This window comes from Onychomys torridus, chromosome 3 (genome assembly GCF_903995425.1).
Source record: "Onychomys torridus chromosome 3, mOncTor1.1, whole genome shotgun sequence".
Taxonomy (NCBI): Eukaryota; Metazoa; Chordata; class Mammalia; order Rodentia; family Cricetidae; genus Onychomys; species Onychomys torridus.
In genome coordinates, this window is record NC_050445.1 from 14,655,761 (window position 1) to 14,726,838 (window position 71,078).

General features: G+C 42.1%; 1 protein-coding gene across 2 annotated transcripts; it reads right to left on the reverse strand.

Moving 5' to 3' along the window:
- Positions 1 to 2,926: 2,926 nt before the first annotated feature.
- Nt5c3a (5'-nucleotidase, cytosolic IIIA) lies at positions 2,927 to 40,216 on the reverse strand. Of its 2 annotated transcripts, XM_036182858.1 has the most exons (10): positions 39,949 to 40,216; positions 18,139 to 18,193; positions 14,332 to 14,430; positions 12,736 to 12,805; positions 10,573 to 10,619; positions 9,403 to 9,488; positions 7,935 to 8,024; positions 5,323 to 5,485; positions 4,220 to 4,420; positions 2,927 to 3,596 (listed from the first exon to the last, which is right to left on the reverse strand). In XM_036182858.1, exons 2-10 carry the CDS (start codon positions 18,172 to 18,174, stop codon positions 3,495 to 3,497), a joined length of 894 nt encoding a protein of 297 aa, XP_036038751.1. In that variant the 5' UTR covers positions 18,175 to 18,193; positions 39,949 to 40,216; the 3' UTR covers positions 2,927 to 3,494. The 2 variants fall into 2 exon arrangements, with proteins under 2 accessions (XP_036038751.1, XP_036038750.1); XM_036182857.1 differs by lacking the exon at positions 18,139 to 18,193.
- Positions 40,217 to 71,078: the final 30,862 nt, after the last annotated feature.

A 71,078-nucleotide genomic window follows, 5' to 3' on the forward strand; every position in this document is an offset into this window, starting at 1 on the left:
GGGTTTTACGTCTCTAGTCTATTACCAGAGTCTTGTACTCAAGTGATCCTTTGACCCCAGCTTCCAGAATAGTTGGGATAATAGACATCCACCATCACACTTGGTTTAGCTTGGATTTTATTAATGTAAGAGTCTCTAGGCTAGGCTGGTCTTCAACATCTCATGCAGTCGAGGGCTGGGATTACAGGTGTGTGCCATCACATGCAGTTAATGTAATGCTGCACATTGAGCCCAGAGTCTCTCATCAACTTCCCAAGTGCTGGATTACAGGTATGTGCCATCATAGCTGGTTTGGTGCGAAGCCTATAGGCCTTGGGAGCATGCCCTTCAAGAAGATTGGAATTCCTTTATTTCCTTGCTACAAGGTGTAAGTTTTGCTTTGTTATGTATTCCTGCCTCATGGCCTACCATCTCTTCCTTCTTTTTAAAAAAATAAAATATTTTTTTTAAATAATGTAATTCTTTACTGATTCTTTGGAAATTTCACATCATGTACCCACACCCCCAAGTCCCTCCATATCCACCCTTCACCCCTGCAGCACTCCCCAAATAATTAAAAACAAAAACAATGCCTCAATTCTGTCTCTCCAAGCCTCTTCATTCATTCTAGTGGCACTGGGTGCTGGGGTGTGTCTGTCACAAAGCCCTTTTGTCCACTCAGCCCCACCCACATAGTCATTGCAATGAGTCATTGTTGTGGTTCAAGGCCTCAGGCACACCATCATCCCGGACCCTCACTGAAACTCTAGGATGTGCTGCTGTTGCTCTGAGTCATGGGGATCCCGTGGTTATGGTTCCAGAGGACCAGTCCCTTCATGCACTGCAGGTCATAGATGAGGTAGATGTCAAGGTGGGCCAATCCAAGGCCCAGGATGTGGGACTGTGTGGTAGCTGAGCTGGTCAGTGAGGGCCCCTGGGGCCACATACCTCTGGTGAGGGGCAGAGCCAGCTCTCCTGCTGTGGTGTCCAGCGAGAGGCAGAGTATAGGCTACCTTTTCACAGGCCCAGAGGACAAAAAATTGAGCCCAAATGAACTTTCGCCTTCATTATCCAATTGTTTGTATTGATGGAAAAACTGACTGCACAATGTAATGAACAGCCAAATTTATAGTTCCTGTAGGAAGGTCTCCTTCATATTTGGTATCTTATGTAACTCCGAGACTCTATGGAGCACTGAAGGTACATTTCCATTTTCAAATGCTTCTGTGATCCTGTTCCATTCCCAGGGTTCCTCACACCCATTTGCAGATATCAGACTCCTCTGTTCATTCACCCTGCACATTCCTCCAGCAATTTGCACTTCCTAAGACTGGCTTCCTGTTTTATTTGTCTTCTTCGAGTTGCTTGAACATAGCTGTAACTATTCTTTTGAATTCTGTCTGGGAGTTCCAGGTCATTTTCATTAGGGGTCATGATTATGGGACTTGTATTTTTGGAGATATGTGTACTTTCTGCATGTGTGGGTTGTTTTTTGTACTTTGTTGAGATCTGTGCATTTGAAGCTAAGTTTGGTGATTGAGTTTTTCCTTTATTTTTTTGTTCAGGTCACCTTTCGACATAGGTGTATTCAGTGTTTCGTAGCATGGTGAGGCTTGTGATTTCCTGAGATTCAGGGCTACAGTCTCTAGTCCAGGTCCCAGGTCTTCTGCTGGTCATCTAGTCAAGTGCCTGCAGTGGTCAAGGAGGTTGAAACAAGTTTTCCCATAACTCAGTTCTTCATGGCTACATGAAGAAACTGAACTCTGAAAACCAAACTTGCATGCAAATACCCTGAGCTTCAGGAGTATCGGGTAGCAGTGAGATGGGATGGGTTACAAGCCTGTAGTAGCAGGGTGCACAGGAGCCTTGGAGAATATCATGTGGCCATGTTACGGCTGACAGACCCTGACTAAGCGGGGGCTGCACCCTGCTTAGAATGCAGATCTTGGGATCAGAATGTTCCAGTGATAGAATACTTCCCTATCCTGTGCAAAAGCCCTGGGTTTGATCCTTAGCACTTAAGAAAAAAGAATGTAGATCTTATCTTCATCATTTTTTCGACACAAAGTTATTGTGAGGCCCTAAGCTCCTCTCTCAGGCTGAGCGCACATTGTATATATCCATTCCCACGTCTGCCCCATTAACGTCAGTATTCTTTACAGGCGATGTGTGTTATTTATGGGAACGTATGATAAAGCCCTTTGTAAACAGCCAGTATGAGAAGCTGTGGGGAGTGGAGGAAACTCCAAATGAATGTTGAGGGAGTGGATGAAGTCCTGAGTGAATAATGTGTGTTACTGACAAGGACCCCAATGCCCCTGACCCATGGGAACTGGCAAAGCCTTATCTGGATGGACTACAAACTGACAGTTTATAGCATCAACAGCATCTTCCTCCTCCTGGATGTTGACAGCCAGAGACTGCTCTCCTACAGACACCTCCTACTGAGACTCGCTAGTTCCCCTTCCTTGCATGGTACATAGAAACAGCTCTGAGTTGTTGATTAGAAGTAGCTGCTGCTCCAGCAGAGTGAGCACAGTCCAGGTGACCCCAGCTTTCCTGTCTGTGTGTCTGTCCTTTTACAGTTCTTTCTTCACCCCAGTCAGGTTTCTAGAACCTAGCTGTGCGGCACCTGGTGAGAGCCTTGACCTCACATAATACAGGAGCGAAGTGTTATCATTAGATTATTATGTGTGAAAAGCCTCTATGTATTTGGAAAGTAGGAGTAACGTAAAGATCCACTATGACAGAGATTAGGAATGAAGAAAGAACTGAGAAGGAAAAACACGACAGTGCTCAACGGATACAAATACTTACCGAATAGATGTTTTTGTTTTTGTTCCTGTCTCATGGAGCCCAGGCTGTTCTGACTTGCGACCGACCTCTATTTCCATGAGCTAGGGTTACAGGCATAAGCCACCATGACAGGCTGAATACAGTCAACATCAGAATTTAAAAAAGCTTTCCATTTCAGGTTTATTTTCAGTGTTTCACACAGAATATTTGTAATGTTAGTGATACAGACACCAACAGTTTTTCACATACTAAGTGCTGGACTTCCCTGGCAAATATTTTTCCAGACAAAATAACCAAAGAAAACACAATTTCAGGAGATGGTCTCATCACACTCCACCCAAAGTACAAAGCTGGCAGTGGTTAAAATGAGACACTATCAACCGAGACAGTGGCCTCTGAGCCTCCACACTCACCTGGTAAAGTGCCCAGAAACTGCAGAACACCAAACTACAAAACTCACTTTGGAAAAGGAAGTTAATTTTCTAATTTTTGCCTTAAGATCATTTTTAATTGCTTAAAAAATCTGGTATCATGATGGAGGCGGGAAGAAGGGGCTGCAGTTTATAGGGTCAACCCGTCTGCAGATGAGAAGGCTCCCATCGGAAGAGAAGGGGGAATGCCAAGGGCAAGAATGTGTTATAAATAAGAGTCTTTCTTCAAGCTGGCCAGTGCTGGTTTCAGCTGCACCTGTGGGAGACGTCCTCTCACGAACGGTTTGTTTATAATGTCTTTTGTAAAATCGAGTTGACGACCTCCAGTGATTCTTCTTTTACTAAAACAATATCGTAAGAGTCCATGTATTTTTCTAAAAGCTCATCTACCTAATTAACAGAAGAACAAAAATGAAATTAACACGCAGAGAAAGGCAAATAAATTTCAGTTGTAACCCCATAATGTTAGATCTATAGAATACAAATCTAATTTCAAGAAAGTTTTGAAACATATTCTCAAATTCAGTATAAAGGAAATCATTTTGTTTCTGATGAAGATTTGAATTTTTTGAGACAGGGTCTTGCTGTATAGGCTCACCCTGGCCTTCAGCTTTGAGTCATCCTGCCTCAGTGCCCTGATCGCTGGGATGACAGGCCTGCACCACTGTGGCTAGCTTAGACTTGACTCTGGGCAGGAAGTTTTCAACAGGTACTTTTCTCCCTCAACAGTTTCTTTCCACTCCAGTGGTTCCTTCCGACTTTGGGAACTTTGTACTAGAACATTTGGCAGCGCACGGAGACATTTTCGATCCTCATATGCCTAGGGAGTGCTGTCTGCTGCCACTCTGAGAACGTGACCTTCCCGTATCACACAAGTCTGCGCTTCCCATCTCCTCCACTCACTGCCAAAGGAGGGCAGTACAACAACTTTCTCACATGCCTTTGGCAACTAACTACAACGTTTCATCTTAAGTTCTTAAAAAGAAAATTTAACTACAGCACTGCATACTCACTCTGTCATTCAGATATCCAATTTTCAGAATGTGTTCAACGTTAGCTACACCGTCTGCCATCCTCAAGTCTCCCTGGGAGTCCCCCAGCAGAATGATGTTGCTGTTGTCTTTCAGCTGGCTGAAATAGTCTGTATTCTTCAAGGCACCATCGTGTTTGTTGAATACATGAATTAGTTCTCCTTTGAATCCTTTCAGCACTCCCTATGAAGATATTTTTAAAAATAGCTGAAGAAAAACTTCATTATACTCATTTATGGTATGTATATGTGTGGAGGTACCCGTGGCAGTGAGTATTTGGAGGGTAAGGGGACAACTTGTAGGAGCTGGCCCCCTCCTACCCTGTGCACCTGGGGACTGAAATCAGTTGGCAGGCTTGGTGGGAAGCACCTTTTGAGTACCGAGCCTTCTCTCTGGCTTGAGATGATGGGTTTTACATAGTCTACTTGTTAGAACTTTTACGTTTTATGATTCTATATAGATGGCACTATTGATCATATCTTTAAATTGGTCTCTGACTTGATTTCAAAACACAGAAGTCCATCACATGGCAGGTAGGACGGGCTCCAAAAACCAGCATGTTCTCTACTTTAAATGGCAAAACTCAGCTAATCACGAATTCAACTTTTACTTTTCCATTTTGTTCTTAGCCAAATTTTATGTTTTTTACTGTTTTGGGTTTTTATTTTATTTTGCTTGAGGCTATGTAGCCCAGGCTTTGAGCTCACGACCCTACCTTCAGCCTTCTGAATGCTGGGGTTACACCATTCTCCAACATGCCCACAACACTTTACAATAAACTCATTCAGAAAATGCCAGTATTATTCACTTTTCCCACTTAAGATGTAGTCTTCAGGGCTGCACAGTTAAACTACTGTCATGCAAGTTTTGTGAATTTTAATATTAACTTACTAATAAGATTTTAAGGAGGGCATAAAATACACAAACAACACTGAGGAAGCAAATGAATAAATCCCATTAACAGCCTGTCAGCATCATCTAATTTAACGACCATCTACCTAATATTAATAAAAAACATGTGAATTTATATGACTAAAATACTTCAGACTGGAGAGTAGCCTTAAGGAATGAGTTTATATTCTTACATTTTCATCAAAATCCATGAAGTTGGATACTACTTTGACATTTGAATGATAAACTCCAGCTTGACGTATAACTTCTTCAAGCACGTCACCGATACCAGCCGAAAATATGAACACGGGAATGCTGTGCTGTTGAAGTTTACCAAAGAAATTCTCATATCCTTCCCTGCGAGAGGAGGCAGGGTGTTAATGAGCAAGATCTCTCTCTCTCTCTCTCTCTCACACACACACACACACACACACACCACACACACAGAAGGTATGAAGCAAAATATTTCTACCTATTTCTACAAATCATATTCTCATTTGAAAACAGTAACCAAGTCAACAGCTGACTCTTTACCCTGCTATTAGTTCTAACAGTACAAGTTAGATGGTTTTAGACTTACAGCAAGCATGATAAAAGCCTACAATTTACACCATTTAAAGGCAAGAGGTCAAATCATACCCTGAAAAGTTCCCTGGGGTGAGCTGGAAGGCCACCTGCCTGAGGCCCTGCTGCTCTTCCCACTTCACCAAGAGCAGAGCAGCAAACCTAGCTGTGCTTTCACCTGTCATGGCTCCTTTCCAAGACTGTTTAGCCCCACCGTCCTTCCTTCTCTGGATGACCCGCTTCCTTTCACCAAATAGTTCATCCACTCATGCCACACATACAGTTACATTTAGATGAAGGCAAATCCATAGTATTTTATCCCCTCCTCTTACCGTCCTGTTCTTCCCCTTCCCTCCATTTACACTTCTTCTTCCCTATACCTCTATGCTCATATCAAATGCAGGTTTAAAAGGGCTATACCCTGAATATGAGAGAAAAGGTGTGGTATTTGTCTGTCTGAGCCTGGCTTGTTTCTCTTAACATGGTTATCTTCAATTCTATCCATTTTCCCCCAAATGAAATAATCTCATTCTTGTTTGTAAAACCTTAAAATCTACTCTTTCCTTTTCACTCTCTACCAGCTATAGGGCCAATTAAATCTTGGTACTTATGAGTGAACCACTCAATTGTTCTTACGTTTCAATCTTTTCTTCTTTAAACGTAATCATTTTATCATCCCAGGGGATAATTTAGTGAGAGAGTGACTGCCCAAAGCGGGAGGCCCCAGGTTCAATCCCAGGAGAGGGAAGAAAACCATCATGGTATTTGCCAAACAAGTAGAAAAAAATTAAGGTTGGTAAAAAGTACTGAAAGTGTGATGATTTTCACAGTTATAAGCTACACATTACAATACTGTGTGTGTCGTGCAGTACTTGCTAAGCAGACCAAGTTGGCCTTCAGCTGGTTGTGATTCCTCCACCTCTGTCTCTTAAATATTATAACTGCAGGTTTCGACACCATGCCAAGCCTCGCAAGCAAAACTAAAAGTATCCTTCCCTGTAAAGTTTTCAAAGCATAAGAACTCTGAAGGTAGATTCATATAACCTTAGAAACAATTCTTAGTTGAAACCTTTCTACCTTATAAATATTTACTTTAAATTTCAGATCTTTCAAAACTGACTTCTTAAAGAACTTGAAAATGATATGGTTACATAAGTCTCTACATTATTCTTAATTTTTTTTTTTTTTAAATTTTGGAGAAAGGGAATACGGAAAGGGAATACGGAAATACAAATCATTACTTAAATCTTCCAATGCTCTTACCAAATCTGCTGTGGATATCACTATGTATAAATAAAACACTGACTGGCCAGCAGCCAGGCAGGAAGTATAGGTGGGTCTAACAGAGAGGAGAATTGAGAAAACAGGAAGCGAGAAGAGGACACTGCCAGCAGCTGCCAGGACATGAAAGATATAAGGTACCAGTAAACCATGAGCCATGCAGCAAAGTATAGATTAATAGAAATGGGCTGAATATAAGAGTAAGAGCTAGACAATGTTAGGCCTGAGCTAATGACCATGCAGTTTAAATAATATAAGCATCTGTGTGTTTATTTTATAAGTGGGCTGTCAGACTAACAGGGCTTGGTGGGGGCTGGAGAGAACACCTGCAGCTACACAAATCTAAATGAAAAAACTTTTTTTTAAAAGATAGGGCTTCATGTATCAGCTGGCCTCAGACTTGCTATTTCATTCAGGATCTTCCTGCCTCTGTTTCCTAAGTGCTGGGACTATAGGCATGAGCCGCCATGCCCAGGTTTTAAAAAAATGATTCCAAATTTTATTTTATGTGTATAGGTGTTTTGCCTGCATGTATCTCTGTATATCAAGTGCATTCCTGGTGTCCATGGAGGTCAGAAAAGGGTGTTAAGTCCCCTGGAACTGTGGTTAGAGACAGCTGTGAGCTGCCATGTGGGTGCTGGGAATCGAACCCTGGCCCTCTGGGCCAGCTGAGCCACCTCTGCAGCCCCTTACCATGCCAGTTTTCTTCAGTGCTTGGACCAAACAAAGAGCTGTGGGCGCACAAGACAAGCACTCTGCTAACCGAGCCACACCCATCCTAACAGCCTAACCTGCAATGTCTTTCTTAGCTCACCACTTCTCATTCTCTTACACGGATGTGTTATCATTATTTTATGGAATAATGTGATTGCTTATCTTAATTAGAAACACATAACTGAATAGGATATATACAATAGGAGTTAATTCTGGAGACAATAAAAACAAAACTCAGGAGACTTACTTGAGCATGACATCAGAGTCTGCCACAATCTCTTTAAGTTTGGCTTTTGGTATGCCTTGTTCAACAAGCAAACCATGTGATTTAGTATACCTGGAGTTTATGACCAAAGGAGGGGAGAGAGACCAGTTAAAATATTGAAACTATTATCTTTACTGCAAAGCAATCCTGAGTGTGAGATCACAGCTGCCGGTCCTCACTGTGTGGACTTAACTGAGACTAAGGAGCTTAAAATGTGTGATGGTGTTTTCCCCCGTATGTCACAGATCTCACAAACCAGGCTCCTCATAAATATGTTGTCAGCAAGGCAAACTTGGAGACAGCTGCAAGTCTGTCCTCAGTCTACAGATAAGATTCAATCTAACCTGGGCTGGCAAGCTCCTTCTCCTTTCATCTGCTTGCAGTTTATGTTTTCATGAAATCTCTAAGTACTGGAATGCTGCCTAGTATAAGAGAGAATTCCTTGGTAGGAAAGTGTTCTGCATAGGCTGACCTGCTTCACTATTATACAAACAGCCACAGCAGCAGCACAGGACAATGTGCCACTGGCACCCAACTCCTTACGATGAAACTCCCTTCCCCCATGAAGAACGGGAACTTTCACCCAATAACTGAGCATCCCTAGAATATTAAAATGACTCCTTCCTTTCGCCAGCTTTCCCCCTCTTTCCTCTTGTGAGACAGCTTAATGCTGGAAAGTCCTCATGGGCCTATATTCCCTATGCAACCTAGAAACAATCCCTCTGCCTCAGCTTTATGCTCTGGGATTACAGGTGTGCACACTATGTTGTCTTAGGAACTGGAGCTTATTCCATCCCCAGATAAAACTAACTGCAAAGTCCTTTCTTTCTCCACACAGAAATCAGTGTCTTTAGCTTTTCCAAAACCAGCTCCAGTTTAGATCCTGCAGTGGGCAGAGAAAGTCTCTCCTCCACACTTACTACCACACACGGTCAACTCTCCATGCTCCCTGTCAGCTACTGGGAATATTCCTGGCCTCTTAAAATTTTCAAGCAGATGTTGTAGCTCACATCAAAGCACTTTCCACTTCTGTGAATGCTTCTCAGAGGAACTGGGGGACTCCTCTGTACCTCTACATTTGCCAAGGGCTATCTTGTCCGGGAGCTCCACACAATGCTCTCTCTGTGGTCTACTTGGATGCCAGGGCTCCAGGGTGGGGCGGGTGTGGTGTGAACCCTACTTCTCTTTCTTTGTTCTTAGATCATGTCTTGTCTAAGAAGCTATAAAGTAAAGACCTGGCTTTAAGACTTACGTGCCAGGCCTTTTATTTACTCTCACTGCATGCCATCTTGAGACAAATCACACGCTGTTAATTTACCATGATGACTCTAGGTTTTCTGTATGCACTGTCTGTGTATCTATCTGTACACATTAAAGAACAGGCCACGACTTTTAACTGGGCTGCTGTATGCTCAGCACGGCAGTGCCCCACCGCCCCAGAGGCACTCACCACTCTACTATGTGAGGGAACTTCTCTTCCACAGTGAGGTCAGGGTCAACCTCAATAGCGTAATACCGCTCCTTCAGCTGCAGTAACTAGGAGGAAACAGTAACTCAGTTGTGAGGATTACAGAGTTCTGTCATTTACCTGACTATCACAGAAAACAATGCGAACAATAAAAGACAATGGGGGCCTCTAAGCTACTTTTCAGTAAAGATTAAAACTGGAGATGGTTTGCTCTTCGGTTACATATAATTAGAAACAACCGCAGAAGCCACTTTACTTCCAAGTCAGCAATTCCGAATGTCATTAGAAAAAATGGGAGGTTTGTTTTCAGGCCCGGCTCTGCTGGTGCTGAAGGTAAGGCATTGAACATGTTAGGCAGGTGATCTCACTGACCTGCCCCTGAGCCACGGCCCAGCCCCAGCTTTACTTTCTATTTTGGGCTAGTTCTGTGCTAAGTTACCCAGGTGGCTTTGAACCTTCAAATCCTTCTGCCTCAGCCTAAGTATCAGGATTACAGGCCTGAACCACCAGACTTGACAACAAGTTTAGTCCTGAAATCAAAGTAATTAACTTCCATGGGCATCCTGAGTTGCCCTGTTAAGATGGAGGCAGGCACCCCAGGAACACCCTGATCAGTTTAAGGGGGCAAATCAGCACGAGACTAAAGCACCTTTGCCTTCTCAGTTAGTGTGAGGACCCAGAGTGTTCTAATAACAACCTCTAACACTGGTTGTGCTGGTGATGTTTGCACACCCGGTAATCCTAGCACTTGGGAGGCCAAGGAAAGACGAGCAGGAGCTCCACGTTTTCCTCAGCTAGCCAGTGAGTTCAAAGCTAACTGAAACATCCTGTCTTGAAGAAAAAAAAAAAAGCCAGGATAGAATTCATACAATAAATTCGATAGTTATTGAATGCTTACCATGTGCCAAGCACGACTACAAGCACTTGGCACTCATTCAGGTCTTTCGGGGGCTGAGGGTGGGGGAGGATAAGGTCTCACTGCATAGTGAAGGCTGGCCCTCAACTTGAAATCATCTCTCCTCAGTACTCTAGCCTGGGATTGTATGTGTATGCCATTATGCCTAGCTTTTGACATTCATTCCTATCTGAATAAAACTAATCAGCTGAGACAATGAAGGACTGACTATGCATTGGAAATGACTTAATACTTACCTTTCTTCGGCATTCGTCTGTAACAAGTTTACAGTTGTCAATGATATCTGGGGGAAGGAGGGGAGGGGAGAGTGAGGGGGGGGAAGAGGAAAGAGGGAGAGGGAGAGAGGGAGTGAGAGAGGGAGAGGGAGGGAGGAGGAGGGGAAGGGGAGAGAGGGAGAGGGAGGGAGGAGGAGGGGAAGGGGAGAGAGGGAGAAGGAGGGAGGAGGAGGGGAGGGGGAGAGAGGGAGAGGGAGAGGGAGGGAGAGAAAGAGAGAAAGAGAGAGAGAGAGAGAGAGAGAGAGAGAGAGAGAGAACAGCATAGGCATTAAAGAAATATTCTGGTTGATACTACCAATAATAAAGATACCTTGCTTCTTTTATTCTTAAAACCCAAGTCAATTACTATGGTTATTGCAATTTTTGGCCTTAATGCTGTAATTCAAATGGCACTGATACAGGAGGTAATGGTTTCAAAGTTTGAGATTTAGTAATTCTTCACATACAGCACTGAGCTAGACAGTTCAAGATCTTCAAACAATCTATTGTATATTTCCATTTTCATCTTCCTTTTTAATACACAGAAGCAACAAATACATCTTGGCGTATATCATTTTCCATTTCTTTCTATTTTGAGACAGGGTGTACTGGTTAGATTTTAACATGACACAAACTACAGTCACCTGGGAAGAGGGAACATCAATTGAGGAATTGCATCCAATGGACTGGCCTGTGGCCTTGTCTGTGTGGCCCTTTACTTGATTAATAATTGATGTGAAAATGCCCAGCCCACTGTGGGTGATTCTACCCTTGACAAGGTGGTCTTGGGTAGTATAAGAAAGCAAGCTGAGCAAGCCAGTAAGCCTCCATAGTTTCTGCTTCAGTTCCTGACATGGTTTCCCTTGGTGATGGACTGTAACCTGAAAGCCAAATATATCTGTTCTTTCCCCAAGTTGGTTTTGGTCTATGTTTTAATCAAACAGTAGGAACCTAACTAGGACATAAGGTCTCATGGAGCCCAGGCTGGTTTTGAATTTAGGATCCTTTTGCATCCATTGCCCCACTGCTGGGATTACAGACATAAACCAATTAACCCAGTTTATGCCGTCTTAGAGATTGAACATAGAGCCTCATGCATGTAAGGCCACCACTCTACTGAGCTACATCCCCAGCCACAAAAGATACCTTTTTTTAAGGATAATACTTCATGTAAAATATTTCCTCTCAAAGTTTTATTTATTATTAATAAATTAGGTAAGATCAGATCAAGTCAAACCTATGGTTTTGAGTTCTTTTCATTTAATGTTATGCTCTGTATTTTTCATATAATTAAAGCTCCATAAATTCCATTCACAATGGTTGTACAATTTTTCCAGTGTTGCCTTCCAAGTTGTCATTTTAAATGATTTCATTTTGTGTTGTTAGAAATCATTGTCAAAGCTGTATACATGCTAGGCCAGTGCCCTACTACCAAGCTACTTCCTTAACCCAGAGCCTTCCTGCTGGTTTTCTGTCAACTCCAACACAAGCTAGGGTCCCTGGGAAGAAGGAACCACAGTGGAGAAAATGCCTCCATCAGATTGGTCTGTGGGCAAGTCTGTGGCATTTCTTGATTGATGGTTGATGTAGAAAGGGCCAGCTCACCATGGGTTCCACCCCTGGCTGTGTAGGCTGAGCAAGCATCAGGAGAGCAAGGTGGTAAACAACACTCCTCCAGAGTCTCTGCTTGAGTTCCTGCCTCCGGTTCCTGCCTGAACCCCTGTCTTAGTGTCCCTCTACACTGGACTGCAACTACAAGCAAAATAAACCTTCTCCTCCCTAGGTTGCTTTGGTCACAGTGTTTACAATATCAATAGAAACCTAACTAATAAACAACATCTGATAAATGTTACTTTTTAGGTTACCCCCAAATTTGAAACCTTTTCAGTTATTTCTTGGGTAACAAATAGACTATATAGAGAGAAATATTTTAAAGTCTTCATCCATTCCCTTTATTTCCAAAAGCATTTATAAGAACAGCCATTCACCTAAGATGAATGAGAACCATTCCTCAAAACATAATAAGAAAAAGCAAGTTTCTTCACTTTTAACATCAAAAAGAGAAAAGGAAACCCCCCCCCCCCCAGTCATCTCATTGGTAAGTATTTACCATTAGATTCATTTACTCAAGAGTATCACACTTACTATGACATGTTGGGCATCTTTTTCCATTGTAGGAAAACCTACTTAGCGTCATATCAAAGTCTGTTATTATCTGTGAGAAAAAGAAGGCAAAATGTAAGTAAGTTCACTACAATCCTAAGCTCACTATGCTAAGCAAATACACAGCCTGGAGCCTTTCCACTGAGGTCCCTGGGAAGTTCCTCATCTAAATCTGCAGCACACTGAGTTAAATGATTATATTTTTCAATTAAAAATTGTGTGTGTGTGTGTGTGTGTGTGTGTGTGTGTGTGTAGGACATCTTCCAAGAGTCGGTTCTCGCCTTCCCCCTTGCTGAGGTGGGGTCTCCCTTGTTCCTGCTGCCCTGCTCTGGTTATCACTTAAAGAAATAATAAATTGGCTGTTGGGCAGTTCAAATAGCAAAGGAATTCTTATAGTGAAATTGGACTAAATAACATCTTCAATTCCTTCACATTCATTTATTCATTCATTTATTATTTATTTATATTTTGTGTATATTGGTGTTTTGCCTGCACGTATGTCTTTATGATGGTGTCCAATCCCCTACAAATGGACAGTTACTGACAGTTGTGAGCTGCCACATGGGTGCTGGGAATTGAACCTGGGTCCTTTGGAAGAGCAACCAGTGCTCTTCACCACTGAGCTATCTCTCCAGCCCCCTCCTTCATATTTAGTCTGTAATTCTCTGTTTCCTGGGATGATACATGCCCACGATCTTGGAGTTGGAAGCAAACAAAAATGCAGCAAACAACATCAAACCATAAAAGTCCCAGACCAACAGTGAGAGAGGAATGTGTAAAACTCAACTATGCCCTCATAAAGTTACATTTTAATTTGACAATGACTCAGTTAATTAAAATATAGATAACTTGAATCTGTACTCTTTTACATATGATTCCTGAAATGGTTTAGCATCTGTGTATAGTATTAGTTACCTTAGAACTTAATGTTAAAAAAAGGCCCAGGGAAGAGGTCTGGCCAAGCTCAACGGGAGAATTAGTGCTTAGCTCCACAGGTCTGGGTAGGTCCATCACGTTTGGTCATGGCTCATGTGCTGTCTCTGTCTCAAGGCATTCTTTTTTGTTTTCAAATAGAGTATTCCGTGTATTTAGACCAACTCTAGATTAACAGTTTTTTGATTTTACACTCCCAAAGTATAGGCAGAAAGAAAAAATTCCCATTACTAAGGTTTTGTCAAAACAGCAGGTTAATAAATTTGCTTTTTCCCCTGCAGCTGCTAGGGACTAGACCCATGGCTTTATCCATGCCCTGCCACACTCCATCACTAACAGATGAGTCTGCTTCAATTTTTCAATGTGGCTTAAAATTTTTATACAATGTATTTTGATCTTAATCTTCCACATCCTCAACTCTTCCTAGATCTTTCCCACCTCCATGCTTTTGTTCTCTCTTTCTCAACAAACAAAAACGAAGAAACTAAAATATCCAACCCAACCTGAATATGGAGTATGTTCTATGTTGCCAACTACTCCTGGGTGGGGGACAGACCCAGAACCTTCCACTGGAGAGAGCCAACTCCCCCCTTACCCCAGCGGTCATTGCAAATCTGCTTCAAGGTTTCAAAAGCGTTAAGTCACCTGGAGTTTGGCAGCTCCTCCTTTAATGAGACCACAGATAATTTCTTCTACTCTTGTAGGGTTCTTGATGCGAACTGAGCTTTTCTGGAATTCTGGCATCTAAAAAGTGAATAGAAATAAATAAACTACTTTTACTCACTTTTCCCAATTCACTTGCTATCAAGAAGCTTGTATTAAAAAGTATAAAAATGCTGAGACATTATTTTTAAAGTCACCACATAAAATTACCATTATTATATACACACACAAAAATTAAACCACATAACTAGTTTCCATGTAGAAAATTAAGATAAAATTATGAGCCAGGTGGTGGTGGTACACACATTTAATCCCAGCAGAGCCAGCTGGATCTCTGTGAGCTCAAGGCTAGCCTGGTCTACAGAGTGAGTTCTAGGACAGCCAGGGCTACACAGAGAAACCCTGTCTTGAAAAACAACAACAAAAAGCAACAATACCACACCCCCCCCCCCAAAGAAAAAAAAAGGGCCAAGAACATTTCTCAAAGACTGGAAGACACCAACAGAGGCACACATGAAATGAAAGGGAAAGGGAAACAGATTCAAATACTGTTCATGAAATACCTACATTGAATTGGACTCCTCCCCCTCCCTTTTTTGTAGGGAAGGAAAGATACTTACTGGGAACCAAGTCCAAGGATTCTCAAATGCATGAGTTCTACTCTATCCATAGCCATTACACACTTTAAAAGCCATAACTTAAAACAGATAGGATCACCTGCAATGTACCAGATCTTGGCACTCTTAACTTAACGAGACCTCATTTGTCTTAAGAAGGAGGGGGAGATGGCTCAGTCCATAACATACTCGCTGCACTTTATGAGCTGGGATCCCTGGGTGTGTTCACTAGCAAGCCCAGTAGCTTCAGATTCAGTGAGGAGCAATAGAGGATGGTATCCAGTGGTGATCTCTGGCCTCCGTACGAGCACACAAAGAACACACCCTCAAGCCTCAATGGATTAAGTTTTAATAAGACAAAGAGTTAATTGGCACATTTCTTTCTTTCTTTATTCACTCTTACATTTACATAATAAATACTGTGTGTCTACTTTTTGAAACACACTCCTGCTAGAGACTAGCTGTGATGTGGACCGATACTTCCCTGCTGAGTATGAAGGACCACTTTGGAGGTCCCCTTCTGCAGCTCCCTTACAAAACCTTGGCCGAGAGGAGCATATACTTGATTCAGTAACTAAACCCATTGGAGCTGGTGACATGGCTTGGTGGTCAAGAATGCTGCTGCTTCTGCAGAGGATCTGTGTTCCCAGCAGCCATGTTGGATGGCTCACAACTGTTTGAAACTCTTCCTTCAGGGGATTTAAACCCTCTTCTGGCCTCTGTACCTGTACTTACGTGCAAGTACTCCTCCTACATACACATAATTAATTTTTAAAAAAATCTTTAAAAACACCCTAACTCATTATAGTGGGAGTAAACAAAGGATCATGTTGCCACAATATTTTCACCAAGAAAATGGAACATTTTATTTTATACTCAATATAAATCAAGCAAGTCATACTCTCAAGGTTCAGCTAACAAGAATAGCAGTGTTTCATACCATTAACCCCACAGCACTTGGGAGGCAGAGGCAGCTGGATCTCTGACTTCAAGGCTAACCTGGTCTACAGACCAAGTTCCAGGGCAGTCAGGGCTACACAGAGAAACTTGTTTCAAAACCAACCAAACAAAAAAGTATTAACTAAGACCACTTGGTGGCGCCCATCAACCACCCTGATTCTAATCAGGTCTTCACCTACATTTTACATTTGGTATACTGCAAAACATTTTTCTTTTTTTAAAAATCATCAATTATGATAACCGTTAGCCTCTTATTTATTTTCAGTAACAAGCAAATTGAAAACTCAAACTGCTTTAGAACTTTTTTTTTTCTTAACCATTACACATCAAAGAGAAGCAATGGCTGAGGAGGCATCATCCTTGCTGGTGATGGAGAATAAACAACCACTCATTTCAAGAAGATAATCAGTGAGCACTCAAGTGGCTCTGGAGGAATGGCCTGTTTACAACGATACCACAACACTGGCAGGTCCGCCCTTTCGAGAACACAGAAGGGTGGACGACACGGGTGGGAGAAATACAGAGGCCGCGGCTCATGGTAGAGTCCTAACCTAACACCTACAAAACCCTGGGTTCAATCCTAGCAAAAGAAGAAAGGCAGAAACACAAGCAGACAAAGTCATCTATAGATACACCCAACTCCAGCTACAGTTTAACTGATGTATATTGAATCAAATGTTACAGGGTTCATTAAAATGTACATTTTGTGGTATTATGTACTAGTTAAAGAATAAAAGAGTATTTGCTAATTTATTTATTTATTTTCTTTTGATTATTCTTTTAAAGACAAGGTTTTCCTGTCTAGCCCTGGCTGGCCTGGCACACCCTGTGTATCGTAAGCTGGCCTTGAATTTATGGTAACCCTCTTGTGTCAGCCTCCAGGAAACTGGGACTGCAAACAGGCACATGCTATCACGACTGGCTCCAAGGAGTTTTGTCATGGGGTCTGTGTAGAGCTGATGGTATTCTTCCCCAATGCACTGACATATGCTCCTTCCACGGCCTCAGTACCACTATATACAGAAGACAGCTACTTCCCGGGTATTTTCAGGAGCTTCACACACCTTTTTGTCACGCATAAAGTTGGTAGTTTCACACCATTTATTTACACAATTGTTTTTTACATAACAGTCTCACTAGCCCAGTTGGCTTCAAACTAATTATGTAGCCAAGATGACCCTGAATTCCTGATCTACCTGTTTCCCAGCAATAGCAATGGGACTACAAGTGTAGACCACGTTTGGGTTTTATGTGGTTCTGGGGACTGAACTGAGCTTCCAATTGACCTACATCCCCTGCCATTTTGCCCCCTTTCTTTTTCTTAAATTCTTTTTTATGTCTGCTTGCCTGCCCTGCCTGACTCCCCATCCATCCATCCATCCATCCATCCATCCATCCATTTCTCTATATAGGTGTGTGTGTGTGTGTGTGTGTGTGTGTGTGTGTGTGTGTGTGTGTGTGTGTGTGTGTGTGTTAGAGGACAACTTTTAGGAGTCAGTTCTTTCCTTACACTGTCATGCTTGGTGGCAAAAGCCCTTACCCACTGAGCCTTTTCACTGGTCCTGAATGTCTGTCACTTTAAACTACACTTAGAATATTTCATTCTGCATGGCTTACACAGGAGAGTGCCAAGGAATACAGAAAAGAATGGGAATCCAGCTGAGGTAGAGCATGCCTGAAATCTCTGCCTCAGGAGCCGAAAGCAGAACCAGGGTTTCAAGGTCATCACTAGTTACAAAGTGACTTCAACTAGCCTGAGTTAGTCACAGAGACCCATTCTCAAAGAACAAAATCCAAACCACACATGCAAAAAGACAGGAAGGGAATAAGGCATATGTAATGCATTGTAATGCAATTGCAACATTACCCATCGCAGGGCTGAGACAGGAAGATCTCACATCCCTGATATACAAGCACAATGAGACTTCATGTTCAAAAAGAGTAAAAACAAAACAAAAGCCAGAGCAAACTCACCAGAACCTAGCCATCATTTTATGTTAAGAACTATAAAATGTATTATATTTCAAGCATAATAATTTCAAAGATATCTGAGAATCAATTCAGTAGGTACTTGAGATTTTATCATTTGTGTGCCAAGCATCATGAAGAAAGCCCTGTATAGAACTCCAGTCCCACAACTGTATAGTTAAGGAGGAAAAATTGGAGAAGATTCACCGTTTACAGGTGGAGCTGCAAATACTCACATACCCACCATTTTCAAATGGACAGCAGACTCCTGATTAGTCATTTCTTGGTTATCCAATCTTCTGGAATTCCCCAGGTGATGTCACAGCAAGAGAGGGGGAAAAAAGGTACATGTGACACACTTACATTTGAGGCTCTTAATGTATGCTAATGAGATACAAAGATGGTTTTTTAGTATGATTTAAATACCAAGGAGTTGCAGGCTGCTTTCTCAGCAAAGGATTTCCTGTATTAAGTAAAGTTTCTTCTAAGAACTAAAGTAGTACTAATAAGTTTGAATAAAGAGGTAAAGTGGACTACACATTTGCAATAAGATTTTACTGCAAGACTTGTTAAAAAACAAAAACAAAAACAAAAACAAAAGACAGGGCCTCCTTTTGTAGTCTAGGCTTGCCTTGAACTCCTGGGTAACCTCCTGCCTCAAGCTCCTTCTGTTATGGAATTATTGGCGTGGACCACTATGTTTGGCTTTGCAAGTATATATTATCAACACTTCCTGTGTACAAAGGGTGAGAAAAGTGTGTTGATAGTGCCAAATTGACATGGGAGTTAAAAGAAGAAACATAACATACAACGTATTTTTCCTTCAATTTTTTCAGGAACTATTTATTTATTTATTCACTCTCTGCGTCTACTTAGTGTTGCCCAAATGTGCATGTGCAAGAGGTAACCCACTGCAGTGTGGGAGCCACCAATGGTCAAATGTCTGGAGAAAAGTGACCTCTTCCAGCAGCCATCAACTGTAAACGGTTCCTCAGCTAGAGGTGAGTTCGAGGGAGCCCTTCCCCCTCCACACTAAATTTTCTTAAGTTAAAAATTTTCTGTGTGTATAAGTCTGTGTTGTGTTTGCACTTAGCACAGTGTTTGGGACAAAGCCAGAACACGTGTCCGTCAAATGAAACGAGCATTTTTTAGAAGGCTGCTGGGTAAATTTTATATCCATTAACTCAAAAGAAAATATCTCTTAAATTATTCTGGTTTTGTCCTATAGTATAAATCTTAGAGAAGATTACTAATTTTTCCCATATGACTTTAATTTTACTTTACTCCAGGTAAGCAAAAATTTAATGGTCAAAACCCTGTTTTAAAAGAGCTACTGAAGAGCTGGAGACGTAGCTCAGTGGTAGAGGACTTGCCTAGAATGTAGTCCTGGACTTGATCTTCAGCATGACATAAAAATAGAAATAAATAAAGATTAAGAAAAAAGCCAGTGGGAGCTGGCGACATCTCAGCCATTAAGAATGTGCACTACTCCTGCAAAGGACCAAGTTCCATGTCCAGCACCCACATCAGGCTCTTCCCAACCCATTGACTGACAGTGCTGGTTGCCTAGTGGCAATCCTCCTGCCTTCTTGTTCCAACTGCTGGGATTACAGGCAAACAACTGTTACACTCAGCAGCTGCTGGCTTTTAGTACGTCACAGATGCTCCGCTAATGTCAACCCAGGAGCTTTCCTTCTTCCGAGTGCTCACCAACGTGACCAAATTTAAACTCCACTCATTGAAGTAAACCCGTGTGGATGTGATACTGCAGTGCCCACACCTTGTCTCGAGACCTGTATTGTTATAAAAGTGTAAACACACACAGAAGTCAGCATTCTGGGACTCTCTGAAAGAAGATACCGAACATCAGGGCAGAGTATTTTTAACAACCAGCAGTGCTGTAAGCCTATACCTGGTACATATAAAGTTCCAGCTTGTTCTGCCAACAGTCATCTGTGGCAGATGCTTCAAGAGAAGAGCTGCTGGAAAACATAGCCAGTGCAGAAGACACATTCAAAAATAGAAAGCTCTACCCTTGAACTATGAACTCTCTTCAAAGGAAGTTATAAAGTCTTTAAATTTGGAATCTCGAAATATGAACTAGAAAAATTTGCAAACTAGAAAACAATTACTTTGTGTACTTTCTAAGGTTGTTAACACAAGAATGTGTAGAACAAGGCTACAGAATGAAGCAAGAGGTAAGAACTTCACTTAAATTTGTTATGTAAGAATTTTAGTTACCATATGTCATTCTGAGGCTATAGCTTTTAAAAATCAGTAAGATGGGCAATCTGTCTACATTAGCAATTTATTTGCTTTATAAAGAGACTTTAAAGTATCTTAGTGTAAATTGAATATCTTTAAAGGCTTGTTTCACTCTGGCTCATAGGAAAGTAGAAAAAATAAGTTGATTAACATGACTTTTAAATAGTGACTCTTTAGTTTTGATGCTTGCGGAAACATGAAAATTACACTGATAAGGTAATAAAATTTTACATGGTACACCGTGTTGTGTCTCTTACATGAGAAAATGTACATCTCACTTACTAAGGAAAGGGCTCCTGCAACAGTATTAACTAACTGTCCCTGGTAAATTCATTGTTTTTTATTGCACCTCTCTCAACTAACCAATATTATTTGTCTTAAGTTCAGTATATTAAGACGTCAAAATTTGAGGATAATTATCATGGGAATATAAACTAAATTCACTTTTAATGGAGGATTGTAAGAATTTCCTTGTTGCATTTAAATAATCTCCCTAGACAGAAATAAACATACACAGACTGGAAAGTGAAACACTCTCGATACAGACAATAAACAAAACTGAAACTGAGCAGCTGAAGGTGTAGGAGGAAACAGGAAAAATAAATAAATTCAGAGACTGTCTATTTCAGGATGGGCAATTTCTGCCAATTTCCTTAAATGGGAAAACACAGTCCAGATTTTATGGATAATTGTGAAAACAAATAGTCTGTAAGCTCAGAATGTAGTCCTCCAGCTCACCACCCACACTGGTTCTAATATCCAACAGTATTTTTCAAGACAGTAAACTATGGCACATGAAAATCATGCTGCTGATCCCGAACATACTTTGACTTCTCTCTGTCCTGTTCTTCCTCCCAGAACAGCAGAGGTAGTGACAGCATCCATCCAGGAAGACTAAGCAAGCTGCTCACACACGGCTGATGTATGGTCGACTTTTAAGAAGCTATACAAAACTTGGAAAACTTCATTATTTAAATCTAATGCAGAGCCAGGTATGGTGGCACCTCCTTGCAGGAAGCACTTAGGAGGCTAGAGGCCAGCACAGACTACATCATAAGACCTTATCTCAAAAGAAATCTGACACAGCCACAAGTATTCCAGATCTTACTGTAGTACGCATGTTCTGTTTTAAGGATATGTGTTTGGAGGTTCTCAGTTTCCAACCCAAGACTTATACATGTTAGGCAAAAGCTCTACCAATGAGCTACATCCCCAGTCCTTCCATGTCTGAATCTTAATTTTCAATATGCAAGTTGTTACATTAGAAATCTAGCCTTTATCAATTCATAAAACATATCAGTATAACTCCAGTCTATAATATCCTGAGTAAGGCTCATAGGCATAAAAGTTAATCTTTATTACCAGCCATTAGAAACTCACGTGACTCTGTGCAAAATTAAGTCACATAGCAACTGAACATGTTGCCCTTGACTTCCAAGAGTACTTCGCTTGCCTAACATCCACATGTCTAAATATGAAATATTAGAATCAGAGTGTAAAATTTAGTTATTGAGCCTAAGACATCTGAAAGCATTACACCTTTAGACTTTTGCAAACTACAAAGAATTTTACATCTCACTGCAGCATTTTAGTCCACTTCTACTTCCTGCTCTGAGTATTTACGTGGCCAAAGTTTCAATAAGAGACAGAACCAGACCAGAACCACGACAAGGTAAATACCAGAACTCATGTCCTCAGGAACAGTGAGCACTTACTCTGAAGGTAACCGGACACGCTACGGCAGCACCAGCAAAAGAAAATTCTTCCTGTCTGAGAAGCACTAATATAGCACAAGGTGCAACGGAGGGCGGCTCCCAAAGCCTCGACTAAGCCTTATGCAAACAGTCTCGTGACGCAAGCGGAACACTGCTTCACTATGCTATGGGTGACATTTTGCTGGCTCGCAGCTCAGCACCTTCTAGTTGACAGAACACAGCTAGCTGGGAAAACGTGATGGCTGGGAGCTGCTAGCTCTGCAACCTAAGAAGGAACGGTTGGCGTGCATCTCTTCAGCCACCCCTTTCCTGTTCCTGACTGCACTGCACTGTGATGTGCGCACTCATCAGGTGGCTGCTCTACTTTAAGACAACGTCCAAAGATGGAGTTTGGCTGCTGGAGCCGGGGAAGGGGGACAAGAGGCCGCTGCTGATTTGGCAGAGCTCCAGCTTTAAGTGAAAACAGTTCTGAGGGTGGTGTGCTGTGGTGATGGGGCACAGCAACGAACATGTGTGCGCTGTCACCAAACTGTACCCTTAACTTGACTAAAATGGTGCCTTTTCCATTTTACATATTTTATTCCAGTGGGGTTTAAGGTGGCTTTTATATTTTCTTTATCTCTTCCAGAAATTTTTGGTCAATTTTAATAAAACCAGGCGGAAACTGAAACTATTATAAAACTGGAAAATACAGGTATAATAGTATCTACTTGTAGTCTCAGCTACTGAGGATCTGAGGCAGGAAAATCACCAAGTCTCTGTAGGTCAGCCTGGGTAATACAGTAGGAGAGTCTCTGTCGTTGTTATTAAAAAGGGAGCTAAAGAGATAAAATGTTTGTACTTTAAAGCCAAAACCAGTCTAGTTTTTTAGCTGAGCAGCAGGATGACAATATGCTAATGCTGTACCAGGGCCTGCTAGATAAGGGAGAACATGGGCTCTGGGAAGCTTTATCATCAGGAACATGGTTAAGCTGTATACATTTAAATAATTTTTTTTTCTATCGGCTCGCTCTACTGTGCTCAGAGACATTGAATGTCAGGCTGTGTTTTTAGTAATTAAACTTTGTGAAATAGCAAGTTCTTTTTTTTAGAGAAAGGATCTCAATATGTTGTTGCTCAGGCTGGGCTCAAGTTCCTGGGTCCAGGTGATCTTCACGCCTCCTCAGCCTCCAGAGTGGCAGAAACTGTCCACTACAAATCCATAGTACCGCAGGAGCTCTTGGACTGCCTTGAGGGGGCGAGGGAGGGCAGATGGGGAATTATAGGGTCCCACTACGTACCACTGGCTGGCCCGATACTTGCTATGTAGAAACTTGCTATGTTTGGCTTCAGACTAAGAGACACCCCACCCCCACCCCAACCTGGCTGCTGTGTGCATATTCACATGTGTGGTGGTGGTGGTGGGCCTTCAGGTGTCCTCCTCAATTGCTCTCCTCCTTACTACTGAGACAGACTCTCTCACGTAAACCCAGAGCCTGACTATTCAGCTAGGTAAGCTAGCCAGCTTGACCTAGGCATTCCTGTTATCTGCCTCCTTGGTACTGGGATTACAGGTAGGTCACCAAACCTGCTTGGCATTTCCATGGGTGCTGGGGATCCTAATTCCAGCCTTATGTGGCAAGGGCTTCACCCACTGAGCCATCTCTCCAGCCCCAGGGCACTGCTATCTCATTGTAATAAGATTTAATAAGGTTCATTAACAAAACATTTCTCCAAGAGGAAGACCTATTATATTTAATTAGTGATGGGAATTCAAGGACAGCAAACAAAAAATGCTAACTACTCTACCCTAATGATTACCTTCTTTAACAGAGGACTTTGGGAGTTACACCTCCACACCTTTTCAGAGAAATATTTAGAAATATTCCTGAAAGCATAGAAACATGCCTTCCACATACTACTTGGTGTCTAGTAACTTATCTCAAGGAAATATGGTTGTGCACAAAGATACATTTGAAAAAATATAGACTAACACCTAGTTGATTCTTAACACAGGAGAGAGGTGGGCATAGTGACACATGCCTGTAATCCAGCACTTGGGAGGGAGAGGCAAGAGGATTAGGAATTCAAGGTCATCTTCCTCTGAAGAGCTGGAGGCCAGCCTAGGCTTCATGAGATACATACAGTCTCAAAAAGAAAACAAAACACAGAATAGGTAAGGGATAGGGCTGCAGCTGGGAGGCAGAGTCTGTTAGCATGTACAGAGAGCCCTGGGGTCTAGTCCCAGTACCACAAACACATCAAAACAGCACCAGCAGTGAATACACGCTGACACACACATGAAACACATATATATAAAGCTCTAAGAAATGATCATCCTGGATGTGGTGCTTCAAGCCTATAATCCTGGTACTCGGGAGGAAGAAGCAGGAAGGTCACTGTTCTAGGCCATTCGATGCTACATAGTAAGACCCTGTCTTAGAAACAATAAGACAAAATACTGTAAGTAGCTAAAATTTACTAGCTTCTGTGTGAGTGAGGCTGAGTACACAGGGTGATCACATAGAATACCTGAGACCCTAGTCTGATTCCAAGAAGTGAAAAAATAAGTAACTAAATGACATGAATAAATAATTTTACTAAATTCTAAGTGTGTGGACATTTTTCATTCAATATTCCTGCCACCCTGCCTATCATATGCCACTATTCTTCATTTCCTAAGTGAGTTAAGGCGTGCAGCTGCTAAGGAGCAGCAACAGATTCAGTATGGGAAGCACAGGAAATCTAAAATAGGACCCATGACAGTCTGAGTTTTAGAAAAGAAATGATTTCCTTGAGAAATAAATGGTGTGTTTAAAAGCAAGAGTCAGCAGCAACTAGCATTGATCTTGTCCATAATCAGAAAAGTTGAAGAACATCCCGACAAATAACAAAGCAGGACCTGTATTGAGAGCCAGGTGCCCTCAACACACCCAGGGGCAGCAGAATTGTCGCAAGTGCCTGCCACAAAGGCTACACAGCAAAATCTTGTCCAAAACATAGAAATAAAAACCCCTCCTTGAGGGGCTTAGACTTAACCAAGACTGAGTAATAGGTGTTGAGGGCCTTTGCACTGCCAGTCCTGAAGCATGCCAATGACCTTGACAAGCACTCTAATCCAATCAGGATCCAATATGGAATCCAGTGAAACTAAGATATGTATTACCTTTATGTCATTTTGACCTTTTTTGGTCTTATTGGTCTTTTTCTTGTTTGTTTTGATTTTTTGTGGTTATTATTATTATTATTTTTTGGTTGTCTTGTTTTTGTTTAGAGATAGAGAGAAGGGGAGAGACAGAGGGAGAGCACGGATGAGTATGGTAAGAATCAAGTTGAGTGGGTAGGAAGTACAGAGGGTCTGAGGAATTGGTGGAGAGCAGTGATCGAAATGTATTCTATGGAAAATTTTAATTGAAAAGAAGCAAACAATTTTGGGGACTGGGGATGTAATTCATCAGTCTAGCATCCATGAAGCCCTGAGTTTGAACCTCAGAACCACAAAACAAGCAACACAAACCCGGTTTCGTCTAAATAGCTTTTGCAGTGTTTTCTGAGAAGGCCAGAAAAAAGCTGGAAGCCGCAGAGGCGGCTCTTCAGCAGCGGAGTGGACTTTCCTCTCTGCACTGTTACCGGCCTGGCCGAAACCACCCATACCCCTCCTAATGGCAAGTACGACCTCAGGAATTCAGATGCCAAAGGGCAGAGGTTTCTACACAGGACGAGACTTAACTGTCTGCCAGGCTTTTCTCCCACTCTGAACCTGTAACAGGATGTTTGTTTATCTTACTAGCAAGTATGGTTATCTTTATCAATGGAGAAAGTGAACTCCATCTGTGTGTCTGAGTAACTACTCAGAGCCTTTTAGCCTGTCAAATTACTTAACTGAATCAAAACAAAAATCATTACTTCACAGTTAGCCACTAAAAAGTTTCTTAGGACTTGGTCAGCAAATACAAAGACCTGAGAGTTCAGTCCCTAGAACCTCCCATTTCAAAAAGCTGGGTATGGTGACACATACTTGTCATCTCAAGAATTTAGTGACCAGCCAGCCTAGCCTACTTGGTAAACTGGTTGGTGGATTATAGCATGCATGCTGAGGAGTCTACAGGCTCCATCCATCTCAAGAGATTACAGCCCTCCCCCAAATCTCAACTAAGTGGCTTCAGATTTCAATCTTCCTTTGATAAGCTCAAACATAGTCTTTAACAATTTCCATCTTTTCTCTTAGTTAAAAAGCTTTCCATGCTTCCTGCTAAATGCAGCATGTCCTGGTCTTTCAAGATTTGCATCTCTCAAAATGTTGTCTCCATTTTAGTGCAGCTGAATTTGTATGCCTGGCACACAACAAGATGAAAACGTTTTTATATTTTGGACTTTCCACAACACAGTTTGTACTCTGCTGAAAAGAAACTCTACTGCTACAGATTGCTATTTTGTACAGGGCATATTAAGTAAAAATGGTGAAGTAAGCTTTTCCTATTGGTGCATTGTTGTGGGATATTTGTACACTGTGAAGAGGTACTGCTGTGATTGGTGTAATAAAAAGCTGAATGGCCAATAGCTGGGCAGGAGAGATAGGCAGAACTTCCGGGCAGAGAGAGGAAAGGGATAATAGAGGCAAAGAACAAGTCAGACACACAGAGTGGGAGAGAGGCAAGAGCCACATGGTAGAATGTAGATTAATAAAAATATGGGTTAATTTAAGTCATAATAGCCAGTGGGACAAGCCGAAGCTAAGGCCTCGTGATTAATCATAAGTCTCCGAGTTGTTATTTCCGGGCTGTCGGTCCCCAAGAGAAAGCATACTTCAGTGCATTCTATCTGACACACCTGAACGGAGAACACAAAGACAACTCACCACACATCAAGATGTTCACACCTCACAACGGCAACAACACAGAACAAGCATGGCTAACTGGTTATGGGTGTGGCTCAGTGGAAACACACGTGCTTCAGTTAGTATGCAGGAGGACCTGGGGAGATTCCTCACACAAAAAAGACAATTCAAGCCTGCAATGGAGGCTGAGACAGAAGGATCACTGAATTTAGTACAGGTTAGCTTGGGCTACATAGTGAGATTGTCACAAGAAAAACAATAAAAATTAAAAAAAGCACAAGAAGATGGAACACAACTAATTCCACTTACAGATTCTAAAGTCTTAGATGCTCTAGCTAGAAACTAAATTGAACGCTATAATAGCCAATACAAGCAAAGCCAATGTCACTAAGTGATCAGAGATGAAGGGTAGGATCATAGGCAATTTTCTTCCATTACTTTCTGAGGTGACTATGTCACTAGCATTACCTGGAAACAGTAATTACCTGAGCTTCAGGCAGCTAGACTCAGCCTAAGTTAAAGACAGTCATGCTGATAATCAGAGCCAGATGTTATGAGTCAGGCAGATAATGCAGTATGCAGTTGGTCCTAAGTCCATGCTGTCAACCCAGAGAGACTTAGTTTCTCCTTCTAGGGTTTCCAGTCCAGTGCACTGTAGTCTCCCTTTTCTTTCTGTCTTCTATTCACCCCCTTCCTTTGTTCTTTAATTTTTTCTTTTCACAGACAAGGTTTTGCTATGAAGGCCCTGGCTTTCAATTTACCACCCACCTTTCTTAGCCTCCCAAGTGCAGGGATTATGGTGTACCCTATACCATACCTGACTCGTCTCCCCCCCTCACCCCAATGCTAACTAACATCAGGAAGTTTCAGTTTTGCATTTCAGCATGCTACAAGGCTTAGAAGTTCTCAACTGGTTCCTCTCTGCTTCTGTAAGAATCCATCTAGTGTCTCATTTGTTCTTTTAGAATTGTAACAGTTTGATAAGACCTTGGAGGATGAACTAACTGATCGCTGTTCCCGAGGAAGCTGCATTTAATACGGTGACTTGAAGGCTGGAGCAATGGCTCAGTGGTTAAGAGCACTGGCTGCTGTTGCAGAGGACCTGGCTTCTGTTCCCAGCACCCACATAGCAGCTCATAACCATCTAGAACTCTAGTTCCAAGGGATCTGATACCTTCTTCTGACCTCCCTGGGAACCAGGCACACACATGCAGGCAAAACACTCATATACATAAATAAATCTTAAAAAAAATACAGTGTTTGTATTATTATTATTATTATTATTGTTAATAATAATTATTATTCCATTTATTGTTTTCTCAAATGCATTGGCTCAAGAGATCCTGTATCTTAGACTTTCAAGTAGCTTGTAATACAGGTGGGATACCACAACTGGCTTTGACTATGGGGTTCTTAATGGTGTCTCCAATGTAACTTCCCAAACAGAAGGGCACATGGGGCCATAGACATGAAGCACTGTGATGGGACAAGGCAGAGGAGACAATGGAGAACAGAGAACTTTTCAGGTCACACTATCTGCTTTCACCTACGTACAAGAAGGAACTTACCAAACAGATTAAGCAACCCCTCATCGACTGCAAGACAAGTTTGTATCTTTCTTATTCTAGTAGATTAAAAAAAAAAAAAAAAAAAGAGGGAGATAAGGCAAAGAGCATGCAAAACAAAATGACCAAAAGACAATTAAGTCTGCCATAATTGTTGTCACACTTGTTAAAAATGTATAGCTTACTTGTTAAAGTAACTCCGAGGGCTTACATAAGAGCACTAACCTGCCAGGCATGGTGGCTCACCCCTTCAGCCCCAGCACTCAGGAGGCAGAAGCAGGCAGATCTCTGTGAGTACAAGGCCAGGCTACATATTGAAATCCTGTCTTTAAAAAGAGCACATGCCCTTCAGACAATGAATATATACTAAGAAAACAATTAAAGCACCTAACACCAGGGTCAGAGAGGTAGCTCAGCAGACAGCTTTTGCCTGGCTAGCAAGCCTCAGCTTCTTGCTCAATCTCCAGCAACACATAGAAATAAAAAGTGCATCAACACTAGTTCATCAAATCAACAGTCTACTGCAGGAGAAGCCTGCCACCTGCTGACAAAAACCTGCACCTTATACATGTTCCTGACTGCTGGCATGTTTTGGGTTGTCTGTTTTTTTGTTTTTTGTTTTTAAATGACTTTTGCTTGTTTAATTATCAATTAACTTATTTATTTAGAGACAGAGAGTCTCACTATGTAACCCTAAGTGGCCTAGAAGTCACAGAGTTCCATTTGTTTCTGCCTCCCGAGTGCCACCTGCCCAGTCATGACTGATACTTTAATGGGAGCAAAACAATCTCTCAGGTATGGTTTTCATTTAAATAAACAGTGAAAATGCCAATGCTGTGGCACATGGCTATCAGCCCAAGGTACAATATGCAGTTAGATTAGAAGACACAAGACAAGAGAAAAGGCTGCCTCATTCTCTTGGTTCTGGTTTGAACATTTATTTTCAACATAATGGACCATGCCACTTGCTAAAGGACTGTAGACCTCCCTCTGAGAGGCACCACAGACTGTTAAATGGTTAATGAACCAGAGTCCAAGTCCCTGTCACCCATGCACAGGTAAGGGTCCCTTTCATCAACTACAGTTAACTCTCATCACCCATGCACAGTAAGGTCCCTTTCATCAACTACAGTTAACTCCTGATGGGGGAATGTCTTTTTGTATCCTGTGAAAATATGTTGCTCTGATTGGTTGATAAATAAAGCTGTTTAGCCAATGGTGAGGCAGAATAGGGTTAGGCGGGACATTCTAACTAGAGAGGAGGAAGTTGAAAGGCAGAACAGAGAGGATGCTGCCAGCCTCTACCATGAAGAAGCAAAATATAATGATACCAGTAAGCCATGAGCCACGTAACACAGTACAGATTTATAGAAATAGGTTAATTTAAGATGTAAGATCTAGCTAGTGAGAAGCTTGAGCCAATAGGTCATACAGTTCATAATTAATATAAGCCTCTGTGTGTTCATTTGGGTCTGAGCAGCTGCTAGAGGTAAGGATGCAAGAGCCAGGTAGGCACAGGAAAACTTTCAGCTACAAACTCCAATCACCCATGCACAGGTAAGGGTCTCTTTCATCAACTACAGCTGGAAACAAAACCAGTCCTCAGGAGGCTAAGGCAGGAGGATTATGGATTAGAGGTCCTATGTGGCTATAGAGCAAGACCTTGTTTCAAAATAATGTTTATCACTCCATCCCGCTCAAGAGACTAGGAATACAACACACCTATAGTCAACTTACACAAAAGGAGGAAAACTCAAAGCACTTCCACTATAATCAGGAATGAGGCAAGGGTGTCCACTTTCTCCACTCACCTAACATAGCACTTTAAGCCTTAGCTCGAACAAAAGAAGGGAGGAAATAAACGGGACACAAATAAGAAAGGGAGAAGTCAAAGTACCTTTATTTGCAGATGACAGGATTCTGTGCACAAAGATCACAACGGCCCCAGCAGAAAACTCTTAGCAAACAGAGGCATATAAAATTAAGACACACAAAAAAATCAGTAGGCTTTCCATCTATATACCAATAACAAACATGCTAAGAAAGAAATCAGGGAAACTATCCCATTCACAGTTGTATCAAAAAGTAAAATACTGGTGGCTGAAGAGATGGTTCAGCAATTAAGAACAATGGCTGCTCTTCCAGAGGACCCAAGTTCAGTTCCCAGCACCTATGTCAGGCAGTTCCAGGGGCATCTGATGCCTTCTTCTGGCCTCAGAAAGCATCTGCACTTATGTGTGTGATACACACACACACGCACGCACACACACACGCACACACACACTTAAAAATGAAATATTTTTAAAGTAAATATAATAAAGCTACAGAAGGAACTGGAAGTCCTGTACAACTTTAAAACACACTGTTTAAGCAGAGGCTGGCTAGACCTGAGAGTGCATGTCTGTGGGGACCCTAAAGAGACAAGGCAGGAGGATGAGTAGATCCCAACTTAGACTACAGTCATGAGATTCCTTTCAAAAAACAACCACCAAACAAAAACTTCAGATTGCTGGTCCTTATCTGCAGATTCCTGGTTCAGACTGTGTATACAAGATAGGGCTGCATAAATTACGTTCCTTAAGTCACTAGCAAGTGGGAGAACTTAAAAAATAATGGTCCATATTTTCTGGTTGCCATGATTTCTGTAAGCAGCTTTTGTGAGCCTTCGCCAGATGATAAACACTGCTCTGCTAAGGAAAAACACGTCTACTTAACCCTCAGTCAACGGTTATGCTGTTAGTACGAATACAGAAAGTAAAAGGATGAGAAGAGTTTTTGAACAAACTGAAAATGTTAGGAACTTGCTCGAAACTGGTCTCATTGTCACACAGATGAGTACACAATTTAAAAAAACAAGAAAAAAATAGTAATTGTTTCAGGAAGTAACTCTAAGCTCACTAGATAGGATGGACATCAAACTTATAGGGTTCAAACTGTGGTTAACTGTGGCATGAAGATAATGCAAAGGAAGCATGACCCATGTGATTTAGAAGAACAAAGTCATATAGCCTGCTACAAACATTTCTGGAACATTTGCTAATTTGGGGATTCAGGATAATCTCAGAGGCTGGGGATGTGGCTTGGTGGTAGAGCACTTTCCTCGTATGCTCAGACAATTCCACAGAAAGAGAGTTAGCTATAAAGATAAGGTCAATGTCAAGAGTTTAGTGTACTTACATCTCTTGTCTTAAAACACATTTTCTCCAAACTTGACTAACTGATTGCTATTCCTCAAATTTTGCCATTAGGGTCATCTCCTGCTTCCTTGAAGACAGGATTTCTCACAAATTAGACTTGTTTATTCTTTTTAAAGTCTGTGACCTTTGGGTTTAATTTTATCAGCACTTCCCTCTTCCTTGAACAATGTACCTCATAAACCACCTTCAGTTCCAAAAGGAAACAAATTCATAGTTCTTACTTAATTTTCAAACTTTGCTTCATCTTCTAACTTGGTTCTAAGTTATAGTCTCTGAAAAACGTAATTACACACACACACAGCAGCAGCAGCACTACTGTTACAACACTTAAACCTCTCTCAGTCTCCTTCTCTCTCCTCTCCTCCCTCCGCTCCAACTTAAATCTAAAGCATGGACTATCTTTTTCTTAGCAAATCCAGCTCTCAGTTCCTGCTGAATCACGCTGAAGTTGTTTTCCTTGGTGTAAGATCCCACCTCCACCTGAATCTCAGTTCAGTCACTCCTACCTAATCTGAAATGAATCACCATATTAAAACACTCACAATGTAAAATCCTGGTACCTGAGGAGTAAGCTGTCTTACTTTGTCTATTGGTGTGACAAAACAACATGACCAAGGCAATTTAGAGAAGGAAAGTATTTAATTTAGAGCTCATGGTTCCAGAGGGTTAGAGTCCATGACCATCACGAGGAACACAAGACAAGCGCAGGCAGGCAGGCGTGACTTGCTGGAGCAGTGATTGCGAGCTTACATCTGATCCATAAGCGCAAGAATGAGCTAACAGGGAGTGGCGTGGGTTTTTGAAACCTCAAAGCCCGTCCCTAGTGACACACTTCTTCAAACAAGGCCACACATTCTAATCCTTCCCAAACAGTTCCACCAACTGGAGACTAAGCATTCAAACATATGAGCCTATGGGGGCCATACTCATCCAAATCACCAAATAAGTTGGCATGGATTTGTTTGTGGGGTACCCCTTCTTCCACTCAGTCCCCCTACTCCTGACTGGGCCTTTACCCTACTATAGGGTTAACCACCTATCTGGTGGTCCCTCACGCTTCCCCGGGGTCCTGGTGGTCCCTCGTGACTCTTGTTCTACTGACAGAGTTTTCTGGTAGCCAGGGCTCTGGCCTTACTGCTGGGTTTTTGCCCTTCCTTTCTTAGTTCTTGCCTCATTAGTAGCTTAGCAAACTAGGGACATGAATGCAAAGGAGATCATGGTGACATCTTTTGGTATATCCAGTTACAAATGCCCTCTTTAATCTTCATCAGGTGTCAATCTACCTGGAAGGTACAATCTATGTAAAAGTGCTAATCTCTAAATCTTCGGTTACTAGGACAACACTCCTTCCTTCTCACCACCCCTGCTTCTGCTAAACTATCAGCTCTCAGTTCATTTTCCAGGATAAAACCAAATCACAGCCTGTAAGGATACCACAAGAGACTAGAAGTTAGACACGTCTCTGAAAATGCCATGCTGTCAGAAAATGCTTTATACAGCTTTAACTTTCATTTCAGAAAAACAAAGGTAACTTCCTAAACGTGGAGGGATGATGAGGTGAGGGTTTTGTTCTAAGGGTGTCAACACTAGGGCTGGGGGTGCAGCTCAGAAATAGAATGCTTTCCTGGAATACTGAATCCCCAGTGCTGAGAACAGCAATAACACACACACACACACACACACACACACACACACACACACACACACTTTCTAAAATAAAAAGAAAGCATAAAACAAAACAAAACACTAAAAAACTTATCTAGAAAAACACACTGTCTTTATCATTCAGTTTAAAAAAAAGATATACCGAGGGAAGGTTAAAGGGTACAGAGAGAGCAGGCTGGGCTTCCTAAAAGGCCACTTCCTTTCTCCTGGGCAACACTGTGAGGGAAGACTGACTGACTGCTCAAGGACAGACATTTGGGCACAATGATAAGAAAAAGGGAGCACCCAGCGGCCTCTCCCTGCCTCACTGCCAGTGCACTCCCAACCTGAAGGGACTGTGGCCTGAATAGAGCTTTTTCCTTGGCTCTCTGGCATGCACATCAGTCTTCTCCTGCATTTTAGTTGGCTGTCTTTCCCAACAGATAAAACACTGGCTAGTGGGTTCCATCCAAGGACCATGACAATGACATGTCTGCCCTAGAACCGTCCATGGGGGACTGCAGAGGAGGTCAGAACAGCAGAGGAGGCCAGAATACAAGCACGGGCACATCTTGAGCCAAGTGTATGGACAGTGGTGCAGATGAAGCTGAAGGCACGGCTATTCACGCTCTCCCCGAAGGAGGGTTGGATATACCTACATTGGGCCTTCTCTGCCTTGCTTTTAGTTCAGACATAGAACTTCAGACTGTATTGGATTTCCATCCTAAAGCCACAAAGGGTCTACTCATCCTGTAACAGTACCCTTCTTTCACTGATGTGGAAAACAATCCCCGGCTTACAGAGAACTTCCCAAGTTACAGTTTGCTCAGGTGTAGTGAGGGCAGGCAACCCAGGCAAGGCCACACCACTGAGAAATTGAAAAACAAGAGTCTGAGTCCTGAGCTGTTTGACCCAGTGTTCTCATTCTTACTGGGCTCTACAAGGGTATCCAGTGGTAATGCCTAAGCAAGGGAAAAGATACTGTATACCCACTGAGAACCCACTGAGAAAATCACTTTGTGGCCGGGCGGTGGTGGTGTACGCCTTTAATCCCAGCACTTGGGAGGCAGAAATAGGTGGGTCTCTGTGAGTTCGAGGCAGCCTGGGCTACAGAGTGTGTTCCAGGAAAGGCTCCAAAGCTACACAGAGAAATCTTGTCTCAAAAAACAAAACAAAAACAAACCACCACCACCACCAAACAACAACAACAAAAACCACTTTGCTCCTAATGTTTCTTTCTCTTTTTTAAGTCTTAAAAACTAGGAAGACAAATATAATTTGATAACTGAGCAAATATTAAAGCTGAAGCAGGAGCCAAGCAAATGTGTATGTTGCAGCAGGACTCTTTTGGCCAGCCACACACTCAGTCGTCTCTGCTGCTGGAGCAGTCTCTCTGTGGGTTGAGTCTGAGTGGCACTTGTCCAAGAAACAGCCATCTAGAACTAGAGACACAGGCCCCTGCTCCAGGAAGGTGTCTGAATTTAAAAGAAAGATTTACTCTTGGGGACTGATGAGATTGCTAGTGTTTTTAAAGTGGTTGTGGTGAAACCTGGCTGCCTGAGTTCCATCCCCAGGTCCCCATGTAAAGCTAGGAAAGAACTGATTCCACAGACATGTCTTCTGACCTCCACGATGGGCTGGGGCATGTGTGCACAGACGTACACACACAAATATCTCTCTGAGTTCATGGCTAGCCTGGTCTACAAAGCGAGTTCCAGGAAAGGGACAAAGCTACACAGAGAAACCCTGTCTTGAAAAACAAAAACAAAAAAACAAACAAAAAAAGTCGGGCGGTGGTGGCACACGCCTTTAATCCCAGCACTCAGGAGGCAGAGCCAGGTGGATCTCTGTGAGTTCAAGGCCAGCCTGGGCTACCAAATAAATTCCAGGAAAGGTGCAAAGCTACACAGAGAAACCCTGTCTCGAAAAACTAAAAATAAATAAATAAATGAATAAATAAATACAGTGATTACTCTTGTTAAGCACAATCTGTTAGATAATGCTTTAACCAACACCTCAAGTAAAAAGATTTTGAATCTAAAGTATACAGACTGTCACTACAGAACTTCTGCAGTTCCATGGCCCCAGGACAACATAACTCCAGCACCAGCAAGGAGACTTTTTGTTTTGAGTCTTCTTGGTTTCTTGATCTTATTAGAGAGTGTTTATTTTAGGACATGGCAATGATGAGCATTCTCAGTTTAAAAAATGGCTTTCTGTCCCATACTTGGAAGGCCGAGGCAGGGCTACTCTGTGTTCCATGCATGTCTGGGCCTTGTCGCAAGATCCTGTCTTAACAGACAACACAAGGGCTGACAAGATGGCTCTGGAGTAAAGGCTCCTTCCTGCAGCACACACCGAGCTACCAGCGTCCATGTGAAGGTGAAGGACGTTACAGACCCTCAAGCTGCCCTCTGAGCTCCATAAGCATGTGTGTGCCCCTCCTATATCATGCACACACATACAATAATAATTATAAAAATTAAAAAAGCACAACCCCAACGTCTATGGGCTTGTTGAAATCCAAACATCATAAATATGAGTTTTTAGATGCAGGTTCTACTGATGAGAAGCATCAAACCTTGTTTTGGAGACTTTTGTTGCTGTTGTTCCGTTTATTTATTTATTTTTTGGCATTTTTAGGCTAACATTTCACTTAGCTGTGATTCAAAATCATATTTCTTTTAAAAAACTGGATTTATTTATTTTATATGTATGAGTGTTTTGCTTGAACATACACATGTGCACCATGTGTATGTCTGTTGCCCGAAGAGGTCAGAAAGCACTGGATACTCTGGAACTGAAGTCAGAGATGGTGTTGAGCCATCCTGGGGCTGCTGGGAACCAAACCCAGGTCCTCTGTAAAAGTCATAAGTGTTCCTAACCACTGAACTCTCTAGTCCCAGAGTCATCATTTCTTATCATCATAATCTACTGCCACAGGCTTAATGGTATACACATCTATAATCCCAACTAGAGTCAAGGAAAGAGAGCTGCAGATTCAAGGTCAGCCAGGGCAATTTACCAAAACCCAGTCTCCAAATAAAAATGTAAATGGGCTTTTGTAAAGGGCTGGTTTAGCACGCAACAGGTTCAATCCTTAGATTAGAAAATTAAAAAATCTAACTGTAAATGCTCACTTGTAATGCTAACATATATTCACATTTTTACATACTTTGTTGAAAATGTTTTTTTTTTCACAGAGATACAGGACATGGTAGCACCTGAACTGTTGTGAAGTTGTTTGTGTGTCAAGCAGCAGGAAATAATTCACTTTGTCTCAATGACCCAATGCTGCTTCTTCAGAAGACAACCCTGATAATGTAGAAATTAACAATGATGATGATCGTGTTGTCCTGATAGTGTAGACAATCTGGAAATCTGGGCATGATAGAGCAATCCTGTAATCCCAGCATTCTGGAGCCTGAGGCTGGAGGACTCTCAAGTCCCTGGTCAACCTAAGCTACACAAGGAGAAAGACCCTGTTTCAATACACTAGCAAATCTAAGGACCACTAAAACTGATATAATTTCAAATGCCTCAAAATTGTATCGTTAGAAAATTTTAATTATGTCTATTATTTCATTGTTTGGGGAGGGGGTGCAGGGCTGTGCATGTGGCCATCACACAGGATAACCTGCAAGCTGGTGCTATCCCCACGCCATCCCATGTGTTCTGAGCATCAAATCCAGGTTATCAGGCCTGGCACCAAGTGCCTTCACTCACTGAGCTATCTTGCTGACATTTTTAAAAACCAAGTAAACTACCACCACCAAAAAACCCCAACCCCTTTTAGATCACTAGAATTCCATTACTAAAAGAGGCTCTGGGTAGGGTGTAGTCTGTAAAACCTGTCCGAAAGGCCAAGAAATAACACACATCTACAGTCCTAACTAAGGAAGGTCGGGTTGGAGGTCAGCTCAGTGCTGGGGTCTGAGACAGGATAGGCAATACAGCAAGACTGTCTCAAAACAAAACCACCGAACACCCAGCCTAGCCTTGGTCACTCTTGCCACACTGTTTACTGGGCAGCCACCATGCCATTTTCAGCTGGAAACACATGTATGGACTCGCTGGGAGTGTGACCAAGACAGAAGACCCAACTGACAGAGCTCTCGGGGGTCAAATGGGAACAATATTAGCAACAAATGAAGCAGTACTGAATTTTAACTCCAAACAGAAGACAAATATCCATGAGCCTGTATGATGCATAAATCAATGAGGACAGATGACTTCCCAGTACAGAATAATCCCAGGTAGTCAATGCAGATACTTTACCCCTAAGGACCTGAACTCTAACTCTGTACTGGAAACACAAACTTAACTTCTCCATGAGGAGGCGATGGAAAACAATTGACCGTGGAGAATGCTGACAGGCAATTCTGACAGACGTACCTCACCCGGCGACAGCCTCATGCTAGCAGTTAGGCTACGTACTGAAAGTAACACTTCGCTAGTCACCCTCTGGGAAACTCACAGCCCTAGTTAATCATGAGAAAACGTCCTGATGCCATCTAGCCAAGGACAGTCTACAGAAGACCTCACGATAACAACTTGAGACTGTGAGGGATGAAAACAAGTCAAGTCGGAGAAAGTGCCCCAGTCAAGAAGAGATAAGGAGGCTGGGAGTGTAGGTGAGGGGTAGAGCACATGTCCAGAGGCCCTGGGTTTAATCTCAGGACCAAAGTGGGGTAAGATAAGGAGCCATGATGACTAAGTGTGCTGTGGTACCCAAGAGAGACTCCTGGAACAGACAAGGACATGAGTAAAAGTACAGGAAATCTGAGAAAACCAAACCAAACCCCACCATGGCCATTTAATATGTCAATATTTGCTCATTAACGGTATCAAGTGAGGCATATAAGGTGTTAACAAAGGAAACCAGCATGCGATAATATGCGAATACTTGTTCAATACTACTGTAAATCTACATCGCCTTGAAGTAAAATGCACAGAGAAAGTGTTTGATAATGACAAGTTAATCAGTAATCTTAAGAGACTGTAGGTGTGAAAAGGAGAAATCTGGAGCTGGTCATGGTGGTGCACACCTGTAAACCCAACTGAGGCAGGATTGCAAATTCAAGGCAAGGATAAACAATTTAGAAAGATCCTGTCTCAGAAGGGGCTGGGGGTTGCTAATGAAGTAGGTATGCTTGCCTAGCAGGTGTAAAGCCTTGGGGTCTATACCCAGTATAGAGGGTGTGTGTATGCTGAAAACTTCATTAGTAAGTAGGGGTAGATGTTAATATAGATTCGGGGAGCACACACAAGGATAATTAAATGTGGAAAGTACTAGCCAACTTTGCTAAATGGGTTGTCCTATCTCTCTGAATACTTCTAATGTGCCTGCTAATTGGTTTTCTCTGGATATCTAGGTTGCTATGGTATTGGACATTTCCACTATGGCATGCATAGCTCACCAGAAATTCCCTAATGTCTTTGGTTAAAAATGCCCTGCTTGGCAGGGTGGCTCATGCATGTAATCCTGTACTCAGGAGGCTGAGGCAAAAGGATCGCCATAGGTTCAGAGGATCACAAATGGTGTCATCCCTGCCCCTCCCCCCCCCAGCCTACCTTGGTGAGGTAGTTATATATTTTCTGTGACCAGAATATGGGTTCCCTGGGTTTCTACAAATTCTATAAAGGAAGGGCATAGAGTGGGCACAGCAGACCTCCTAAGCCATGACTATTATAAAGAGAAATAACCAGAGCTGGAATCCATATTTCAGATCATTCTAATATTTCTACCATCTAAAGGAACAATCTACTAAAATTACAAAAGTAAACAAACAAACAAACAAACAAACCTAACTCTTTTCACATTTTCTATTGAAAAACTACCAGCAGGCCAGACACAAATTACAGCTAATTTAAAACAACGCACTATATGTACAGGCAAAGATGGACCGATTTGTACGATACCACCAAGACTGAAGTTGGCAGTCTTGGTGGGTCTTCATTATGTTTCACAACGAAGGAAAACCCTTTCTTGAGATTTTTGTGAAAAACCAGTCCACAGCTTAAGTACATACAGAAAGATATAGAAATCCGCTTTTTTTCTTTTTCTTTTCCCCACGGATGGATTATAAATTTTGAGTACAGAGCAAAATAAAGCCATTTAAGTTCTTGACGCAGGCAGCAAAACTTCTGACACAAAATGTTTGCAACCAGAAGTATACAAAGAAAATAAGATCTAACAACACACAAATAACCTAAAATAGTGTTCAGATCGTCAACTTTATGTTTTGGTTCCGGATGTTCAGTAAAGAAATCACATTCATGCTCATCAAGTACCATCAAAACAAAAACCCCAAATGAAACACATCCAGCCTGGCAACAAGTCACTTCAAAATTCACATGGAATTCTTGAGACAAACAATTTTAACGAAGCTGTAAATAATTCTTAAAAGAACATTTTAAGGATTCACGCAGGAGCTTTGGGGGGGGGCGGCACAAGAACACTTCTTAGAGCACTAACCAGACAAGGAAGACCACTCAAATATTCGAGCTAGCCCAATATCCCACTGGTTGGCTGGCATTTCTAAAAACACTGAGGATGCTGTTTTCACAACATAACTCAAGGCAGCCCGGATGCAAAAAAACAAAACAAAACAAAAAAACCCGACTCCTGAACAGGAGTCTGAATCGGATTAGCTGCACCTCTTGGAGGCGGGTGCGGATCTGAGATTAGCTCTGGAGAAACAGGTTTTTCAGCAAGGGGTAGTTAGTTATCTCGGAGCATCTGTTCAGACACCGCCAAGCATCAGCACGCGTGCAGCCGGCCCTCGCAGGGAGGAGCTCGGCCCACGCCGCTCCGGCAACCCGCGCGCGAGCCGCTGCGACCGCACTCACCATCTCGATGATCTTGGTCTTGCGGCCCGTCTTTCTCTTCAAGGTGAATATGTACTGGGCCAGCACCACGCCCGCCACCACCGCGCACACACTGGCGCTCGCCACCGCGCCCACCCGCGCCACGGCCGCGCGGTCCATGGACAAGCCCGCGTGCCGCGCGAAAAGCCCAAGACCCGCGGCTAGGAGCCCAGGGGCGCGGCAGCACGCCGCACACCAGTCCGGAGCTCCGCCCCGCACGGCGGAGACCGAGGAGGCCCCGCCCCAAAGAGATGAGGGGCGGGGACAGCGGGGCGGAGACAATGTGGCCCTTGCCCGGAACCCCGCCCCTACGCGGAGGCGGAACTTCCTCTGACCCCTGACGCCAGAGCTACGCCGCAAAGACCCGGAAGGAGACCTCCTCAATGCGCGCTAAAGCCAAGTAGCGCATATGTAATCCAGAATCCCAGTGCTCCGGACGCTAGCTAGGCTGTGCCTATAGTACATAGTAAGACCGTCCCAGATATACGAGGCAACAAACAAAGCCCTGCCCCAGTGAAAGAGATTTCAACCACTGCCCACTCAGAAACTGTGTCCCGACTCTGCCAACGTGGACTACAACGCCCAGGAGGCTCAGCGGCGCCATGTCTGACTTGCGCAGTAGCATCTTGGGTGGGAAGGCCAGGGTTTAGGCTTCTTGGGGAGTTCTGTGTGCTACAGGTCATCCTTTCTCAGTCTCATCTTACTCCCTAGTTTAGCATACTTTCCTCAACAGTGTGAACAGCCAGACTTGCAGTTGTCCTCACTTCCCAGTGTTGTTGTTGTTGTTGTTATTATTATTATTATTATTATTATTATGTATTTTAATTTTACACATCAGCCATGGGTTCCCCTGACCTCCCCCCTCCCGCCCCTACCCCCCACCTTCCCTCTGGACCCTCCCCTCCATTCCCATGTCCTCCAGGACCAAGACATCCCTGGGGATTCATTTCAAACCTGATAGATTCAGTACAGGCAGGTCCTGTCACCTCCTTCCAGACTGAGCAAAGTGTCCCTGTGTAAGCCCAAGGTTCCAAACAGCCAGCTCATGCACTAAGAACAGGTCCTGGTCCCACAGCCTGGGTGCCTCCCAAACAGTTCAAGCTATTTAATTGTCTCACTTATCCAGAGGGCCTGATCCAGCTGGGGGCTCCAGAGCCTTTGGTTCATAATTCATGTGCTTCCATTCGATTAGCTATTTGTCCCTGTGCTTTTTGCAATCTTGGATTCAACAATTCACGCTCTTACAGTCCCTCCTCTTTCTCGATAGTTGGACACCTGGAAGCTCCACCTGGGGCCTGGCTGAGGATCTCTGCATCCACTTCCATCAGTTATTGGATGAGAGTTCCAGATAGACTGGTAGGGTGTTTGGCCATCTGATCACCAGACTAGGTCAGATCAGGCTTTCTCTCGACCATTGCCAGCAGTCTATAGAGGATATATCATTGTGGATTTCTGGGGACCTCTCGAGCACTCTGCCTATTCCTGTCCTCATTTGGTCTTCATTTATCATGTTATTCCTCATTCTCCCTTTCTGTTCCTGATCCAGCTGGGATCTCCTGCTCCCCTAAACTCTCTTTCCCTCAAACCTTGCCCTTCATTACTCCCACTGTCATCCAGGTTGTTCATGTAGATCTCATCCATTTCTCTGTCATTGGGTGATCCCTGTGTCTTTCCTAGGGTCCTGTTTTCTAGTAGCCTCCCTGGAGTTGTGTAGCAGTCTAGTCATCTTGCCTGGCCAAGTTGGGCAGATCCTCCCGGGATGGCTTGTGTCCAGCAGTGGGCCCCAGTGTTTTTTTTTTAAGGGATTTGATACTGTTTCCTCTGCTTTTCTCAGAATGGGTGTGACTGGGGTTGCAAGAGAGATTTTTAGGATAGTCACAGTTCTGTGAGATTGATGCTGATGCTTGTCCAGGCTCTCTCGGCCTGATGCATGCAACTGAAGGAAGTCAAGAATTAATAATTGTGGAGGAGAAAGAATTCTTTTTTTCTAGTTTTTATTAGCTGGTCTAAAAGCAAATTGGTATAAGACATTAACCAGAGTAAAACAATTTATGTATTGTGCAAATGGCAGTCCCACAAAATTATGAGACTCACACTGGTCATGGTGCAGCATGCTTCTGTTGTCTGCACCTAGGATCCTAAGCCAGATGATTGTTGTGAGTACAATGGCCAGCTAACTACAGCCATGGACCATGATTCTGGCTCAAACAAAACACCTCGAGGAAGTAGCCAAGAGAATGAGGTGAACATATACATACCATCCTGGAAGAAATATGTATTACATTTGACAATTCTAGAGTGAGGTGGAAACATAGGAGTGGAAATGTACAGTGACTAAAAGTTGCCTTGTGCAGATGGAAATCTTTGCAGGGGCTATGGCTGTGAGCTCAGTGATAGGGTGCATATCAAGTCCTGAGTTCAAAAGTTGTGTTTGGGGGTAGCTCTTTCCCTGATATATGTACAAATGAAAAGGTCCATATATATTTCTTCTGCACAAAGGATGCTTAAAATTTTAAGGAATTTGTATTAATTGCTTTTCTGTTACTGTGATTAAAAAAAAAAAATCCCATGACCAAAGCAACTTAAAGAAGAAAAAGTTTACTTTGGCATATGGATCCAGAGGACTAAAATCTGTAAAAGCTCAGATAGCATGGCAGCAGGTTGCTGGCATAGCAATGGGAGAAAGCTGACAACACACATCTCAACTACAAACACAAAGCAGAGAGAGCAAACAGGAAGTGGTGCAGAGTCACTCTGAAAGCAAGCTTCCGGAGACATGCTTCCTCTAATGAGGATGCACTTCCTAAACCTCCCCAAACAGCACCACCAACTGGGGACCACATGTTCAAACATCTGGGCCGGGGGGCCATTGTCATTCAAACCACTGCAGAATTCAAGGGAAACTAAAGGGCATTTCCTGCCTTGACCTGTTTTCAGTATCTTTCATGTCAAAATAACCAACTGCACCAAAGTTGCATGTTTTCTTATGGCATAGTCTGATCTCCTTTAATCATATCTTGAGGGGATGTGGCTTGAATCTCATCATAGTTAAAGGTAAAGATTGCTTTTTCCCTGTGTCACATGTTCTTCTCGGCCCCATTACTGGGTCCCTTGCATTCTTAAAGGGAAATATATAGAAAGATAATTACCAGAAGGTGATTCAGAACCTGACATCTGAAGAAAACTCATGTCTGTAATTAAACATGGACTACACAGATGCCTGTCTTACTTAATTTTCTATTGCGATGATAAAGTACCACTACCAAGGCAACTCATAAGCATTTAATCTGGCTTGTGTTTTCAGAGTGCTAGTGTGTAGTTCGAGTTTTCCTGCCTGGCCCACAGTCAGGACAAATCTCTCTTACCCGCCAGTCCCACAGTCGCTCAGACCCAACCAAGAAAGCACACAAAAACTTATATTGTTTACAAACTGTATGACCGTGGCAGGCTTCTTGTTATCTACTTCTATCTTAAATTAACCCATTTCTGTTAGTCTATACTTTGCCACATGGCTTGTGGCTTACCAGTGTCTTTACATGTTACTTCTCATGGCAGCGGCTAGCAGTGTCTCTCCCCCAGCCTTCTACTTCCCAGAATTCTCTTCTCTCTTGTCCCGCCTATACTTCCTGCCTGGCCACTGGCCAATCAGAACTTTATTTACACAGAGCGATATCCACGGCACTAGTGTTCATGAGGGCAGAGTGAAGGAGCAGCTGAGAGCTCACAGCTTGATTGACAACCAGAGGCAGATGAGGGAGCATAGGTCTTTTGATACCTGAAAGCCCACCCCTAGTGACACAGCTCCTCTAACAAGTCCCCTGTCCTAATCCCTTCCAAACAATTCCACCAATCAGGAACCAAGTATTCAAGTATATGCACCTGTAGCAATTCACCATAACGCCCTTTCCACACTTGTTTTGTGAACATTTCTCTGGTGTCATGTAATGCTTGTTGAGGAAACACAAGAATAATTTATGTGAGATTCTACGAGCATCTTTAAGAAAAGGGTACAAGAAATTCCAAATTACCTCGGGGAATGTCATGTGGATCTTAAGCACCCTCTGTCAGTGATCTCTACTACAACTGACAGAATTTGTTCAAGGAGATTTCACACTGTGACTGAAGTAGGATGAAACTACTAATAGTTCTTACAGTAGGAGTATTGCTCTCTACTCCTTCTTTGTAGACCACAGCAGTTTTGATTAATTGTGCCTGTTGTAAGACCAAAATTCAATTAAATATTGTGGTATGTTGAATGAAAATGAGCCCTATAGGCTCAAAGGGAATGACATTACTTGAAATGATTAGGATGTGAGATCTTGTTGGAGTAGGTATAGTCTTGTTGAAGGAAGTGTGCCACTGGGAGTGGGCTTTGAGAGCCCCAAAGCTCAAACCAGGCCTAGTATCTGACTGTCTCTTCCAGCTGCCTGTGGATCTGGATGTAGAACACTCAACTACTCTCTAGCATAATGTCTGCTATGCTTGTGTGCCACCATGCTTCCCACCATGACAATAATGGACTATACCTCTGAAGCTACGAGCTATCTCTAGTTAAATGTTTTCCTTTATAAGAATTTTCTGTGGTCATGGTGACTCTTCACAGTAATAGGAACTCTAACTAAGACACACACACACACACACACACACACACACACACACACACACACACACAGAGCTTATACTGACTACTATGTAAAAACTGCCGTGCAAAGCCAATAGTGGTAGCATATGCCTGTGATTACTTGGTAGTCCAAAACAAATGAACCATGAGTTTGAGGCTAGTACGAGCACACACTAATGACTTGTCTTTAAATAAAAGAAAGTAGACAGCTTATTGCTCTACCTAAGGCTGTGAGTACTATGCTGAGTGAATAGTGAGAATAGTAATCTTTGTCTCATTTCAGGTTTTAGAGGAAATGGTCTGGGGTTTCCCACATAGTATAACATTAGCAATAGGTTTGTTGTCTATAACCTCCATGATGTTGAGATATGTTTCTCCTGTTACGTTTCCTCAATACTTCTTTTTATGAGAAAATGTTGATATTTTCTGAAGTCCTATTTTAATCACCTGAGATGATCATGTGATTTCTGACGACGTTCAGTCTATTTATGCATTGAATTACACTTAATGGTTTATAAATCTGTATTACTTGTATTCTTGAGAAAAGATTAACTTGGCTACAGTGCATGATATTCTGTATGTGTTTTTGAATTTGCTTTGCAAGAATTTTATTGAGAATTTTTGCATCTGTGTTCATCATGGAAGTTGGTCTATCATTTTCTTTTCTTGCCATTTTGGTGGCATGGTAATACTGGCTTTGTAGAATGTGTTTGGCAGTGTTCCCTCCCTTTATGTGTTGTGCAACAGTTTGTGAAAGATTGCTGTTAGCTCCTTTTTAAAAGGTTGGGAGAATTCGGCAGGCAATTCACCTAGTCTTAGGCTTTTTTGTAGATACATCTTTTTATTACTATTTGATTCTTGCTAATTGCTATAGATCTGTTAAAATTGTTAATATTTTCTGGATTTGATTTTGGTGGTTCATATGTGTTCAGGAATTCATACATTTCTCCTTGATTTTCCAGTTATTCAGAATATGTTTTCAGTGTACTTTCTGATGATTCCCTGTGTTTCATTGGAATCTGTAGTAATCTCCCATTTCCATCACTAATTGTATTAATCTGGGTATTTTCTTTCCCTGTTTTGATTAGTATGGCTAGGGGGTTGTCAAACTTGTTTATGTTTTCAGAGAATTCTTTTGTACTGTTCATCATCTACTTCTCATTAGTTACTACCCTAATCTTTGTTATTTTTTCTTTCTAATATTTTTGGTGTTTGGTTTGTTCTTGTTTTTCAAGGACTTTAAGGTGTGTGATTACATTATTTACTTGAGTTTTTTTCTGATTTTACTGAAAAATCTATCAGAAAAAAAGTTTTGCTGGTAAACTTTGCTTGTGGAATTACTTTCATGTCCCAAGTATGCTGGAAGGTTGTGCTTTCATTTTTATATGAACCAAGACACTTGAAAATATCCTCTCCAAAGACCGACTGGACATCCAAAACTGTGCGGTTTTTACTCCATACATTTGTTTAGTTCCTGTAGTTGTTTTTTCTAGTGGTTTTTGGTTTTATCACACAATCATATAATCAAATGCAAGAGATTATTTTGGCTAAGACTTACAATGTGGTCTATTTTAGATATGGTTCTAGTAGCTACTGACAAGAATGTGTATTCTGTGTTTGTTGGATGTAATATTCTGTGTATATCCATCATGCTCATTTGATCCATGGTATAATTTAACTCTGATTTCTTCATTAATTTCTGTTTGTTGGATGACTCATATGGAGATTAGCATATAGTATTGAAATCACTCACTCTTATGATGTCAGGATCTATCAGAACCTTCAAACCCATTACTTTAAAAATGAAATCAGGAGTCCTGATGTTGGGGCATATATATTTATAACTGTTATATACTCTTGATAAATTGTTTACTTTAATAATATGTAATGGCCTACTGGTGTGGTTTGAATGAAAAATGTCCCCCATAGGCACATGTATTTGAGCACTTGGTCCCTGTTTGGGGGGAGCTCCACCTCAGCCCCTGGCACCCTGGCATCCCTATACCCAAAGAGTCTGGAATGTTCTGGTGGAAGACCCACCTCAACTCCCCTCCCCATCTCTTTCCAAACCCGCCCATTCAAAGCCCGCTAAACACAGCTTATCCCCCAGAGATGCTCAAGACCACTCCCACAGGGTATATAAGCTGCATCCCTGAAAACAGACACATGGTTTTCCAGTCTCTCTTTCCTGTCTCCTCTCTGGGGGGCCACAGAACCACCAGGGAATGCTTTACCCATTAAACCAGGACTTTTCTAATTTGGCCTGATATGGATTGTTGCATTGGTAGAGAGGCTTATCAGGGTGCAAAAAACTTATCAGTCCCCTGTTGATACACCATTTGGGGAAGTTGTGGAACCTTTTGGAAGTTCAGCCTTACTGGAGGAAGCATGTAACTAGGGGCAGCCTTAGAGAGCACATAGCCTGGCCTCAATTCCATTCATTCTCCTGCTTCGTGTTTATAGTTGAGAGTATGATCTCTCAGCTTCCTGTTCTTGCTATCAGGTATGCTGATTGCTGCCATGGCTTCTTGCCATGATGAGCTCTTATCCTGCTGGAACCATAATCCACTATAAGTTCTTCGTTCTTTAAGTTGCTTTGGTCACAACAATGGAAAAGTAATTATAGTGTTTTAATGAGAATGGCTCCCATAGGCTCATATATTGTAATACTTGGTCCCCAGTTGGTTGAACTGTTTGGGAAAGATTCAGGGGTGTGGCCTTGTTGGAGGAGGTACGTCACTTGGACAGGCTTTGAGGTTTCAGAGGATTGCTCCAGCTCCAGTTATTTCTGTCCCCTACTTGTGGTCCAGGATGTAAGCTCCCAGCTACTGCTCTATTGTCATGCCTGCCTGTCTGTTGCCAAGTTCCCTGCCATGATGTCATGGACTCACCCTCCGAAACTATAAGGCCAATAAACTCTTCTCAATTGCTGTGGTGATGGTGTCTTATCTCTGTGGCTGCACTCCCACTGGGCTACACCTGGCCTGGCTCCAGAGAGTTGCACCTAGCTCTAATCCATCTTCTGTTTAGCAAGACACCTTTTGTTTCTCTTGTTGCCCTATGTGAGTCTTGTCTGGGAGTGTCCCAAGAATACAAAGCCCTATGCAAAACTTGGTTCAGGAAACCCACAAAACTATGGTATCTGATGAATTGAGGAATTTGCACTTAGCATTGTATTTTTGGGAGCTTCATTCAGGTTGTTTTGAACAGAGAGAAATCAACTAGCTAAACTGTAAATACAGAGAAAAATAAAAATGCCCTGGGTGAAGGGAAAGTGTTTTAGTCCTTAGAGACTAGATCCCCCTGCAGCCGCAAAACGCTAAATTCATTCTTAAGGTGCCTCTGAGTTTTCTCTCCCCAGATCCTACTGAACTCACACACCCATGCCATGTCACTTTGAGATATATCATGGTGATTAAAACAAAGCAGTGAGACAGCTTTATCTCTTCTCACTAATTTTGCTTTGAAGCACACACTTTATCAGATATCTAAAGGGACACACCAGTTTTTTGGTTTCTATTTACTTGAAAGAATGTTGTTAATCCTTTTGACTCAGTTTGTCCTGTCTTTACCAGGGAGGTGTGTTTCTTTGAAACCATATATAGTTGGATCTTACAACAATTTTCTATTACTATTTGAGAATTTCATACATGTATATAATATGTTTTGATCAAATCTAACTCCCATCTGCTCCCATCTAATTTCTCGTCTATTCCTTTCCCTCCAACTTTATGTGCTCTTACTCTAAAAACCACTGAGCCCACTTAGTGCTGCCTGTATGTGTGTGGTTGTAGGACCATCCACTGGCACATGCATAATCTCTTAGAGCCATACCCCCGAGAAAAACTGACTCTCTTTCCTCTAGAAGCAATAAGTTTTCAGTAGCCCATTAAATATTGGTGGAACTTCATGAGCCCTGTGATGGCTATTCTTGGTTGTCAACTTGATTATATCCTGAATGAATTATAATCCAGAAATGGAGGATGCACTTGTGATCCAGACCTTGAGGAGAGAAGACAACATGCCTTTGATCCAGATCTTGAGGCTGGATGATACACACCTTTAATCCAGACCTTGAGACTGGAAGGCATGCCTGTAATCTAGACCCTACCTTCTTCTGGAAAGACAATGGAATAAGGAAGGGGGTACCTTGCCTTGTCAGCACATCCGTTTCTTCACTGGCATTGGGAGCCTACTTCTTTGGGATTCCAGCACATACAGAAGACCAACTGAGATACCCAGCCTCGTGGGACTGAGCAACTCCCGGATTCTTGGATTTTTTTATTCACAGCTAGCCATTGTTGGACTGAAGCCTGTAAGTCATTTCAATAAATATGCACACATACACCACACACACACACACACACACACACACACACACACACACACAATTCTATAAGTTATGTGACTCTAGAGAACCCTGACTAATACAGATTTTGTGTTAGTTTGAATGTAATTGGTCCCCATAATCTCATAGGGAGTGGCACTATTAGGAGGTGTGGCTTTGTTGGAGTAGGTATAGCTTTGCTGGAAGTGTGTCACTGTGTTGGTTTTATGTGGTGCTTTTACCTTGTGAGGAAATGTCACAAGGCACAACAAAACCCACTATCAGAGTTGTATTAGGAGGAGAGAGGGACAGGACAGACTGTGATCAGGCCTGTTGGAAAGACATGTGAGGAGAGAGGGGAGGGTATGTGGGACCCACCTTTTATGGACTACCCTGCACATGCACATATGGGCCCACTTGGCTACTCCATGCATGCGCATAGATTATGTGATCATGCTGCACACAAATTACGTGACCACACAGCACACAGATTACCTAGGACTTACAGCCCCTGGAAACAACTAGATGGAAATGACTAGGTGTCTTGTCGAGGCATGCACGGTCATGGGGGCATGGTTAGAATTCCTATCATCCTGTACTCTTTATTCTTGTAAAAGATGGTGGATGAGCAGGTATGGGGGCGTTGTGTCTCCCAAAACTTGCTTCCATCTAACTTGGTGGGCACTAGTTAACTCTTAGGGGGTAGGGAAGGGGACATCTGAGGTAGTCAGGCATCCTGGGATAGTGGATTGTCATCTGCTGCTTTGGAGCTGTCCATCATCTCTCTCACTTTGGACTTCTGTGGCTGCTTGTGTCTGGGAGGGTGCTGGTGAGACAGAGAAAGTGTAAGAATAAAGAAAAAATTTTTACCTTTGTTGGGGGGCGGTCCCAGGGTGAGGGAAGGGGTCCTGGGACCAGGAAGGTTTGGGTTATACTTATCCGAAGCAGATCAGAACTATCCAGATGGATTCAAACTGGTTCTGGAGCTCGGAAGAATTTTTAAACATATTAAGAAGCAGCCATGGGAAATTTAAAATCTTGAGCCATGGCCATGATATTGTAATGTTTAGTACTCTGCTATATTGGTTAGTGTTAGTGAGGGGGTGGGGATATTTGGAACATGCTTTTAATTTTTATTTGAGATAAGCCTTATCTGAGTGAGACTGATTATTTTAAGGCACCTGTTTCCTTTATTAGTTTAGCATCCAAGAGACACAGGTGATCAATTACTGAGGGTATTTAACAGTAATGGATTGCTATATTAAAGTCTGTTTTTTTAAAAAAATTTTTTCAGAGTCTGGAGTTTTGGTTGAGTCTGGGGGTATAAATACCTCTGGAATAGTACTATTCCTTACTACCTGGATATATTTGATGGTCCTCGTCCTCTGGCTCTATAACAATTAGCTGAGTAGTTAATTAGGAGTGGAAACCAGGAAGGTGAGACCTCATTCTTCTGGAATTGTTGACAAGGCCGTGGACCCTGGTATCCTCTGGAAGTTGAGAGAGCAGGGTCCTGTCTGTGTCATTGTGTATGAAGAGAGATTTTTCTGCGATGGAGGTGAGATGAAAGGCTTCAGATGGAACAGGTGAATCCAGTGAAGAAAGCCCTCGAGCTTAGCAGCTATGAGGGTTACAAGAATTACCTTGAAGAGTCCCTGCCATTGAAGGGAAAGGGGTGAGGGGCGCTGGCCTAAAGGAGAATCATCACATGGATGAGGTAAGGAATGATCTGCAAAATTCCACAGAGTAAGGGAGTTAACATTGTTTGGGAGAGTGAAGGTTTGGATAGAAGACCTGGTGTTAAAGCTGGTCTCCCATACTTGAGTTCAAATGGAGAAACTGAAAGAGGCTTTTTGGGAAGGGCCTGGAGCCTGAAAAGATCTAGAGGCAAGAATTTTATCCAGTCAAGGTGAAGTTCCTATGACATCTTACGAAGAATGGATTTAATAGACCGGTTGGTACACTCTACCTTTCCTGAAAACTGAGGATGGTATGGGATATGAAAATGCCAAGGAATATTAAAAGCTTTAGCTAGTGTCTGGGAAACCTTGTAGGTAAACTACAAACCATTATCAGACTGAAGAGAGGCAGGAATCCCAAACTGAGGAGTAATTTCTCAAAGAAGGAAATCTGCAACTGTCTGAGCCTGCTTATTAGAAATCAGATATGCCTCTACCCAATTCGAAAACGAGTCTACCTTCACGAGGAGATATTTAATTCTCCTGACAGTGGGCATATGGGTAAAATTGAGCTGCCAGTCAGTTCCTGGAAGGGAACCTCTAGCCTGGTAGGTGGGAAAAGGCTGACTCCAGTATCTGGTATTGGGGGTCTGTCTTTTGGCAAATTTCACAAGAGGCAGTAATAGTTCTTAAGAACTGTAAGTCCTCAGAGGTGGGATACTTGTGGGCTTTTACAAATTGAGACAGAGCAAGACTATTAGGGTGAAAGAGCTGGTGTAGATAGGACAGAATTTGCCTAGTGTCTGGACTTCCCTGTGAGAGTGTGGGCTGCACTATATGGATTCCCTGTGGTGGGTGGGGTGAGACTTGGCCCTGGAGGGCAGCTGTCCTGGATGCCTGGTCAGCCTGGTTATTTCCCTTAGAGATGATGGAGTTATCGATCTGATGGGATTGGCAGTGGACAATTCCTATAGCCTTAGGGAGATCGGAAGCCTCCAGCATGGCCATTCTTTGGCCTGAATTAGATATGGATCCTCCCTTTGCTATAAGAAGCCCATGCTCTCTCCAAATAGCAGTGTGGGACAGGAGGATATGAAAAGCATATTTGGAGTCTGTATAAACATTTAGGGATTGCCCCTGTGCCAACTGGAAGGCACGGGTGAGAGCTTTCAGCTCAGCCTGTTGGTTAGTGGTGTGTGTGGATAATGCCTGTGCCTCTATTATCTCAGTATCTGACACTATGGCATAGCCCACTTTACTGGTCCCCTCATGTAAAAAGGAGCTACCATCTGTGTCACAGGTATAAGTGGCCTGAGGCAATGTGCTCAGGGTATGTGTGAAGGGTGAGATAACAGATCCTCCAAGGTTTCAGTGCCAGAGTGAGAGGGAGAATAGTCAGTGTTAGGTTGAGGGAGGAGGCTTGAAATACTAAGGACTCAGGAAAGAGCTTTGTTGGGATCTAGTCCACAGCAAAAAAAAAGAACAGGAATTTCGTTCCACTTTCCAGCACATACAGTCAGCTCACTCTCAGAATTTTTTGCTCAGCACATAGTGACAATTGTTCATCATGTTAAAAGAACATCACTTTGGATCCTCCGGAATGTCATTGCATAAACACCCAAAGAGAGGAAACGAACAAGAAGCAGCTAAAAATAAGAAAAGCCCAGAGATACACAGGAGGATAGACATTTCCCCCAGTACATTCAGGAAACATGGTTTGACTCACGAGGTCCCCAGGAAGTTGGCTACAAGGCTGGAAGCAAATATAAGGATGATCCTGTTGATCTCTGCCTGGATATCGAGCATCATAAAAAACATAAGGAGAGAGATCTTAAGCGAGGTAAATCAAGAGAGTCGGTGGATTCCTGAGACTCTAGCCACTCAAGAGAAAGATTGACTGAGAAAACAGAGAAAACTCACAAAGGATAAAGGAAGCAGAAGAAGCACCACAGAGCAAGAGACCGTCTAGGTCCTCCTCTTCCTCTTCCCAGTCACCTCACTCCTACAAACCAGAGGAGTACCCCAAAGAAGCAGAGGAGAGAGGGAGAGCACCACAGGTTTTGACAAATCCAGACTGGGGACCAAAGACTTCGTGGGGCCAAATGAAAGAGGCGGCAGAGCTCAGGGAACCTTTCAGTTTTGAGCAAGAGGAGAGGTTGGGGCAGAGGAAACTATTCTAGTAACATTAACAACAACAGCAACAATGATTTTTCAAAAGAGAAACTGGGAAGAGGAATGGGATCCAGAGTACACACCCAAAAGCAAGAAGTGTATTACTTGCATGATGACCGGGAAGGTGAGGGCCATGACAAGTGGCTGAGCAGTGGCTGTGGCCGAGGAGCCTTCCCCTGGGGTCGGGGTGGTGTTAGCTATTTAGCGGCACTCTTACCCTGCGAGGAACACGTCCCGAACACGACAAATCCACAGAAGAGCTATTTATTAATATAGGATAGAAAGAGACATGACAGGCCTGTGTGAAGCACACACGTGAGTGAGGAGAGGAGAGAGAGAAGAGGAGAGAGACCTATGCAAAATGGCGCCGGCTTTTTAAAGAGTGAGCTGTGCATGCGTACAGGACCGCATGTGGCTACTCCACGCATGCGCGTAGATTACATGGCCGCATGCACTTTACGCAACCATGTAAAGCCACGGAGTCCTAGCCACGCGAGATGTTCTGACCTGGAAATGGCTATTTTGAACGGGAAATAATTAGGCGGTCTGCCGGGCAAGCCCAACCATGTGGACATGTGATTTCCTATCAGTCGGTTCATGTCCGGAAGTCCAGTACTAGCAGCAAGTGGGCCCATGGCAAGTTCAGTGGGGAGGAAGGAGGGGAGGAAGGAGGGGAGGAGGGAGTGGGGCCGAGAACAGAGAAGAGAAGGACAGTAGGGACCACTCGTGATGGAGCTCTTGCCCAGGGGAGAAAGGCGCTGGGGGAGGCTGGTGGCACTAAACAGGGAGCCTCCAGAAGACCCTGCAAATCTCACCCCACAACCCACCAGCCGCACACAACCCTGCGACAGCAGAGTACACATCCCCGGTGTTGTCCCACCGGACAGAGGATGCTGGCCACAGCCTAGGATCAGGCCCGTGTTTTGAGTGGGCCACAAAACAGTGGGCTCCAGCTGTTTCTTGTTTGTTGTTGGTGTGTGGGGTGGGGGCAGGGTAGGGAGGATGATGCTCGGGCTTGAATTTGGGTTTTGCTTTGTTTTGTTTTTTCCTATTAGTAACCAAGTTTTCTTAATTTCATTTCATTTGGATCTAAGAGGAGGAACTGGGTTTTCAGTCTTTTCTCGTCCTTATTTTTAAAAAGCCCTTATATTTTTTCTTTCCTTTTTTTTTCTTTTTAAGGCATATGTAGTAATATTAGCAGAAAGATTTAAGTTGGGCAATTTTGATTCTTAAGAGAAAACAAAGCATGTGAATAAACATTGAAGTGTTTGCCTCAGTTTGGGACCCAACTGCTTGGATCTTTGTAGAAACCGGTTTTGTATGTCATGGAGGAGTTTAAGGCCTTTCTGACCACCTTGTGTTCCCCTTTCTGCACAGCCATGTGTCACGTTAGAGTTGCTCCTGGCCTCCCCATGCATCCTGCTCTTGTCTGATTTCTCCAGGGCTGGGCTTCCCGTTTCCACCGGCAGCTTCGCAGTCCCACTGGTCCTCAGCACAGGAGTGCAAACTGGAGGGAGATTCTGGTCTGTTTTCTAGGAAACTTCTGAATTCTGTTATCTTTACAAATGTAAAATGTGAAAAGATTTTTTTCAATAATTTTTATTGATCTTTTTTATAAAATGAAAAGAAACTCCCATGATTGATTGAAAGGATGTGGTTATGGCTGGGTGGTTTGTGGTTTTTTTTTTTTTTTTTTTTTTTTTTAACCTTAAGTTTTGAGTTGAAACATTTTCAGATGTTTGAGGTGGAACATTCTCATAGAAGGGTCCTTGTGCTTGCTTTTAGGGAGGTGGTCCCGAGCAGGTGAACACAGCATTTGTGCACATGCTCTATGCCGACCTCACCTCCTTTTCCCCCAGCCTTTGATTGTGGGTTGTTACTACTTCCCCTTACTTAGCTAATTTTGTTAGTTAAGTTGGTTTTACTTGAATGATTCCTGTTTAGGGAAGAAAAGAAAAACACCATTAAGTTTTTGTTTCAACTCCTCCTGCAAATAAAAACAATAAACGAAGTGACAAATGTTTAAAAAGAAAAGAAAAAAAAAAACCCAGAAAATTGTAATAGGGACACACTCAGATTCATTACAACTGTTGAGTGCAACCAACTCTCCTGTGGCTGTTTCTGCACCTACAGACTTTACTTGTGAACTGGGGCATAATAGTCCAGAGGCAGATGGAAGCCACTAGGCCATGTTGTGGTAAACAGCTGGATAGACTACAGTTAGTCCAGCTGAGGCCTCTGTGTCCAGGAAGCCTAAGTCCACACTTCACTTCCCTTTCCATGCCTAGCTGCTGCCCTTCATCACTGCGGGCCAGGATCCAGGACCTGCTTTGAAGGTTGCCCATCTTGTGAGCAGACCACTGCTAAGATTCTGTTAAATGTAAGCAGCTGGTTCTTTTCATATAAGTGTGAAAATACTGACCTTCTCCACTGGACTTTGAAGTTCCCCCACACTGTATGGTCATCTTGTCTGTAGTCCTAGTGGGTCCTGGGTCCCAGCACTGACCACCTGGAAGGTATCCAGTTCTGTAGTATGAGAACTCTGGCTGTTCATATGGGCCTTACTCACTAATCAAGCGCAAAACCTTCACATTTGACTAATACCATCAGGTAGCTGTTATTTTTGCCCAGAAATTTTTCTTGGTACGTAGGGGTTTTGTCTAGTTGAATGAAACCTCTGTGGGCTGATGTTCAACTTCTTGTGTCTACACACACAGATGTTTCCCAGGGAGCACTTCTGTGGGAGGATCCTAAAGCCAGCCCTGGCTCCTTCACGTTTTCCTGGGTTGATATGAGACAAAGGTCAGGAAATTTGAGGAGGCTCGGAGTGTGTTGCTATGTAGCTCCTCCTTTCTTCTCCTACAGTTTGGTATGTGGTGCTGGCTGCAGCTCCCTTCACATCTCTGTGGTTTGAGGAGGCCCATCTTTGTCCTCTATCTAGAAAGTTACAGAATGTTCTGTCTCTGACAACTTGATGTTTGCTGGACAGAGAAAAATCATGCAGAAGAACCAAAGTTGTATTTCTGGTTTCTAAGTCAGTAGGCCTCTGCTCTGTTTGAAAAATGGTGGAACCCATTCACATGTTGTCATCTTATAACTCCAGATATGATTAAATGGGGCCCTTGGGAGGTAATGACATCATGAGGGTGGTACCCTCATGAACAGTTAAGTGCTCTGATGAAAGGTCACCTTGGGAAGGTTCATGAGCCAGGAAGTAGCCCTTAGCAGACATGGAACCTTCCAGGATGTTGAAATTGGACTTCGAGCATTCAGATCTGTGAGAAAATAATTTCTGTTCCTGAGAAGCCACTGGCCTGGGTTATCTGGTTATAGCAGCCCACACGGGTTCAGATGGTCCCAAGGATGAGGATGGGTGAACTCCAGGGAAGGAACACTGATAGGAAACACCACCCTAGCAAATGTCTAAGCAAGGAGGACCAGGCTTCTGTGCTCTTGGTGTTTGTGGGTGACTGTCAGCGTGCTTCAGTCCCTTTCAGGAACAAGTGATCCTGTAAAGGCAGGAGGCCAATGCTTTTGAAATACCTTCTAGATCCATGTGTACATTTCAGCGTGTGATCTCTGGCCTTCATATATGCACAGTTAGGCAGGTGTTGGTAGCTTAATCATCAGAACAGTAGCATTGAAATGTGAGTATTTGAGGAGATGTTCCTGTTCTCCTCATCATGGAGGACTGGCATCGTTAGTTAAGGGCCTGTTTAGAGTGAATTTTCCCCCTTCTGCCATGTAACAACATGTTGTGCATCACTCACTTCTGCTCTGTGTTCCTGAGACAGGACAACAGCAGGGTGTCTGAAAAATCAGATTCCAAATGCCGCCATCTTGCTCTTTATCATTCCACCTGCAGAACTGAGAAACTATGTGAAAGTACATTTCTTTCTTCTCTCTGTCTCTGTCCGTCTCTCTCTTCTTGTTTCTCCTTTCTTTCTGGTCAGTTTCTTACTCTATTATACTGTGTTGAAACACATACTCAATTGAATATAATTTTCATAACTTTATTCTGAAATTTTGATGTGGGGTAGAGGCCGCAAAATAGTTACCACCTTTGTCTCTGATTTTTTTCTAAGTGGAAGTGGCTTCATTTTCCTAGTTAAGCTGATGTTTTGACACATTATCTGCTTATATTTTTAGTACTGTAGCTATTGGCTTTAAAAGGTTCACTGTTACAGTCTATAACCATTGACCTTGATGGTAACACCAGAACTTGATAAGTATTGCTGAAAATACTACACAGTGTGGTCAAAAGACAGAGAGAAATCAAATGGGTCCTGAACAGATGCTTCCTCCATGCTGACTGGCTGCTACAGTACAGACCTATGCTACATAGTTTGCTAGAGGGGCACACTAACAGTCTCCCTCAGCTATTCACCATTGAGCTATAAATGACAGCCACTGTGGCAAGATAGACCTATTGTGGCCATAGTGGCATGAATGTCATGGGAGTAACTGTCTTAGTTACCTTGCTATTGCTGTGAAGAGACACCATGACCAAGGAAATTTATAGAAGAAAGAGTTATTAGGAGATTACAGTTTCAGAAGGCGAGTCCATGGCCTATCATGGCAACAGACTGGCAGGCATGGTGTTGGAGCAGTAGTAGAGAGCTCACAACTTGAGACAATGACCACCAGGCAGAGAGACACCTCAAAGTCTACCTCTAGTGACACACCTCTCTCTCCCTATAATGCCATACCTCCTAGTACTTCCCAAACAGTTGTCCCAACCTGGAACATTTCAGCCTGGGAACATTTCACTGAAACTACCACAGGGACCAACCAATTTCTTTTTGGAATTAAGGTGCAGCCCATGGAGGAAAGGTATGCTTCATACTGTAAAGCTGGAGAACAACGGTGGCTGGCAAACCCACAGACCCCCGGGGTGACCCTACCACAATTACCATGGTAAATGGCCATATCAAATTGCCCTCCGAACTCACATGTCTATATTCATGGGTTAGTGAACTCTCAGTCCTCCTCAGAGAAGTTTCTTAGTGCAGGAAGCTGTATAAAACACTGGAAACTGTAAAAATGTAGAGCATGGAGTTCCCAGTTACATATGTCATATTTATATCCACCTTCCTCTGAGTTTCAGAAACCATTCTGGAAGAGGGTGTGTAAAGATTTCCTCTCTACTCCCCTCAACTCACTCCTCCTCCATTTCTGTTTAGAGGAAGGCAGGCCTCTCGTGGGTATCAACCAAACATGGCATATTAAGTTGAAGGCTGGACAAGGCAACTCAGTCTGAGGAATAGGGTCTCAAAAGTCTGTAACAGAGTCAGAGACAGGCCTGCTCTCACTGTTAGGAGTCCCACAGGAGACTGAACTACACAACTGTCACATACATGCAGAGGGCCTAGGTCAGTCCCATGCAGGCTCCCTGGTTGTCAGTTCAGTCTCTGAGAGCCCCTGTGAGCCCAGGTGAGTTGTTTCTGTGGGTTTCCTATGGTGTCCTCTCTGGCTCCTACAATCCTTCCTTTTCCTCTTCTGCAGGATTTCCCCAGCTCCACCTAATGTTTGTCTGTGGGTCTCTGCATCTGCTTCCATCAGTTGCTGGTGAAGCCTCAGTAATGACGACTGGGCTAGGCACCAATCTATGAGTGTAGCTGAATATCCTCAGGAATCATTTCATTGATTTTATTTTTTGCCAGTTGTGTTTGGTTCTATCCTAGGTCTCTGCGCTATCAAGCCTCTGGGACCTGGTTCTCTAGGCAGTGCCAGGGGTGGGCTCCCTCTTGTGGCATGGGTCTCAAGCTGGACCAATCATGTTGGTCACTCCCATAAATTTTGAATCACCTATATCCCAGTGCACCTTGTAGGCAGAGCAAATGGTAGGTTGGAGATCATGTAGCTGGGTTGGTTTCCCAATCCCTCCACTGGAAGTGTTGCCTGGTTACTGGAAAGGACTAGTTCAGGCTCCATATCCCCCATTTCTAGGAGTCTTATCTAGGATCACCTCGGTAGATTTCCAGGGAATTTCCATTGCACTAGGTTTCTAGCTCATCCCCAAGATGCCCCCCTCCCCCCACCCCGTTCTAGTTGTTTCTTCTACTACTTACTCTCTTCCTTTGTCTTCCTCCCACCCTATCCCTCCTATTCCCATCCCCCACCTCTACCCATGATATCTATTCTATTTCCCCTTCCCAGGGAGATTCATACATGCCCCTTGAGCTCCTTGTTACTTAGCTTCTCTGGTCTGTGAATTGTAGAGTGGTTATCCTTTATTTTATAGCTAATATTCACTTACAAGTGAGTGCATACCATGTTTGTCTTTCTGGGTCTGGGTTACCTCACTCAGGATGATTTTTTTTCTAGTTCTATCCATTCAGCTGCAAATTTCATGATGTCATTGTTTTTAATAGCTGAGTAATACTCCATTGTGTAAACATACCACATTTTCTTTATCCATTCTTTGGTTAGGAACATCTAGGTTGTTTCCAGGTTCTGTCTACTATGAATAAAGCTGCTATGAACATAGTTGAGCAAGTGTCCTTGTGGTATGATGGAGCATCCCTTGAGTATACACCCTAGGGTGGTATAGCTGAGTTTTAAGGTAAATCAATTCCCAATTTTCTGAGAAACCACCATGTAGTTGGAGAGCTTCTCTCCAGGTTCCACCAAGCCCCCACGGTCCCACAACCCACGTATAAAATAATCATACACTTATATTATTTAAACTGCTTGGCCATTAGCTCAGGCCTACCATTGTCCAGCTCTTACACTTTTTTTTCAATCTTTTTTTAAAATATTTTTTTCTTTATTATTATGTGTTTTAAATTTTATACATCAGCCATGGGTTCCCCTGTCCTCCCCCCTCCTCCCCCCACCCCTGCCTTCCGCCCAGACCCTCCCCTCCATTCCCATGTCCTCCAGGATCAAGGCACGCCTGGGGATTCATTTAAACCTGGTGGATTCAGTACAGGCAGGTACTGTCACCTCCTTCCAGACTGAGCAAAGTGTCTCTGTGTAAGCCCAAGGTTCCAAACAGCCAGCTCATGCACTAAGGACAGATCCTGGTCCCACAGACTGGGTGCCTCCCAAACAGATCAAGCTATTCAATGGTTTCACTTATCCAGAGGGCCTGATCCAGCTGGGGGCACCACAACCTTTGGTTCATAATTCATGTGCTTCCATTCATTTGGCTATTTGTCCCTGTGCTTTTTGCAATCTTGGATTCAACAATTCACGCTCTTGCAGACCCTCCTCTTTCTCGACAGTTGGACACCTGGAGCTCCACCTGGGGCCTGGCTGAGGTTCTCTGCATCCACTTCCATCAGTTATTAGATGAGAGTTCCAAGATGACTGTTAGGGTGTTTGGCCATCTGATCACCAGACTAGGTCAGATCAGGCTTTCTCTCGACCATTGCCAGCAGACTACAGAGGATATATCATTGTGGATTTCTGGGGACCTCTTGAGCACTCTGCCTATTTCTGTTCTCATGTGGTCTTCATTTATCATGGTCTGTTATTCCTCATTCTCCCTTTCTGTTCTTGATCCAGCTGGGATGTGCTGCTCCCCTAAGCTTTCTTTCCCTCAAATCTTGCCCTTCATTACTCCCACTGTCATTCAGGTTGTTCATGTAGATCTCATCCATTTCTCTGTCATTGGGTGATCCCTGTGTCTTTCCTAGGGTCCCGTTTTCTAGTAGCCTCCCTGGAGTTGTGTAGCAGTCTAGTCATCTTTGTTTTATATCTAGCATCCTCCTCTGAGTGAGTACATACCGTGTTTGTCCTTCTGAGTCTGGGTTACCTCACTCAGGATGATTTGTTCTAGATCCATCCATTTGCCTGCAAACCTCAGGATGTCATTGTTTTTCTCTGATGAGTAGTACTCCATTGTGTATAGTACCATATTTTCTTTGTCCATTCTTCAGTTGAAGGGCATCTAGGTTGTTTCCAGGTTCTGACTATTACATACAAAGCTGATATGAACATAGCTGAGCAAATGCCCTTGTGGTATGATTGAGCATTCCTTGGGTATATGCCCAAGAGTGCTATAGCTGGGTCTTGGGGGAGATGGATTCCCAATTTTCTAAGGAAACACCATATTGATTTCCAAAGTGGCTGTACAAGCTTGCATTCCCACCAGCCGTGGAGGAGAGTTCCCCTTGCTCCACATCCTCTCCAGCATAAGCTGGCTTCTGATCTTAGCCATTCTGACAGGTGTAAGGTGGTATCTCAGAGTCGTTTTGATTTGCATTTCCCGGATAATTAGGGATGTTGAGCAATTCCTTAAATGTCTTTCAGCCATTTGAACTTCCTCTGTGGAGAATTCTCTGTTTAGTTCTATAGTCCATTTCTTAATTGGACTGTTGGGCATTTTGATGTCTAATTTCTTGAGTTCTTTATATATTCTGGATATCAGCCCTCTGTAAGATGTGGGGTTGGTGACGACCTTTTCCCATTCTGTAGGCTGTCGCTTTGTCTTGTTGACTGTGTCCTTTGCTGTACAAAAGCTTCTCAGTTTCAGCAGGTCCCATTGATTGATTGTTTCTCTCAGTGTCTGTGCTACTGGTGTTATATTTAGAAAGTGATCTCTGGTGCCAATGCATTCAAGAGTACTTCCTATTTTCTCTACTATTAGGTTCAGAGTAGCTGGATTTATGTTGAGGTCTTTGATCCACTTGGATTTAAGTTTTGTGCCTGGTGACAGATATGGATCTATTTGCAGCCTTCTACACCTTGACATCCAGTTAGGCCAGCACCATTTATTGAAGATGCTTTCTTTTTTCCATTTCACATTTTTGGCTTCTTTGTCAAAAATTATATGTTCATAGGTGTGTGGGTTAATGTCAGGGTCTTCAATTTGATTCCATTGGTCCACATGTCAGTTTTTATGCCAATACCAAGAAAAGGCTGTCCCCTCTCCCCCTACTTATCCAATATAGTACTTGAAGTTCTAGCCAGAGCTATAAGACAACATAAAGAGATTAAGGGGATACAAATTGGAAAGGAAGAAGTCAAGCTTTCCCTATTTGCAGATGACATGATTGTATACATGAGTGACCCCCAAAATTCAACCAAGGAACTGATATAGCTAATAAAAGCCTTCAGCAACATTGCAGGATACAAGATCAACTCAAAAAAATCAGTAGCCTTTCTATATACAGTAGACAAACAGGCTGAGAAGGAAATCAGAGATACATCATCCTTTACAATAGTCACAAATGATATAAAATACCTTGGGGTTACTCTAACTAAGCATGTGAAGGACCTAGAAGATGTCAGAAAATGGAAAGATCTCCCATGCTCATGGATAGGCAGGATTAACATAGTAAAAATGGTGATCTTACCAAAAGCAATCTACAGATTCAATGCAATTCCCGTCAAATTACCAACACAATTCTTCACAGACCTGGAAAGAATAATACTCAACTTTATATGGAAAAACAAAAAACCCAGGATAGCCAAAAGAATCCTGTACAATAAAACAACCTTTGGAGGCATCACAATCCCCGACCTCAAGCTCTAATATAGAGCTACTGTAATAGCTCTTACTCTTATATTTAGCCCATTTCTGTTAGTCTATACTTTGCCACATGGCTTGTGGCTTAGTGGTGGTGTCTTTACATGTTGCTTCTCATGGCAGCGGCTGGCAGTGTCTCCTCCCAGCCTTCCTGTTCCCAGCCTTCTCCTCTTCCTTGTCCCACCTACCCTATCCTTCCTGCCTGGCTACTGGCCAATCAGCACTTTATTTATACAGAGTGATATCCACAGCACTTCCCCCCCTTTTTTTTTTGTTAAAAAAGGAGGGTTAACTTTTACATAGTAAAATTACAGATAACAAAACAATTATCAAGCAAGAATTATAGTCACAATATTAAAGAAGATATCCCATCTATCTTATATTTGTGAGTCTAAAGTTTTATATCTAACTTATCTTTATCATAACTGAGGAAATTATAACTATTTAGTCTTCAACCACATCAAAGACCTCAGAAAGATATAATATTATCTGAGAACCAGGAGAAGGATGCAAGCAACTTTCGGGAGTCTTGCAGGGTAGACAGAGACAGCTGGCAGCCTGGACAGTCACCTAATGTTCCTTTGTAAAGTTGGGGCATTTGTCTTCAGCCCACAGGGCTAGAGTCTCTCGGTCACTTCTCTCAGTGTCCTGTAGAATGTTTGGCAGTTTCCTCTGCAAAGCAGGAACCTGAAGGACCATTTTGTCAAGCAAAGTTTAGTGGTCACCTTTCTATGGGTCTTGCACGTCCAGTCGATCAAGCAGTCCAGGCAAGAACAGTTTCTTGCCCAAATGGCTATTTTTGCCAAGGTGAAGATAAACTCCATATGAAGTGTCTTTAATGCCCATCCTCCTCTCTGAAATAAATTGGTGCTGCCAGGAGCAGACATGTCTCACTGTCCAGAAAGTCTAAATTTTAAAAATATTTTAAATGCCATATTCTGTAGACCTTTGAAGTGTTTGAAGATTACCTGTCTATCTGAAATATCTCTGTGTATACCTAGAAGACTTAACTAACATGGCTATGAGTATGATTATCATAGATGACCAGTTATTAATCTATTTTAATTATCCATTACAATTTTAAATGAGCTGTACAAACATAATACCTTAAACAAGAGTAGAAATATACACATAGTATAACAAAATTAACTTTAAGTTTGTATCAATAGACTAAAATCTATACCAATGTAAAACATTTTAAATGAGTTGTTGCTCTTTAGAAGTAAGTTCATTAATCTACCCTTTCATCCTATCATATCTATATCATATCCCCTTTTTATCTTTAGAAAGAGATTTCATTTATAATCAACCTGTTTAAAATAAAATATTGGTTTTTCTCTGTCCCACACCAGAGGGTTCTTCTGATTTGGGACACAAGAATCTCTTAACCTTTTCTTTTAACAATGTGCTTAGGTTTAGAGAAGGAGTGAGCCAATTCCATCTCCAAAGCCAGCTGGGAATTTGAGTGTAGTTTTTCTTACTACTTCCTGCTGAAGGGGGTGGTGGTGCTGTATTTTATGGAGACATAAAGAAAAATTTAGGATTATGGAGTAGTCCATGAGTGTAAACCTCTGAGCCAGTTGCCTTGAAACCATTCTGGATGTTGGATCATCTTGGCCATTGTGTCATCTGAGACCTTTCAGGTGGTTTTGGCTGATCAAACCTGATGTATCTTAATCTGGAACAAATCCATAGCCTCTGGCTTTCTGTGGAAACAAAAGCAGAGACTTATATCCAAATTTGAAGTCAAGGTACTTTAAAATTTATGTATTTGTTTAACTCAACAGCTTTTACAATCAAATCTTTTTCTGTAGTTAAAAATCCCAAAGACAAGACAAACCAGATTCTCTGTGTAATATCCATCTTTGTAAGACTGAAACACCACTGTGGCTGCTGGCTCCGCCCACCTCAGCTTCCCAACATGGAGGTGGTACAGTTTACCGCCTGCTCTGGGTCTGGAGCCATGTGTATCAGAAGCAATTATATCAAAGCAGTGCATAGCCCAGAAACCTTTTTTTTTTTTTTTTTTTTTTTTTTTTAAAACTAGCAAAGGCTAAATCCACCATGCAGCAGAGTAAAGAGCTGCTTGTAGATTCCTCATTCCCACCACTCTGCAGGTCAGATGCACACACCGGGAACCTGCCATAGTAGCTCAAACTGGCAGGCTGCTGCTAACTTGAGAGAGACAACTAGGAAGCTGTTTTTAGCTCCGTTTTAGAATCTTTTTTCTCAGGTTTTAGGTGGAAACTCTTGCCAACACGTTGGGCGCCATTTGTAGTTGGAGAGCTTCTCTCCAGGTTCCACCAAGCCCCCGTGGTCCCACAACCCACGTATAAAATAATCATACAGACACTTGTATTATTTAAACTGCTTGGCCATTAGCTCAGGCCTACCATTGTCTAGCTCTCACTCTTATATTTAGCCCATTTCTCTTAGTCTACACTTTGCCACATGGCTTGTGACTTACTGGTGTCTTTACATGTTGCTTCTCATGGCAGCGGCTGGCAGTGTCTCCTCCCAGCCTTCCTGTTCCCAGCCTTCTCCTCTTCCTTGTCCCACCTACCTTATCCTTCCTGCCTGGCTACTGGCCAATCAGCACTTTATTTATACAGAGTGATATCCACAGCACCACCATGTTGTTTTCCCAAATGGCTGTACAAGTTTGCACTCCCACCAGCAACAGAAGAGTGTTCTCCTTGCTCCACATCCTTGGCAGCATGAACTGTTGCTTGTGTTTTTAATCTTAGCTATTCTGACAGGTAAGATGGAATCTCACGGTTGTTTGATTTGCATTTCCCCGATGTCTAAGAATGTTGAACATTCCTTCAAATGATTCTCAGAAATTTGAGATTACTTTTGAGAATTCTCTGTTTAGATCTGTACCCCATTTTTTAAATTGGATTATATAGTTTGTTGATCTCTAATTTCTTGAGTTCTTTATATATTTTGGAAATTATCCCTCTGTCTGATGTAGGATTGGTGAAGATCTTTTCCCATCATGTAGACTTGACAGTGTTCTTTGGCTTACAGAAGCTTTTTCAGTTGCATGAGTTCCCATTTGTTAATTATTGATCTTAGTGCCTGTGCTGTCAATGTTTTGCTCAGGTAGTTGTCTCCTTGTGCCAATGAATTCAAGGCTATTATCCACATTCTTTTCTATTGGGTTCAGTGTATCTGGTTTTATGTTGAGGTCTTTGATCCACTTGGACTAGAGTTTTGTGCAGGATGATAGCTACGGATCTATTTGCATTCTTTTACATGCAGATATCCTGTTAGACCAGAACCATTTGTTGAAGATGCTTTCTTTTTTCCATTGTATAATTGTGTCTCTTTGTCAAAAATCAAGTGTTCATAGGTGTGTGGGTTTTTGTCTGTGTCTTTGATTCTATTTCATTGATCCACCTATCTGTTTTTATGCTAATACCATGCAGTTTTTATTACTATAGGTCTGAAATACAGCTTAAAAATCAGGGATGGTGATAAGTCTAGAAGTTCTTCTATTGTATAGTATTATTTTAGCTATCTTGGGTTTTTGTTTCCAAATAATTGAGTATTGTTCTTTCAAGGTCTGTAAAGAATTGTGTTGGACGTCTGATGGGGATTGCATTGAATCTGTAGATTGTGTTTGGTAAAACAGCCATTTTTACTATGTTAATGCTATTGATCCATGAGCATGGGAAATCTTTCCATCTTCTGATATCTTCTTCAATTTCTCTTTTCAAAGATTTGAAGTTCTTGTCATGCAGGTATTTCACTTGCTTAGTTATAGTTACACGAAGTTATTTTATATGAATTGTGGCTATTGTGAAGAGTGTTGATTCTCTGATATCTTTCTCAGCCCATTTATCATTTGTATATAGGAGGGCTACTGATTTTTTTTGAGTTAATATTATATCCAACCACTTCACTGAATGTGTTAATCAGTTGTAGGAGTTCCCTGGTAGAATATTTGGGGTCACTTATGCATTCTATCATATCATCTGCAAATAATTATACTTTGACTTCTTTCTTTCTAATTTGTACCCATTGAATAGATTGGAGAGAGTGGACAGCCTTGTCTTGTTCCTGATTTTAGTTGAATTGCTTTAAGTTTCTTTCTATTTAATTTGATACTGGCTATGGGCTTGCTATAGTTTGCCTTTATTATGTTTAGATATGTCACTTGTATCCTCATCTCTTCAAGACTTTTATTATGAACAGGTGTTGGATTGTTTCAAAGGCTTTTTTAGCATCTAATGAGATGATCATGTGTTTTTTTCTGGTTTGTTTATATGGTATTAGTTCTTTTTTGAAAGTCTGGTGAAATTTAAAAATTGGATAGAATTCAGTAGTGAATCCATCTGGGCCAGGGCTTAATATAGTTAGGAGATTTTTAAAATTACTACTTCCATCTGGTTGCTTGTTACAGATCTGCTTAAACTGTTTATCTTAGTTGAGTTTAATTTTGTCTAGGAATTCATCCAGTTGTAAATAATTTTTCATTTTTCTTTTTTTTTTGAGATTTTAATTTAATTACATTTTCCCTTCCTTTTCCTCCCTCCAAACCTTTTCATATAGCCCTTCCTGTTCTCATTCAAATTCATGGTCTCTTTTTCATTGTTATTGCATAATATGTGCATTTGTTTATACATATATATTCCTAAATATAACTTGTAGAGTCCATATAGTGTTACTTGTACATATGTTTTCAAGGTTGACTATTTGGTACTAGACAACCAATTGGTGTGCTCTTCTCTGGGGAGGACTAACTTTCCTACTCCCAAATTTCTTCAATTGTTGTATAGGGTTTACTCAGTAAAGTTGTGTTGAGTTGAGGCCTCATTGGCTTTTCCCCCTCTCATTTGGCATGTTCATCAATGTCATCCTTTTCAAGTCACATTTGGGCAGCAATGTTGGTGAGAGTTTATAGGTATAGCTTCTGATGTTAGTAGGCTACACAATTTCACAACAAGCTTCTGTGTCCTCTGGTTTTTACTGTATTTCCACCCCCTCTTCTGCAATGTTCCCCGAGCCTTAGGTATAGGAATGTTTTGCATGTGTATCCACTGGGACTGGTCTTCACAACACTCCATTTTGATTAGTTGTGGTTTTCTGTAGAGACTGGTTGCAAAGAGAAGTTTCCTTTATGGGGGTTAAAGACTATACATGTCTCTGGGTATAAGGACAAATGATTATAGATTATTGTTAGGGATTATGTTGTTTTTTAGCAAATTAGTGATTGTAGATTCTCTTCTAATAACTATAATTTCCCTAGCACTGAGTAGTTAGCTAGGTTTCCAGTACCAGGCATGTTATGCCTCTTGTCAAACAGATCTTAAATCCAATTTGAGAGCCATTGTTTATCTCCAAGGTATGTGCACCATTACTTCTGAACCTGTAAGGTATAGTTCCATGCTGGCCATTGATTTGGTTCATAGGTGTCATTTCTGGGTGGGACTGTTGCTTACTTCTTGGAATTTTGCATGCACCTTCTGATACCATGAAAACTAATCTTCAGAGAGGGAGTGTTGAGGTCAGTTCTAGCTCAGGTCCCTCTGGGCCCTCTGTAGAAAGTGAATAGTGTCTTCAGCAATAGAGACTTACCCCACTTCTGGGAGCTAACAAAGAGTAACAGCAGTAGGCTGTGTACTTTGAGTGTCTCTTAGGCATCCCTAGTCAACAACTAAAATGAGGACTTCTCATGTTTGGTTTTGAGATTTTTGTTAGGTGGTCCTTGACTCATGGAGGGAGCACTGTCAGCATCAGATAAGAAAATATACACCGGCTGGCATGCATTTATAGGGCTTTGGTTTGTTTGTTTGTTTGGTAAATCATTGATTCCTTGTGGCTTTGTAATACATCCATATAGTTATTTTACCCACTTCCCTCCTTCTCCTGTACTTAGCCCCATTTTCCTAAGGACCCCCTCCCCTTTCCAAATTTCCCTAGCAGATCACTTGTATCTTGGTAGTCCCCTTTATCCTTCCACATTCTTTTGTTATGAGTCTGTTTAGTTTGTTGACTTCTTGGTTTAATTTTGTGATTCAGCAAAATCTAGAAAATCAAATATTTCTTTTACATCTTCCTCCTTATAGAGTACAGGTTTTAAAAATATCTTCTTATAATATTGAATTCCCTTGGTGTCTCTTGGGATGTTCCCCCCTGTTCATTTCTAATTCTGTTAATTTGGGTCTCCTCTTTTTTCTTTTGGTTAGTTTGACCAAGGGTCTGTCAATTTAATTGGTTGATTCTTTATATTTTTACTTTGTTCCTGTTTATTTATCTATGCTTTTATGTTGATTATTTCTTGCTTTCTGCTGGGTTGTATTTCTTTTGCTCCAACTTTTTCAGTTGTGTTATCAAGTAATTGATTTGTGAGGCTTATTTCTCTTTTCTTTTTCTTTTCTTTTCTTTTCTTTTCTTTTCTTTTCTCTTTTTCTTGTTTGTGGTTTTTCAAGATAGGGTTTCTCTGTGAAGCCCTACCTGTCCTGGAACCCAAAAAAGTCTACTAGGGAACTTGATCTGTAGACAAAGGTGGCCTCAAACTCACAGATATTCACCTGCCTCTGCCTGCCAAGTGCTGGGATTAAAAGTATGCCCACCACTGCCTGGCTTTTTTTTTTTCTGATTTTTTAAAAATGTAAACACTTAGAGTTATAAATTTTCTTCATAGTATTGGTTTCAGTGTATCCAGAGGTTTTGTTTTCTTGTTATTTAGTTCCAGGAAGATTTTATTTCTCGATTGATTTCTTCTTTGACCCAGTCATCATGTTATAATGCATTGTTTGATCTCCATTAGGTTGTGTATCCACTAGAGATTTGTTATCAATTTTATATTTTATTGCATTGTGATTAAATAGGACCCAAAGAGTGATTTCAATCTTTTTTATTTGTGATGATTTGTTTTTCATTTTAGTATATAATTTATTTTTAGAAAAGCTTCTATGTTCTGCAGAGTAAAATATATAATCTTGGTGTTTGGGGAGAATATTCTGTAGGTGTCTGTTATGTCCATTTGACATATGATGTCAATTAATTCTGACCTGTCTATTGGAGAAAGTTGGGTATTGAATTCACCTACTGTTAATAGTTGATGTAAATTTGTGTCTTATAATTCAGTAGTAGATTTTTTAAATGAAATTTTGTGTCCCTGAGTTTGGTACATATATTTTTAGGGCAGTAATGCCTTCTTCATTAACTGTTCCCTTGATTAAAATGAAGTATCCCTCTTTATTTCTTTTGATTGGTTTTAATCCAAAGTCTATTTTGTTAGAAGTTAGGATAGTGACTCCTGCTTGCTTCCTGGTCCCATTTCATTGGAGTTCTTTTTCCATCCCTTACTCCAAGGTGGTGAATGTCTTTAAAACTAGGATGTATTTTTTTTAATATGCAAAGGATAGGTAGATTTTGTTTCTTGATCTGTTTATTCAGTCTGTGACTTTTGAGTGGAAAATTGAGGCCATTCATGTTTACATTATTATTTAAATGTGTGTGTATGTTAGTTCTGGTCATCATGTTGATTTTTGGTGTTGTGTTCTCAGTGGGACTTTATGTCCTAGTAATTATGGCTCCTATTTATTTCCACAGTGTCTCTGTTTTGCTCATTCCTTTCTTTACCCCAAAATAATGTTGCCTGTATTACCTTAGGTTTGGTTTGTTGAATATAAAAATTTTAGGTTGTCTATGATGTGGAAAATTGTTTCTTCTCTTCAACTGTGGCAGTAGTTTACCTGGGTATGGTATTTTAGATTGGCTATCATTTAGACTTGTATTGTTCCTGGCTCTTCTTGGTTTGAAAGTTTCCTTTGAGAAATCAGCTGTTCTTTTGATGGGTTTTCTTGAGTCATGACATACAGTTTTTCTCTTGCAGCTTCCAGTCCTCTTTTCTTGTTCTGTATACCTAGTGTTCTAACTATGAGATGCCACTGAAGTGTTCTTTCCTGGTCTTGTCTTTGATGCGTTCTGTGTGCTTCTTGTAATTGTATGGATGACTCTTTCCTTAGTTTGGGACAGTTTTCTCCTGTGATCTTATTGCAGGTCTTGTGTCTGCCATTGACTTAGGATTTCTCTCCTTCACCTGTGCATATAATAGGAAGGTTTGACTTCTTCATGGTGTCCCACATAAACAATACTTTCTAGGCATGCATTCTACCATCTGAGTTATAGCCTCAGCCCCACAGCTCACTATCTGCTGATTATATTGCTTCACATCTGTGCCCTCTGTAAGAAAAATTATGTTTCCCAAGTGTGTTTGGAGGAGGTGGCATTTTCTTAATTTTAACAAAAGTGCTTTTAATTTCCAGGTGAGACCCTGAAGACACTATCAAGTAAGCATGGAGGCTATCAGGTGTGTTTTGGAAGCAGGAAGGATGTCTTGGGGAAGTGAAAATGTTTTTCTACTTCTTTTAAATGGGACATTATTAATTTCCCTTTTGTTTTGTCCACAAGGACTGGGATCAGCTCATTCATACAGACAGATATGGCCTGGGAGAGTAGCTTACACATGGGAAACCCAAGCTCAGCTGTTCCCACTCCACTCTTTTCCTGGAATTAAGAAGTTCACTTTCCCATTTGATGGTACAACTTCCTAACAACCTCAAGGTCAGAAGTGCACTCTACAGATGACATGATAATTATGGGTCTAGAGGGAGATGATCTCATGACATTTCTTCCTTATAATGCTTCATAGGGCTTCATTCTACATGGATGTTCATCAAAGCCCTGGCCAGGTGAGTGTTTGTTTTTCTATTCATTAATAGTGAAATCTGTAAGTAGGCAGTGAAGTGAATCAGGATTTTCTGTAATAAAATGATTAGAGAATTCTCAGCTTAGAAATTTACTTTTGAGTCATATTGT

Bases quoted from the DNA above. Each gene is read 5' to 3' on its own strand.
- Nt5c3a (XM_036182857.1), bottom strand. From the start codon at position 40,086: ATGGACCGCGCGGCCGTGGCGCGGGTGGGCGCGGTGGCGAGCGCCAGT. The intron at 5,486-7,934 runs GTAAGTCTCCTG...CTCCTCTCGCAG, and splicing joins GACTCTGATGTCATGCTCAA to GGAAGGATATGAGAATTTCT. The intron at 3,597-4,219 runs GTGAGTATGCAG...TCTGTTAATTAG, and splicing joins TTGGATATCTGAATGACAGA to GTAGATGAGCTTTTAGAAAA.